The sequence below is a fragment of the Phytophthora ramorum genome (assembly GCF_020800215.1).
Source record: "Phytophthora ramorum isolate Pr-102 chromosome Unknown Phyram_PR-102_s0001, whole genome shotgun sequence".
Taxonomy (NCBI): Eukaryota; Oomycota; class Peronosporomycetes; order Peronosporales; family Peronosporaceae; genus Phytophthora; species Phytophthora ramorum.
Window position 1 is genome coordinate 1,822,683 of NW_027150647.1, and position 70,881 is coordinate 1,893,563.

Below are 70,881 nucleotides of genomic sequence, written 5' to 3' on the forward strand. Positions count from 1 at the left end.
ACACGCTCGCGTGGTCTATCACCCTGAATAACGATGCGTCTCAACCTGTCCAAAAACCAGAGCAAGATATATGCAAGCACGCAAAGCCCAGGAATCGATTACCTTTTAAATATAATTGATGAGCTTATTGCCTCGAACAAGGTCATGGATGCGCGCATGACAATTGTCGAGGCTGCGATGCTTAACCCCCCAAACCCGAAGGCCTGTATCAGGCACGTTAACTAAAATCCTTGATGTTGTATCAGACACAATAAGCTTTTTTACTCTTCCTTTTTGTAGTGACTCATACAAACGTTAAGTCAAGTAGGGGTTGGTTTATCCCCATCCTTCCTGCACGAGGGTGCATAAAAGTCCGGCCAGCTTGATTTTCGTTTTTTCGGAATATAAGATCTCACTGCTGTCAGTGTGGTACACACAATCGAATAAGGGATCAGAGGTACCATTGCGCGCCAACCGTTTTGGGGTCATTCGAGATTTCTCCCCGCCGCAGCTCAAGCCGTCTTTATTGTGGAGCAATGGCGTTCCAGGCTCGATGGAGAGAGCTCAAGCGTGTAGGCTGGACTTCGAGGCGCCCCGCAGGACTATCAAACGACTTCTTTTATATCAAGCCGGGCAAGACCAAGCAAGGAACGCGTGGTGAGGACTACTTTGTGGGCGAGAACGAGCTAATGGGCTACTTGGATCGCGTGAATATCGGTAAGATGAGATTCAAGCGTACTTTCCACCACTGAGACTGACGAGATGTACGCGTTTAGCGGAACGAGATCGTCAGCAAAAGGAAGGGGACGCAGCGGGCCCGGACGTCGCTACAGACCGCCTTGAAAGCCCGCCAGAACGGACTGGTACGGATGTGATGACTTGCCGGTATTATACACGCTAGTTGTTTGACATTAACGTGTATCGTACAGATCATTCCAAAGATCTAGATCAAACTCAAAGCCGCGCACCGCTGGAGCGTACGCCACCTGCAGGTATGCTGCTGTATAGACTCATGTCACCTGGTGCGATGCTAACATTCTTGAAATTAGCTGCAGACTCTCCCGCGTCTCCGGTCTCAAACCACAGTCCCATTGCCACTTCGCCCCACGTGATGAACGAGGATTCAAGCAGCACAAGCACACGTCAGGAGGATTTGAACGCTAACAACGACACCAATGGTACCCATTACACGATCCAGCTTTGTATTGAGCAGTAACGACTAACGATGGATTGGATTTCCTGATAGATATGTCATCACGGCGTAATCTCAGCAACCTCTTCGACTTGGCAGACTCGGACATCAACTACGAGGACTCAGAACGTGGGTCTAATGATGACGAGACTGGTGTCGTAAGGAGTTCACACAACGAGGAAGAAGAAACCAAAGAGGGTGACAGTCAAGGCGGAGGTTAGTGCGGCATGCATACATACACGATATGGATACATGTTATAACTCTAATCTTGTATATACTGGTTGTATCAGGCACGCTCACAAACGACCCCAACATCACCACTCCATGCGACAATTTGGCAGACTACACAGCGCTTGATTCGGACGGTGATGGCGAAGGAGATTCAATCTATAGCGACGACGATGACTTGGACTGGGCTACACTGGATGCTAACGACGCTCACAATGCGCCAGACCTGCACTTTGACCCGCAGCTGCTCACAGCTGTGGGAGGTGTAGATGCTGTGGCCAGCGGCACAATACGCAAACAAGCCTTAGATGACATGGCTGTGAATGGCTGGACAGTGCCTCGAATTCAGACACCATGGCCGTACATGGACGAACCGTATAAAGTGCGACCAGATGAATGGCTCGGCAAAGACTATCCGTGTATTTATGACGGCCCTAACGGTCCCACGGCTAGTGCGCTGCAGGCCGCATCTACTCCCCTCGGTGCGTTCCTGCGGTTCGTGACGCCGCAACTGTTGGCAAAGATCGGGAGAGAGGGTGACACCTACTTTACGGAAAACCTGGACGCTCGTGTGGAAGCCCAACACGCCAAGCAGCAAGCGCGCAAGCTCAAGCGACCGGACTTCCACGTACAAGCCCCTGAGCAAATCAAGACGAAGCTACAAAAGACCCTGAAAATCTCAGGCAGAGAGTTGTGCTGCTTCATTGGTTTGCTGATTGCGAGGACCATTGCGCCCAACCGAGAAAAGTTCGCACACCACTGGAAGAATACGGACGAAGGCGCTATCCCACGCGGAGGTTTTGGCAACTTCATGAAACGAGATCGATTCGACCACATCTCGCGCAATCTTCACTTCAGCAGCAATGGTGACGATCGTGCGGTCACCGACCGAGCCTGGAAGCTTCGTCCGGTCATCGATGTCCTGCAGGATACCTTCCAAAGAAGCTTCACTCCGCCACCAGTGATGGCGTTTGACGAGGCAATGCTTCCGTGCTCGTCTCCATTCAACCGAATGAGGATCTTCATGAAGGATAAGCCTCATCTCTGGGGTGCTAAGCTGTTCATGTTGTGCTGTTCTAAGTCTGCGTACTGCATCCGGTAAGAATGAGAGCGTGCCCCAAGGCACGCTCTCTTTTTTTTTGGCTCTAGAGTCCGCTTATCGTGTCCATTACACGCTAACTTATTGTTTCTATCGTGTCTGATACAGTTTTGAAGTCTACTGCGGCAAACGTCAAGCAAGAGATGGCAGTACCCCACCCGATACGAAGTCCGGACCCGCAGCTGTGGTCAGGAACCTCAGGCATGTCTTTGGTCCTACGGGACCAGCAGACTACAGATTGATTGTCACGGATCGCTTCTACACTTCGGTCGTGCTTTCAATGCAGTTGCTGATGATGAAGTTTTACAGTGTGGGGACTGTCCAGACGGACAGGCAGGGTCTCTGCAAGGCAATTCTTCCAAAGAAGCTCCCCAACGGCAGAAAAGAGTCCAACAAGCGCCCGCGTTGGATTGCCCGAGGCACGTTCCACATTTCTGAGTCAAGACACGTGCCTTGTCTGAAGTTTACGCGCTGGTGGGACAACCAAGGCGTCTTCGTGCTTGCGGCTGGAGGGAGCTCAATTTTAGACCGAACCGTGCGTCGTGACAAAGCAACTGGTGAACAAGCGGAAGTGATGTGCCCAAGATTCGTGAAGGACTATCAGTCGTTTATGGGCGGTGTTGATGTTCATGACCAGCTTCGTTTGCAAAGGTAAAGTTCTCGTATCGTGTATATACACATTCCGGGTTCAGCGTTAACGTTTCTTCTACATCTTTGTTTGTGCAGATACTGGCTTCAACTGGCACGTCGGTACAAGAAGTACTACAAATCCCTATTTCTAGGGCTCATGGATATCGCTATCATCAACGCCTTCATTATCTACAACTACCGCCGAGTTGCTGACGGCAAGAGCAAGGTTTCGCATGTTCGCTTTCTCAAAGAGCTTCATTTGCAGCTATGTCAGCTCCAAGACGACGACTGGGACCAGCTCATACGCGACCAGGGACTGCAGCCGACACCAACAAAATCCAACCGCACCGTCACGGCTCATGTTCCAGTGCAGACGGACGAGTGGAGGAAAGGCAACGGGAACGAGACGCGGAAGCGCCGACAGAGAGCGTGCAAGGTATGCTCGGTGTTGAAGCGTGAGGACCAATCGCGCGGTGATGAAACGACCTTCTATTGTGCTGCTTGCAAGCTGAAAACATCGTCAATGTACGCGCTGACGTCGCGCGTGTTCCTCTGCAACAAGGTGAAGCATTCGAGCAACGGCGTTGCAACATCGTATGGCACAAGCACTGGAGGGATGGGACGAGAATCCCGCAGACGCAGCGAAAGCGAAAGCTGCGAGCACGGAAGCCGGCGCGCGCTAGTGCCGACGGTGATGCGGAAGACTCGGGTGCGCAGTCGAGCGAGGAATCGGAGACGGGCAGCCCACCGAGTAGCCGCCAGCGTACACACACCACTGTTGACGGTGTAGAGGACTAGGCATGTGTTTTGTGCTGCGTTTTGACTTGATCTAAGTGTGCAATCTGGGCGAGTCGTTCTTGCACATCGCCATCTGTCCTGAAACTCTAAAAATCAACAAATACATACGGTGCTTTCTCATCGTTTGTTCCGTCTTTGACCACTATTTGCTTGATCTACGACACGAAATGCCTTCTATCATGTATTGTGGGGACGCGTTACGCTATCGATACACGATAAGCAGAATTGAAGACAGCTAGGGTTTGGGTGGTGTCCCGACTGTGAGCAAGGCACGTTACTAAATATCTTCATTTCACTATTGATGCACATCATTGAGAAAAAAATTATCGTGTGTAGGGATTCGGTAAATGGGCGCAGCCAGATCGGCTCGCGCTGGGGGGGGTTAAGTCTAAGGGGCTACCAGAAACAACTGGAGTAGAACAATCACATCAGGCATCAAATTAAGAACCCAAGCCTAAACGCAGAAAGAAAGAAGCTACTGACCTGTCGCCAATGTGGTTCGAGTGGTACACGCGCTTGCTGCACGTCTGGGGCTTCACTGATTGCCAGAGGAAGTCGGAATCCCGCCACGTTGTCGCCTTTATGAAGCTCTTCATCGATCAGGTCTTCGTCCTTGACGCCAAGACGGAGGACTTAAAGGATCACGTCCTAGAAATTGGTCGTCTCGCTGTGCTTGAGTACTTGAGAGGTAATGGCATCAACGCCAAGGGAGCCGGGAGCGTGTTCCGCGAGATGCGGAAGCTGCTTCGATCTGATGATCTTGACGGGCGCACCGTCGTCTACAGATTTCACCTCGCGACTGAGCGAATCCAAGATCCAGCTCCTGCGGACACACAAGCCATACTCTCAGTGACAGGTCACGTGTGATAAGTGTAAGGTAACTTTCAAAAATACCAGAAAAACAGAAACGCGATAGGCTGCTGCGTAGCCCGTACATGTATCGAGTAACCCATATACGTGTGTCGAGTAACCCCAATACATGTCGAGTAACCCGTATAGCACGAACATTCGCACTTTGGAAAGCGACGAGCGATGGTCACGGTCACCACAGTCACTGGCCAACAGAGTTTGGAGGTTGTATCACTATGGAAGCTGGAGGGGTGAACTACCACTGAAGCGTCCAGACACACGGGGGGTATCAATTCTCGATCAACGCTACTGGGATAGCTCACAGCTGAAGGGAAACTCCAAGTAGGAGTCAACAATGCCACCAAGACTCGAAAAATTCCTGGATTCGTTACCCGTACGAGAGTAGCACAACTGTCGTGATTAAATCGCAAGCACCACAAGCTTAGTGAATTTATCACCACCTTCGATTTCCACATGCAGCCCAGTAAAAAGAAGAAGTTCAAGGTCTCCCCTCCTGTGGTATCGGATTCTCCCGCTGAAGTCCCTCCAGCGCCGCTGAAAGGGTCGCCTAAAAGCTGTGAGACGATCCTAGGCTCTCAATTGGAGGTGCCTTTATCGCCAATCGGAGCTCACCATTCTCCATTGGAAATGCCATCCGTGATCGATAAATCGATGGAACCGCCCAAGATTATATCATTAGTGAAGAGGCGATGGAATGTGATTCTGGTGAAGAATATGATAACGCGTATGTGGACCCATCCAATATTGTCTGTGAGACTCGAACTCCCAGCCTTGCTCCTGGAAAAACCTACATTCGCTTGGTTGTTGAGCGAACCGATCTGGAGACATTGGAATGTGATAGCTGGCTAAATGGTGTTGTTATCACGTACTACATCAGGGAACACATATCAGTGTATATAATGGACGCGAATTTCTTTGGATATATATTTGCTGCGTTCAAACGTTCCGGGCGAAGCGTGAAGGCGGTGCTGTGGAGTTACGCGTACATTTCCCTACGATAGTTACGATCACGTGATTGTTCCGATTAATATGGGATACCACTGGATACTTGCTGTTATACATAACCAAGTGAACGCAGTCGGTGGGTTACGATGATGTATTGCCCACATGAACTCGCTCAGTATTTCGAAGATTGAAACAGGCAAGAAAGTTGTGGGTGCGTACTTCGATGAAGTACGCAGATAAGGACGCAACAGCATTAATCATGAGAGACGTTCACACAAGCCGGCAGCAGACAAACACGGACGACTGCGGAGTGTTTCTTGTCTACTTCATGAAACGTGTTATCGAAGCCTTCCTGCAAGGTGACGTGCTCCTTCTTCTTTAAATCGACAAGATCTGCACGGTGTCCGGATCGACGCGCTTTAGTCCTGCAATGTTCAGGAAGGAAGTCACAAACCTTCTTTCATCAGGAAACAAGTAGCTGTAAAGTGAGTAGGAAAATAATTTTGCTTTGATTGACTTTATATAAAAGCTCGCACTTTTGGAAACCGAAGCAGGCTGCACACGCAGGCAGCACACACAGGTAAAACTGTGTGCAGTTCGCAGCAGCAGGTAGAGAAAAACAGATAGGAAATGCCAACAGTACGGAATTGGGCCCCCCGCTCGTTACCATCCGAGCGTTGCATCAGCAGTGTTGGCTAAGCTTGGCCGCGTCCTTGAATGCAGAGAGGTGTACGGTTGTTTGAGTGTGCATGTGTGTGTGTGTGTGGGGGGGGGGGGGGGGGGGGGGCATGACTAAGATCATACTGGGGTGCGGCGCCGAAGTGAGCTGTGGATTTCTTCGTGTTGCTCTGTCATTGGCCAGGTACAACCTCGGTGAAGTTTTATAAATGAGTGGCTTAGGGATCTGCTGTCACAATTGCGAGAGTTATGCCATTATTTTGAAACCAATCGCTCCTAATTGTAGCCCCCTCTGCTGGTATGCAGCCCTCACTAATGAATTTGCCGGGCTTCGTACACATTGCTATGGAGCTGAAAATCATGTATATATGAAAAGTCAGTTTTCTCGGCCAAGAGGCCTCCACAACCCATTTCCTTGCTGCTGTGAGTTCTCTTTCGAAAGCTGACTGACCACCTCTCACACTAGTTTCCCTTTTATTTCTGATTCCCACCCCGTCTTTGTCTAGATCCTCAGTGTCGGAAAGTGTAGGGAACTCGGGACGGTTGCGATATGGTACTAACGGAAAGTGCCGATTCAGTACCCGGAATCGTTGTAGTGCACGATAGAAGTCCTCGTCCAATCACATCTCGCTTTTTTATAGTGGCGCCCCCTGATCGGCCAGATATCCCAGTATCACTTTAGTCCACGGTATACTATACGTTTTTGCAGGAGCATATAAACTATCAGATTTATTCTGTTTGGGTGGTGGCTAGCACTACGTTGCCTTTACCGAGTCTCCTGGTGGCACTACGAAACGTGGAGCCCAAACGACAGTATGGTGGTGCGTCGGGGGCGCTACAAGAAGGTAGGCGTCAAAGAAGCGTTGGACAGGGCGTACAAGGGAGAGAAGTTTGCGGTCATGGCACAAACGTCATCTGTGCTCCTTCAAACGCTCTTCAAGAAGTCAAAGGAGCTCCATACTACTGGGGCCATCACGGAAAAGCGTCGAGGACCCAAGCTAGCGTTGTCGGCAGAGCAAGAACCAACCTCGTCACCTGGATTGCAGGCATGGAGCTTGCAGGCTTTCCTGTCGGAGCAGTGCGGGTCGTTGAGCGCGCGAACAAGGTTTACGAGAAGCTCCGTGATGTGGTGACCCGTGCTGGGACGCTGTTTAAGCCGCTCATCCAATGGCTGGTACCGGCGGCTTAAAACCGGTCACCCTGAGCTTGCACTACGCACGGCGAAGAAGATAACCCGCGTACGGAACACGGAGGACTATGACGCCGTACATGCTCAATTTCACGCCATCGCCAAGCGCGTGATCGAGTTGCGCTTAATGGGAAAACTTGTTTTTTTTATTAACATGACCGAGACTTCATTTATGCCGAAGGACACGTCGACCAAGGTGATTACGCTTACGGGCTCCCCCAACGTATGGAGTAAGGAAACGCGCACCAACTTCCACATGACAGTGGTGGCTGCGGTAAACGCTGCGGGATCTGCGATTCCTCTCCATATTGTTCTACCAGGCAAGCGTATTTACAATATCGAGAAGGCTAAACTATCCATCAAGGGTGCACGGGCGACATGTGCAACGAAGGGGTTCAGCACCGGAACCATGTTTCGTCTGTGGTTATCAATTTTTACGGATGAAATTAAAAGACTTGGCGTTGAATTCCAAATCGTATTGGTGCAGGACAACAGCTCGACACCTCGACATCGGTACGTGCTGCACTTACCAAAAATTGCTCAAAGTGATATTAATTTTGTTTATCGGTTTGGACGGGTATTTTATTTAAGAGTCAATTGGCGCAGCGCACGACAAAGGAATTTTGCTGCTCGCATTACCACCAAATGCTACTGATATGTACCAAACGCTAGACGTCGCCGTATTCAAGTCTTTCAAGAATGCAGTTACGAACGCACTGCAGTTAAAGCTGCACGATACAGCTGACATGGTGCTGCCCAAAGCAGCCTCCAGTCAGATTGCGTGTGCGGCCTACCAGACTTCTATTATTGAGCGACCCAACAATGCCATTAGCGGATTTTCCTGCACCGGGTTGTTTCCTCCATCGATCGCCAACAAGACGAAACGACTGAAGCTGTACACCGACGGCGGAGCAAAGGGCGAGATTGGTACAGACTATTGGCTGAAGCGGAAGCGCGAGGAAGTCCGGTTGGAGTCGCAAAGTGAGATACTGACGCTTCCACGTGCTGCGGACAAGACGGTTAAGAAAGTTAGAGTTACTGAAGATTTTGTCGTAGTGCTGGTAGGCAATGGAGATTTTTCTTAGTGTTCATCGTGAATGAAAATAGCAGCGTGCACTAAATTGATCACATGCTTTTTGTTACTATTGATTTGTATGCAACTGTTCGTATTTGCTGTACCAGTGAGCAACTAGTCGAAGCGTCAATAGTATTTAGATTGCATGTTCTTCTGTAATGAATGTACGTCAGCACGAGATGCTAATTATTTGTTGATGTCGCGTACAAGCCGCTTTCCCAGTTCATTCAATTGCATGCACTGAATTGGCACTTTCCTTTGCATGTATATTTTGTCGCTCTTGCCAAAACCTGCAATCTGTATACCAGCCCTGTCAAGGGTGTCGAACTCGCAGTTGTTAGCGCAAGCCTGCTTTTTGTATACATGGCAGCAGAAACATATCTAAATCGCAGCCTCTAATTCGCCGTAGAAGCCGAGATATCGGCAACGGTCTGCTCCGAAATTGGGGGTCCTATCGATTTGGCGCGCACGGTACATGGGATCTGCTAAACCGGTTGTTGAAGTTACCACGCCGCACCGGTTTTGACGCTGGATCCTCGTGGTACCGTATAATACTTCTTTGATCCGACAACTTCTTATATCCGACATCGCCCAGCAGCCAATTAAATCACAGCGAATTGCACCAGTGAAATGTACTTCTTTTATCCGACTGTACCCATATTGCGGCTGTCACCACCATTCACAGCACTCTTGCAAGTGCAATGGCGAGCACAACTCCCTCACGACGAGGACATGTACTGGGAACAAAGGAGAACTGATATGATAGATACGCAAGTAGGCCAAGTCTCAGATAGACAAGATGTGATCTCGTCGCTGCTTGGCACTAACTAAATATATGTAGCCACTCGTTTTCGCTTGACGCTATTCACATGGGAACGCGTGTATGCATGTGCGTATGCACGCGTGCAAGCCCGTGTGCGTGGGTACTTTGTGGGCTCGGTGTTCGTTTTGGGAGTGTTCCATGGTATAACCCCCTCCAGAACACGATTCTGACAACCATTTTTCATTTTGACGAGTTTTTCATCAAAACAGACACATGGTACGAAGATTGCAATTTTGCCAACGTCCACTTGCCCTACACCTATCCGAAGATTTAGTGTCGGATCAAAGAAGTATTATACGGTATGGGGAGGAGGTATCGTGCAAAACCCAAGCCTCCCACGAGCAAGTGCCAGACGGGCACCTCAAATAAGGTTTTATTGCTCGCGGGAAAAACAGCGAGCACACTTTTTTAAGATTTTATTCCTCGCTCTGCCTAAGTACGAGAGGCACGAGCAATCTTTGGTGCTCGAGAGAATTTGCTCGTTCTGACGAGGTCGCCAGAGGCCGTGCTCGTCAGCAGCCATTTCTATTGGCTAATATCAGCGTCGTAAACTACGGTGATCTTCCGCAGTCGCAAAAAATACTCAGATCGCCCCAGTCCAAGCTCGCGCAGCATCGAGCATGGCATGCAGAACCGCGAGTCCGAGTCCAAGGCGGAACCAACATCAAGTGTAGGTGCTGCCACCGAGCTCCCAGTCCAGAGCCGAGGCTCAGACGCAACGTCCACGATGTCGTCCGCACCAGCAGCAGTCAGACAAGCAATCAAGAACTGGACTGAGATCGGCCCCTTCAGACGGAGACCTGCGCTACCTGGTAAGACGTCCTTCATTTTTGACTGGGGTGTGCGTGTCGAGTACGACGAGGGCAACAAGACGAAGGTCGGGTTCATCTGCATGGCAGATTAATTCTGTCGAAACGCGGACAACGCCACCAACCTGTTCCTACTGTCAAAGGGAAGGACCTCCGCCGCTGTTAAGCATCTACGTCTAGTCCACCACCTCGAATCGCCGAAAACCAAGAAGGAAGGCAAGACAAAACGAAAACGTGAAGTAGAGATCGAGCACCTGCGATCGTCGACGATGTACGCGGAATCCAACACGTTTGAACGTTCTCCTGGAAACGCTTCGCAACATCAACCACAACTTGCCGCTGTGTATATGTGGGTACGAGGAGTCCAAGTTGCTGGAGGCCCACGCCAAGAGGGAGGAGATGAAAGTCATCATAACTGCGGAGCGAATCGGTGAAACTATCATCGAGTTGTATTCCTCCACGAGGAAGAAGATCACCGAGTTTTTTTAGAGCAACAAAGAGGTGTACCCGAACTTCACGATGATGGCAGTCTTTTGGGCTTGCAAAACGACGTCGAAGAAGTACCTTGGCCTATGTGTCTACCTAATTGACAGGAATTGGCAATTCAGGTCCTTGCTGCTGGGCACGCGCAAGTTTACGGTGATCGTGACAAAGGTATCAGAAGGCCGTTTCTGTTATGGATGAAGCGCGCTTTGGAGGACTTTCGATTGACTACTTCGAATTTTTACGGTGCCACGAGCGACAAGGGCTCCGATGTGAGGTGTCTACTGACAGATGAACTACAGCTACGATGGGAGTGGTGCATGGCACATGTGGCTCATGCCGCAACTCGCTCTGCGTGTGGTATGAACGACAAGAAAAAACAGGAGAACCCAGAGATGACTGAATAAATTACGCAGCTAACTACAACCATCTACCAAGTACGCACCGTCGAAGTAACGGGTGATCTCTTCGAAGCACTATGCAACTCGAGGACCGAGACCTCCACGACGCGCTTGCTGAACTATTCCTCCGCCCGATTTCTGGGTATCACCAACGCTATCCGGCGAGTTCTGGAAAAGTGGCCGGCGCTTGAAGAATGGTTTGCAGAGCGCGCGCGGAAGGCAGTGCGAGATAAGACTCGCCCACCTGTGTTTCCGCTTGCCGGTCGAGAAAAGGACTTAAGCCATGTGCTGTCTGTCCTGGGTCCTGTAGCAGAGCTTAAACGGGCATGTCAAGCTGAGGCACCTAATCAAGTGGACGTGCTGATGATGCTATACAAGCTTCGATTGACTGACCTAAACAACGAAAAACCTGTTCGACATTACCTCAGCACCGACAAGAACCCTCGTTGAATTGAACCGAACGAGCTCACACCACTTGCGAAGTCTACCCGACTACTACTCCGTGATGCGTTTGATGAACGCTTCTTCAGCCGCTACTACGAAGACATCAAAATGGCAAAAACTTCGTATGTATTTGAGATGCAGCAGAGACTGCATCCCATTTTCAAAAGCCTGAGATTGAACCTAAATGCCGTCATCCTGCTGGTCTGCAAACAACAAGGGTTTGGAATACGTGAGGCCTGCGATAAGAGGGACAAAGTGCATCAGCATATTCGCGATTTGCTACACACCTTGCTGAACGATGTAGCGGGTTCAAGTGATGCAGTCGAGCCACCTCCTCCAAGTCCCACCCCGTTTTATAGTGAGCTCGAGGCGATGTTTGCCCCTCCCCCGCGCAGATCAGCGGCCGTCACTGTGAATCAAATGCAGCGACGCGTGGACGAAGAGCTGGATCGCTGGAAATACGACCCAATTGAGGTGGAACGGTCGGAGTCAGGTGCACCTGAATCGGTTCTGTCATTCTGGCGGCGAGTTGAGCACCGCAAACACTACATCTTCCTACCGCGTGCAGTGAAAGTGCTCTTTGCCATCCCAGCATCATCATGCCAGATTGAGCGGGACTTCAGCGTTAGCGGAAGTATGGTTACGTCACAACGTACCAATTTGTCGCAACACAACATCGACATGGCCACGTTCCTGAACCGCAACGACGAATTTGTGGATCTACTGCAGTGTGAGGCGATCAAAAGGGGGAAACACCGCGAGCACACGCCCTCCTGCTTCGTTTACCCTCTGGATCTGGATTGGGACATGGAGAATGATTTCTCTGATGATATCTTGGCTGGCTTCATGTCGAGCACGAGTTTCAGCTTGAACGAGGAGTATAATGAGAACTCGTAGTTTCACGAACTCGTAGTTTCACGTTCACTGTGTTTAATATATGTTTTTTGTTTGATCATATGCTTTACGTTTATTTCGTCCTATCCTCGTATTCGTCTCGCATGACACAACCACCTCGGCAACTATGGTATATTTCCCACGGTGAGTTTATCACCGCAGACACCGCGATAACAGCCTTCCTGCTTGAGTTCAGGGACGTTTTCTTAGACGACGGTCTGACGACGACCTCTATCCCAGCTCGCCACCTCCGCAGACTCGGTATCATTTCCACGGTGAGGTTCTCCAGCGGTCTTCAAAACATCAGCAGTCTCTCCCACTGCGACCACCACCTCTGCGACCGCCACAAACACGGTGAGATGACGTAGCACGACCTTGCACTGCTGGTGGAAATCCATGGTGATTGTATTTGTTCTTAAAACGCTCGCCATCTTGAAGCAGTGGTCCTTCCACATACACAACAAGTGAAGGTATCGGTGGTGTGCTTGCGACTTGAGCCCTAATGAGGGCGGCGTGAAGGCATCGGTGATGTGCTTGCAGCTTAAGCCCTAATGAGGGCGTCCCGCATTCGCTGCTGTGCGTAGTGATCTTCTTCCGACAATTCATCGTAATTTTCATCTCCATCATCTTCACTAACGCTGCCACGATTTTCAATCTCTGTCTTGATCTCCTGCTTTGTCTGCGCGTAGCGATCAACAGCAACACTAATGAGTTCGATTATCGTCTTCACGCTTCTCTCCAGTGATTGCTTGATCTTTGCCGAGATATCGGCTGCAGGATCTCGAAGACGCTCTCCAACCACCTCTGTCACGCCATGATTTACTTCAGCCTCTTTCGCTTGCAATTCGGCTACACGTGCGTGCTCCACGGCCTGCAATTGACGCAATTCCGTTTCATTGGCTTGCAATTCAGCTTGTCGCTCGCGTTCCACGGCCTGGAGATCCACGGCATGGAATTGGCGCTGCAAAGTAGTCATGCGCTCGTCCACCTCCTTTTGCACAAGTTCCTTTGCGTCGTCACTGCGAAGTCCCTCACCTGCTGACCCTTGCTTTAATTTAGCACAATCGCAGTGCTGCTGGAACTGATCCCGCAGAATGGAAGTTGCGTCCGCTGGCGTTGAACTTGAAGTTGTATATCAGTCTGGAAGGACGCCAGTCCTCTCTGCACTTGTGCCTCGATACGTCGCTCTGATTTTATTGCCTCAGTCGCCACTAAATGCTTAACCGCGTCGAGTGCTGGCTCTCCAGTCGAGGCCACCGCGCTTACAAACACTTCTTGCCTTAGTTCATCGCGCGCGACTTGTAAACCCCTGTCTAGCGATTGTTCCACGCGGGCGTTTATGCCTGTCATGGACTTCTCCACAAGCTCAAAAACGGGCTCGACAGTTTATCGGAAGCGGTGCTCGCGTGCTGCCGTACCGCCGTTTGCTCCTCGACGAGCTGCTGGATCCGAGATGTAAGTATCTAGAAGATGTCATCAATTTTGGCGGCCAGCTGAGTCCCCAGTCGACTGACTCCATTCGTTTGGGAGGTTATTAGCTCCTGGGACTCACACTGCACTCCACGCAGCGCATTGAAGAGCTTCTCCGTCACAGACGTTTTGATCTGCTCTCCAGCTTGCGCCTGCATCGCCATAAACTGTTCACAGATGGCCGATTGAACTCTTCCTGGAACTGACCAGCTATTGCAAGCTGCCGATCCGTTAGCTCCTTGATGCAGATTTCGGTCGAGTCCTTAACGGCCATTAGAGCGGCGCTCTGAGCATTACTCTGCCCTTCTTGCTGGGACTGCAGCATCGCGTGCCCCTCAACAAGATATCGCGCTTGGACGAGAAAGGACCCCGCCAGTTTCTCGAGGTGTTCTTTAACACCAGGGAAAATGTTCGCCCTTGATTTCTCCGCCACCACTAACGCCGACGCGGTGTCGCGACTTGGCCCATCGGTCATGTCTTCGGTCTCGTACGCGTCAGCCGCGTCAGGGTACTCGGCGTCGGCGCTTGGGGGGTCGTACGTGTCTTCATCGTGATCGTCTTCGTTGCCTCGCGCAGCTTGAGCTTCCGCTTCTGCTTTCGCCTGGGCCCGGGTCAGTACCATGACGTCGGGAGCGGGGACTTGCTGGGGCGGACGGACTTGCTGGAAAGCGGGATTATATTTTACTTACGCCTGCAGATGATCGTCGCTGAATAACGGCCAATTAAAAAATGGTCTTTTACACCCAATTGAAGCGCCGGAGAACGAGCAAATGCACCTGACACTCTCGTGCTCCCCCCAAAAAAGTGATAAGTGAGGTCGAATTGAAAAACCTCGCGAACACTGTTCGTAAGGTTTTATTGCTCGAGGAAAAACCTCACGGGTCGTGCTCGTCATTTGCTCTGGCAAAACCGTGGTGACCTGCGCACAACTGGGGTGTATCATTTGTACCCAAGACACAGGTGGTGTGGAGTTTGCAGGTTGTCTGTGGTCATTCAGCATTTGCCATTGCAACGATGGCATCTCCCCCACCTCCACCTCCTACTCCGCTGGTAGCTGCGTCGATTCTCACCAGTTCCAAGCGCGAGTTGTCATCGTTGTTCCACATCACTGAAAAGGTTTCTTCCTTCCTGGACACATCGGTGGAGCTTCCACTGCATAAAGCCTGCACGTTCGGCTCTCTGAAGCTATTGAACCGCATCTGGAACAGTACAATCGACCTGGAGCACGAAATCGAGCCATTCTGGTCTGTTCGAAGCTTTCTCCGCTCGGACAAGCACTACCAAGATTTCCAGTTCACGGCTTCGTTAGTCGAGGCAGTGAAGCAGAGGAATCTCGAGATGGTGCAGTGGCTCTTTGAACATTTTCCCGAATGGGGTGTGGGTCGGGAAGTAGTTGAGGCGGCGGCAGAAGTTGGAGCTCTGAGTATCCTGCAGTTCTTCGGCCAAAACGGCAGGAACCTCAATCCTCATGATGACGACGAAGAGGATGAGGATGAAAACAACAGAGAGCAGCGAGGCATCGACTGGGGCTACGAGGATGCGACCAAAGCGGCCGTGGCTGGTCATAGAGACGTCGTTATGTGGCTTTATCAATACGCTGGAAGCTACACGAGAGATGATCAGAAGACAACATTGGCTGTTATTGCCAGTGGAGATGTGGATTTGATCCAATGGCTCTGGGAACGGCTCGACATGCCGCCTGGTAAAGGAATGCGTGAAGCAGCAGCGAACGGGCACATTGAAATGCTGGAGCTGTTGGAATTTCAGGGTTACGGCGGCATTGACGTTGGGCAGCTCGTGAAAACTGCTGAGGCTGGCCAATTGAATGCTGTTCGATGGACTATCCGAGATTTGGATAGACAAGATCGCAATTACCGTGATTGGGGGGACTGCGGATTCGCTCTGAGATCCGATTCAAATAGGGGACGCGTTGAAATTACCCGCCTCGGTTGGGAAGCGGGGCTTGCCATTCACGCTGCTGCAGTGAATGGACACCTGGACGTTGCGAAGTACCTCTACGATCGCATCGACATTCGACTTGATTTTGACGACAAAGTGCAAGGCGGCAGAGGTCCGAACACCTGGATGAAGGTGTTGAAAAAATTGGAACTTAGATCTGAAACCAATTTATCAACAGTCTCAAGAGATACGATGGTGCTTGCTGCGGAGCGAGGTTTTCTCGATGTTGTCCAGTGGCTATGGGCAGAATTTGGTGATGACCCAACGATGAATCTCTTGTCTGCGTGCACAAACGAGCAATCGAGGTACCACGATTGTGCACTTGACGCAGCTGCTGCTACTGGGCACTTGGCGATTGTTCAGTTCCTGCATCAAATTGGCCAAGATCCAGTCCTCGAAGACACCCGCAACCTGAAACGCAGACGGCTGCTCAAGTTCCCAGAACTGTGCTGCCATAGAGATCCAGGTTCCAGCTCTGCACAGCCATTGGGGCCTTCCCCACCAGGGACGCCAACCTGCACGGTGGCAGCAATGGATCTCGCTGCAGCCCATGGCCACCTAGACGTCGTTCGGTGGCTTCACCATAACCGGACGGAGGGCTGTACTACAGACGCCATGGACTATGCTGCACGAAATGGTCACTTGAACGTGGTGCAGTGGCTCCACCAACATCGCGGAGAAGGATGCACTCCGAAGGCAATGGACGGAGCGGCGACTAACGGCCATCTGGATCTAGTGAAATGGTTGCACGGTCACAGAACGGAAGGATGTACTGCGGCGGCAATGGATGGAGCAGCTAGCAATGGGTATCTTGATGTCGTACTGTGGCTCCACTGCAACAAGTCTGAAGGTTGTACGACTGCTGCAATGGACGGCGCCGCTGCTTGCGGGGCACTTGATGTTGTAAGGTGGCTGCATCATACCCGCAGTGAGGGCTGCACGACAGCAGCGATGGACGGCGCTGCTGGGAACGGCCATCTTCGCGTTGTTCGGTGGTTGTATGACAATCGCGACGAATGGTACTCAGTAGCAGGCATGGACCAGGCACTTCAAAGGTCCGAGTTTGAATGCTTGGCACTACTGGACAAGATAAAGCGAGGAAGCTTCACCGCCTTGCGAGGTGTGGCGGACTCAGGCGTTCGTAGATGGCTTCTTGAGCGGTACCCCGAATACAGGTCTTGGTATTATTGATAAGCTGGCCAAGAGTTCAGATGGCTGCACGACCAGCGAAAGTTGTACGACAAGTGATGAGCAATGTCATCTTGAATTTCAAATTCGACTTTGCTCTCCCTAAAACGGTTGGATCTTTGAGCGTAGTCAACATTGAGTAAATGCAACCATCGACTATTATTAAGATTGAAATCGAGCTGCCTTTGATCAATGAGAACCGTTCCGAAGGCTGGACACCCAGCGCAGTAGGAAACGCTGCAGGCATTTCGAGATCGTGTTGCTATTGTACAAAATAAGAGACGAAGGCTGCGCGATCGAGCTGGGAACAGATGAACTTCGGATGTCTGAGATCCCCAAGTGGTTGATGAGTCACTATCATAGTGCCGTACGAGCTATCGTTTTCATGAAACAATTGCACAAAAGTTACTTCCTCTACGAATGCATTTGAAATATGTATGGATTCGATTGGTGTGCGACACACATATTTTGCCAACAATCAATCCTGCCAGAAAAAGTCGAGATGAACTCGTAGACCAGCGCTGCTCATTGTCGTGAAGCTGCTGTTCCGCGCCAAGGGCGAGTTCTTGAACCTTCCCCACGTTGTGGCTGCAGTCTCTACGACCCTGGACTCTGCGATAGAACTCCCTCTGAACGAGGCGTGCAAGCGGAATTTAATCCAGCTGCTGAGTCGGATTTGGGCCAGCAGCGAGATGTTCACCGTTCGCAACGAGAATATGGCGCAGCTCTCCTGGACGCTACGGAGACTTGTTCGCACGGATAAATACTACCGACAGTATCAGTTCTCACTGTCGCTGGAGGAAGCTATTCGCCTACACAATCTAGAGATGGTCAAGTGGCTCGCTTCTAGGTTCCAAGGCTGCATGGTGCGTGAAATACTGTGAGTCAAGCAGTTGCAACGGGGTCCATCCCGTTGCTGAAGTCTTTGCTTGAAAGTGGCAATAGTTCAGTGAATCCAAGTGTTCAAGCTACAGACGTGGGTATTCGTGTTCAGTGGAGCGAGAAAAATCTCTCTGACGCAGCGTCAAGTCGGCGTAGTGACGTCGTGTGGTGGTTGCTTGAGCACTTTTCAGATGAAAGTCACGACAAAGACAGATCTCTGCAGATTGCAGTGAATAATGGTGCCGTGCCATTGGCTGATTGGTTACTCCAGCAAGGTGCAAGATGGCCGAGAAATACACAAGGCCTGCAATTGGCGCACTCTGCGGCAGCTCAAGGACGTATCGATGTGCTCAAATGGCTGGCGAAGCAAGGTCACGTGGAGGGGCTTATTGGACTGGTGGTGATAGCTGCAGATAAAGGAGAACTCGATGTTGTCCAATGAGTGATCAATCGCGATACACGAAAGAGTGGCGGTACATATCTCACTGACTAGGGTGGGGAAATTAGCCTCTTCATTCATAGTGCTGCAGTGGCAGGCCATTAGAAGTTGCAAAGTATCTTCGAGCACGCACGAAAAGCCGACGGACAGCTTACAGCGCGCAGTGGAGCAGGCAAAACAACGTCGGAGCCTCCAAAAATTGTCTATGTACCTCAGTTACTACGACAATTCTGGAATAGTACCAGGGAAAACGATGGCGGATGCAGCGGAGAAGGGTCGTCTCGACGTGGTTCAATGGTTGTACGCAGACTACGGCGAAGATCTTCATACTGACTTGTTTGGCTATGGTGAAGCGAACATGTGAGATATTTCGATCGCGATGGATGCGGCTGCAAGCAGTGGACATCTTGATGTGATGAAATATCCGAATCAACTACATATTTTGATTTAAACGAAGGGTAAATGAAATGATTGCGAAAAGGGATCCAGTCCAAAAAGCACGACGGCAGCAATGCATCTGATAGCTGAGCATGGTTACCTGCAAGTTGTAAAGTGGCATTTCCTTACAACAGAAAGGAAGGCTGTACAACGAGTGCAGTGGATGCTGCGGCAAGACGTGGTAAGTTACAGATAGCCCGGTGGCTTCATGAGCACCGCTTCGAAGGATGCACGGCAGTAGCAACGGGAGCAGCGATGGATGGTGCGGCAGAGCATGACTCTCTGAAACTGGTAAAGTGGCTCCATGAAAACACCAGCGCTGGTAGTACGACCAAAGCATTCGACCAAGTTGCCAATTTCGGGCATTTTGGCGTAATGCAATGGTTGCATTTGAACAGGTCAGAGGGGTGTACACCGGATGCAATGGACGGAGCTGCTAAGAACGGCATTTTGGGGATTGTAGAATGGTACATCAGAATCGGGTCGAGGGGTGCACGCAGCGAGCCATGATCAATGCTGCTAGTGGTAGGTCTCTTGATGTTGTTCGCTGGTTGTCTGTGCATCGAACAGAATGTTTTTTTCCCTCTAAAGGTATTGATGCTGCCGCAATGTCCGACCAGTTCGAAGTATTGCTGTTTATGTACCACGAACTTCACGCAAAGTTCACTGAGGAAGACTTAGATGGCATCTTCGACAACCAAACACCCGAAATTCAGGCTTGGATCTGCGAGCATTATCCAGGGTCTCGATCTCAAATGAACGACCGGTGACCTCAATTTTAAAGTCGAATCACCAACCTTGCGTGATTTTATTCCAGTGCCAATGGTGTCGCCTTTGCTTGAAGTAAAGCTGCTGTTTGCTCGATTTCGATCTGTTTCCCGATGTCTCTCTTCCTGGACGCTGCAACCCCAACCTAGCCTACAAGTTTGTACCTACAGAGTTTCTTGCTCGCATCTACATCAACAGTGAAACGTTTGCAGACAGATCAAGAGGATAGCTCTGGACGCTGTGAAAATTGCTTGGAGAAACACTATCAGCCGATCTTACTGAAGGAGGCTATTGACTGAAGAGTCTGGAGATGCAGTGAATGCCAACTGCACCATCACCAGAGAAGTACTTACGTAGCGGCCAACCGATCTGGGGTGGGGACAATTACTTTTTTCAACACAGTAGATGCAGTAGACTACAGCCAACGAAAACTACTGTAGCCGGTTACAGGCATTTGCGTGATACTAGTAGTAGTACGAATCACTTTACCCCAGTTTGAACCTAGTCCACATATTGCGCCAACCGTTAAATCCTAGCACAAGCGACTCCATAAACTTGCTCCCAAACAGCGCTCTCTCTTCTGCGTCCGATCCAGATTCGTCAGACTGGGTGAAGTCGTACACCTTTGATGCGTCGGTGGAGGCAGAGTCATCGTCAGCCTCGCGCAGACTGTCCGGGTCGATCGTGATCACCATCGTGCCAGTAACGTTGCCATACTTGAACGGAATTTTCTTCACGAAAAGCTCAGGGATTTCGTTTGTAACTGCTGAAGACTTGGTCTTTGCAGCTACGGCAGCGTCACTGGCGGTGGCGACATCGGCACTAGTTGCGAAGAGTGTAACAGTAGCTGCTAACAGCACTTGAGATACATGCATTGAACTTGATGGCGAGGATGTCGGTATAATCGGTTTGTGGACGGAGATGTGAATTGCAAACTGACCCCCCCCCCCCTCTCCTCTGTTTCTAATCCAGGCTCGTAGTCGTGATGTGCAGCTGCACGAACGAATATTGGACATCTTTGGATTGGAGAAGCTTGCAAGAGAGCTTTGCAGTTGGTGCTGGTTCACTCACGTAACAGGGTGTAAACTGTGAGCCAGTTGCTAAAGGAAAATGTGATCCGCGACCTGTTAACCTAGGAGAATCTTGCCGTGATGCGTCTGCAACTCCGTGTATACTAATTTAAAAAAAGCAAAACGCTGACAACAAATGATTAATGCTGTATTGGTGCCGTAACCCAGATGACTGCAACAAGCAACAATAGCACAAGCAGAATAATACATGTACATGTATTTATAGCACAGACAGGATAATAGACATGGATGTGTTCCTGTACATGTTCTGCTTCGGAGAAGGACTACCGTTTTTGGGACTTATATTTTACCTGATCATCATGGACCCGGCCATCATATTGAAAGTGCCATTGTTGATGAGGTCGTGCTGTTTATCGCTGCATGAAGCTACGTTCTAGGAACCATTTAGGTATAAAAATACCCACGCATTTCAGGACTAATCCTGAAATAAATGTACATGTTGGTGTGCAAGCGACTTGTGATTACGTTTGGTGCCGATACCCTGCTATCGACGTGATCTTGGACAATTTCTAACCACAGCGCTGTGTTCACGTATTTGCGCTTCTATTACATATGAATGACCAGTACAGTCGGACTCTTCAGAGACTTCTCCCCAGTTTTTTTTTTCTTTTCTTCTTTAGTTCGTCGCTTAAGATACAAAACTAAATCCAGTCACCGATGGATCAACGAAAGGGCTCCTCAAATACTAATTTTCATCCCGGGTGTTGTGACGGCATGTTGGGGTCCCATTGAGTCGGAAACAGCTTGCTGGATATCTGATCTGGGCAAGCTTGATGGACTCATAGCCACTGAAGAGCAGCCAAGTGATGCTCGCATGTTCAAATCCCGAAATCAATACCAAATTCTTCCTCCGCTAGAGCTGCAAGTTCAGAAAGACTGCTTGACCATCCACTTGTTGTTATTTCGTTCTCCCTTCTCTAAATCCAAGATGCGGCACCTTCGAAATACTGCTCTTATCGTCGGGAGTATAAATATAAACTACTCCGTAGTAGTCGAATCCTGTTATGCTGTCCCGCGATTCCCTCGTACAGCCTCTGGTCGGTTCATTTCACAACATGCAGGTGCCTTGACGCGCTACAGATTGCGTTAGTCGTGCATCCTCGGCTCTATTCGAATGAAGCCAGTTCCAAATTATTATTTTCCTCGGCTCCATCCATGACTTGAACCGCACAGCTAATTTGCCATCGCCATCGTACCAAAGGATGCACAGAGAAGTATTGTTGCACTTGCACTCGCAGTGTCACCAACAGTACACTGAAAACCAAGTATCGCTACCCTACCAGAAACTACATCACCAGATATCATTGAGCGCTACCCCCTGTTTCAAGATTTTATCCAGGAAAGCGAATGATACTCCGTTGAAGATGTCTGCTACATGCAATTGCTTTGGAAATAAATTCACAGTCGTGATAGAGACTTGATTCGGCGTTCTTCCCTTCATCCTTTCGCATGGTAAAGTATAATACCACTATTATTATGTTCCCTCCACATTAACCTCAACTCATCGCTCACGATAAATATTCTCAAGCATCGAAACCCCGTGATTCTGTAGTTTTACTCTTCTGGAATAACGACAAACTCGTTTTCCACTGGGTTCGAGATACAGGACCGCAAATCTCATGCGGGCACACGCCCTATCCACGTTGGTTCGTTGTTTACTGCCTGCCTCGGGCATCTTCTCAATACGTAAACCAAGGTAGCTAATAACGGTAGGCTAACACAAATTGTTTGCTGTCAGCACCTTCATTATCCTGACCGCCTATCGTTGGCTTCCTCATTTCGCAATCACCTACGTGCACCTCACTTCAGCCCAGTCTGTCATGGACTTTTACGTGCTCAACCCGCCGAACAGTGCAGCACTGAGTGACAACGTGATAGGCAGTGTCGTTCAGCGCACCTGGGCGGCTCGCAGCAGAAAGGAACATGTCGAAGAAATGCCACTCTACAAGCAACAACCACAGCGCCACACATACCGCCAAGCACCCGAAATGACAGTCAAGGCAGAACCTCAGACCAGCTCTCCCGAGAAAGGCTCAAACGAACGTGACGGTGTAGCTCCGGCCCAGACAACATTGACTTCGGTAAGGAATCTGAAGGAGCAAGCGGGTTCACTAACGGGCCGCAAACGTCAGTCTGTTCGCCCATCGGACCTGGAAACAGCTAATCAGATCATTTCATCTATTCAAACTGCGAAGCGTCCGATTAGTGCTGCACTCCAAGCTTCGCTCGTCACGGAAGCCTTGAAGAAGAAGGTTCGCCACCGAGAACGCTGTCGTGTGAACCAGGCGCGCTACAGGCAGAGGCAGCTGAAGGTCAAGACTGATATTCAAGACGAGATCGCCAAACTCCAAGCTGATATTAAGGAGCTAGAGTTACGAGGCCAGGACCCATCTCGTCTTCCGTCGACACCAACGATTTGGGTTCTTGCGGCTGAGTACTTCCGTCACTTCCGTCACTTCTTGTCGTATCCGGCAACGCTGCATGCTACGACAGCAGAGTTTCTTCAAGGAATGTTGTCGCCAGATGTGGTTGGTGCTGCATCGTTTGGTGTGGAAGAACAGATCGAGAACTGGAGGCTCTATGGACTGTACTTTGGCGATGCCGACTTGGAGCTGAAAGGTATGAATACGCCAACTCCAGATACAATCATCGCGAGTACCACCACAACCGTCACTCTTACCAGTAACACCTTGCGCTACGCGTTCCCACATCTGAACAGCGATGGAAATGGCGGAACTCAAGGAGGTGTGTGGTCGCTCCTCGCTGCCAGAATACTCGGGCAGAAGCTGGTCATGCACGGTTCCGTGACTTTCGGCTGGGACGATTCAAGTGACAAAGTGATGAGGTTAGAGTCCCGGGCCGACATCTTGAGTCCGATGCTCAAGCTGTTAGGAAGCCTAGAGGATGTTTCTAGCGTGTTCGACAACGCTATGATCACGCCCGCGTGCCAGTTTGTAAGACGAGACTGAATTACAGCTCGGCTTTTTATTGTGAAATCATGCAGTTTCCTACGTAAAGTGCGCATGTACCATTCGTAGAACTAGCGAAGTGAGTAGATATTGTTTTCGTGGTGGAGCTGGTTTTCCGCTCCAAGACCAAGTTTTGCAATCTATTGCATGCTGGTAGCACCGCCCTAGACTCGTCAGTCGAGGTACCTCTCCGCGAAGCTTGCAAACATAGCGGTTCAATCATTTGTCCTAGCTTCGGGACCTGACTTCAATGACGCCCAGACCTCTCCGTGTGCAATTGCGTGCTGGTCCCGTCGCAACCTGCCACTTAGCGCGCCGCTCTGAGTCCATGCTGTCTTATCGGATCCCGTCCGCTTCAACAGCGAAACGCGTGTACAACTAGTGACTCGCTCCTGAACACCAACGCAACTGCCCTTTTGCAAATGGGATTGGAAACGCTCTCGTCACCTAAAGGCGAGCGATTCAAGCTGGACGCAACCAGTATACATGCATTTGCGTTATAATAACCATTTGCGCTTCAAGTGCAGCGTCCACATTGTGGACGTGCAGCTAGAGGAGATTCTGTAGGCCGTGGCCAAGGTCAAGACCCGCGACGCCAGACGCGCCATGAGCTACTTGCACGCCGACGAATTTGTGGACACGCAGACGCTGCTGGCGTTCCCCACGTCGGCGGAGCACAAGACACCCAGCTATTCGTACCGAGTCATCAAGTGGGCGCTGCTCAAGGCGCGACGTCGAGATGGCCAGAAGAGATTTTGCTACTTGGAGTACGCCGGTAAGAGGAAGCCGCACGCAGCAGCGAGCAGTGTCGTGGGCTTCTGTGTACAGGGGTCTATTGCCAGAGGCCGAGAGGTGCCGACGCTCGAGAGGTACGACATTCTGCGCGGACAGTTTGTGCGCACGGGATCCTCGTGACCAAGAGGCACCAGTTCAACATTCTAAAGATCACGGCAGTGGCACAGGTGGACGGAGCCTTGGTGCCGGCTGCCGTGAGGCTGACGATGGAGGAGATCATGCTGGACTTTGTGGGAGGTGGTCTGCTCGAATTGCGCCCCACTGCACGCTGAATGAAAGCACGCACTGTATGCGCGTGTGCTCAATGTGTATAGCAGGCGAGCCCCGCGCGCTCGCCGCTCCCACCGTTCCGGCAACGGCATCGCCCCCTGTCTAGTCGGAATAGTGATTATAGCAATGAATTGGATTATGGTGGCTATAGTAGCGACCATCACCCGCGAGGGCACCGTGAGGACGGAAATGGTGACGAAGGCGTGCATTATAGGCTCAATTCAGATGTTGCAGTACTTTTACGACAATGAGAATAGTTCATTGAGGAGAGTGCCAAAGTCGAAGGAGTGAGGGTTTCATGTCGAATGAGGCCCTCAAAACCAAAAGAAAGTGGTCGCAGCTGGCCATAGTGATGTCGTGTGGTGGCTGCTGCAACATCGTCCTAACGGGCCACATAACATGGTCAAGGCGCTGGAGTCCGCAGTGATGAACGGCGATGTTTTGATCGCAGAGTGGCTGCTGACACACGGAGCCCGTTGGCCTAATGACCCTCGAGGGTACGTTTCAGGGTATCATTTGGCGAAGATTGGGCGGCTTGACGTGCTTAAATGGCTGGACGAGAAAGGATAGCTAGGAAGTGCGACGGGATATCTTGCCAATGCAGCGGGTGGTGGACAACTCGTTGTTGTTCGGTGGTTCATACAATGGCAGAAGCAGCGGGAAATGGATTCCTTGAGGTTGTTTAGTGGCTCATCGCGGAATATAGCGAAGACCCCGGGGCGATCTATTCAATTACGAGGATTCTCGCTCGGAGTATGAATTATCTCTCACTGTTGTGATGGATGTGGCTACCAAGAACAAGTGTCTCGAGATACTGAAGCACCTTCATGATCAGCAGAAATCAATGCAGGCAAGTGCGAAGAAGAGAAAGAGAACCGAGGCCAAAAAGAAAGCCATGCCGACTTGCACAACAAACGCGATGGACTTTGCCGCTGAAAACGGTCACATGGTTGTCGTGCAATGGCTGCACAGCAACCGTTCAGAGGGATGCACAACGGCAGCAATGGATGATGCTGCACGTGGTGGGCACCTTGCCGTGGTGAAGTGGTTTCATAGCAACACGAGCGCGGGTTGTACAAAATCAGCAATGGATGGTGCTGCAACATTCAACCATCTTGCTGTCGTGGAATGGCGGCATTTCAATCGTGCCGAGGGCTGTACGACCCATGCTTTCCCGAGAGCAGCCGGTTCTGGCGCGTTAGATGTCATAAAATGGCTACACAGGAATCGATCAGAAGCGTTTTCATACTGCAGCGGAGGGCGACAAGTTGCGAGTGCTGCAATGACATTACAGCCATAGCTCGAGTCATAACATCAGCTTTGGTATTGATACGGCCGCAAGATACAGCTACTTCGAGGTGGTTTTGTTTCTCTTCCATCAGCGCCAGGCGGAGTGCAGCGTAGAAGCTGTGGAGGAGACAATACTCGACAGTGACTCGGAGGACATTCACGCGTGGGCTGTCGAGCACTATCCAGAATGTCAGGTTGTAGCATAGGAAAGTGAATGTGTCAAGAGATAACAAAAAAGGTATAATAGTCCTCATGCTAAGTTAAATCGCGCCTATGACTACATTTTCCACGCCGTTGTGTTGATAGTTATGTCAATAATACAATTAGGACTGAGCTGGCAGGGGGTAATGGCCGTACACTAAATCACCTGTTACAGACTAGAACCACAGTTGCTACTGGTAGCATTAACGACAGTAGTTTACAATTATTCGTCGCGAAGTGGCGGTGCATGCTCGCGGTAATGATCTCTAAGCCAGTCGTTGGTATTTTCAGCTCCTTCGTCCTCGGTACCATGAAATGCTCGTTCGGTGCAGCCTTGATTACGCTGCGAATGCAGAAACAACACAAGATCCAAGTCCCAGCATGCCGCTGCTCCGTCCATAGCGATGGTAGAGCAACCCTCCGCCCGATTGGCGTGGAGCCATTGGACGACTTCTGAATGGCCTCCTTCAGCTGCCAGATCCATGGCGTCAGAGGTACAGCCCTCTGTACGATTTTCACTGAGCCATTTGACCATATCTAACTTGCCATAGCGTGCTGCGCCATCCATCGCTTCAGTGGTGCACCCAGCACCGATGCTGTGGAGCCACTTTACAACTTCAAGGTGGCCCTCACTAGCCGCCGCATCCATTACTTGCTTCGTGCATTCAATACCAGCTTGTGTACTCAACCATTTCACCACTCCCAAATGACCATTCTGCGCCGCATATTCAATCGCTTCACTCGAGCAGTTTTCTGGGTTTCGGGCATGCAGCCACTGCACCATTTGGAAATGCCCATTCGATGCTGCAAAATTTACTGCACGCGGAGTGAAACCCTCCGATCGATTGTTAAAAAGCCACTGGACTACGTCGAAGTAGTTTCCAGCTGCTGCCAGGCCCATCGCTGCAGCCGTGCAGGTGGGACCGGGGCCTTGTAACGTTCCTCCTCTCTTTCGCTTCTTCGCGCCACCTCTCAGCATCAAGAGCGAGACTTCGTGCAGGTATTTCACCATAGCCAGATGTCCTTTCCCTGCTGCTGCATCAATGACGTGAGAAGGAAATTCATCATCGAATAGATTTATATCGGGGTCATCCGCAAATGTCTCGAAAAGCCATCGCACAGCATCGAGGTGGCCGTTTCTAGCGGCAGACAGCATGGTATGACCACAAATCCAGAGCGACCTTTTTCTCAAAAAATGAGGAACTACAGGTTGCTCAAGTGGGTAATGCGGTTCTATGCGAATTCTGCTCCAATAGCGCTTGTAGAGAGTTTTTGCAAATTCCAAGTGGCCGCTTGTAGCCGCCACATCGATGGCTCGGGCAGCTTCCACCAGTTTGTGCTTGAGCAACCAATTGACAACATCCATGTGCCCGTTTTCAGCAGCTGTGTATGTCGCCATGTGCGCATCTTTCACGTAACCATTGCTGCGTAGCCACTCCATGACATCGATTCGACCCGCTGACCCGGCATCATACATCAATCCCGGCGCGTGCTCGGCCACGATCTCGAAATTCGCTTCCACCCACTCAAGTATCTCAATGTCGCCATTTGTCACTGCAGCCTGCATCAGCTGAAACACATCGCGTCGCACCTCGATGTGCTCATGAAGCCAGTAGAGAGTCTCACGATGTCCGTTCTTAGCAGCAAAGGCCATGTCCTGTCCGCTCCATCGAACAAAATGACGAGCTCTTGGCTCCAGTTGAGCATCTTGTCGAACACTTCGTCCATCTGCACAGCCCCAATGGATCATATGATGGTAGAAAAACTGGAGCAACTTGAGGTTTCCTTGCGCCGCGACGCATTCCACGACTTCGTTAGAAACAACGCAGCCGTAGAAATGGTCGTAAAGCCACTGAATCATTTCCATCCCAGGCTGTCGAACAGCTTCCAGCATTGAGAATCGAAATTGGTACCTGTTATAGTGTTCATCAGTTCGCAAATATTTGCGGCGGGACCATTTTCCGCCTTTGCCAGGACCAACATCGGCCGGAGAACACTCGAATTCCGGACTGCTCGAGCCCCAGATGCGGTCCAGGAGGCGAGTCGAGTTGAATCTGATAGCACGACGCAGCTCCAGCTCCACGGAAGAGTCCAGAAAGGCGGACGTGTCTTTGATCACGTGCGCGAGAGACGAGAAACTTGACTTGGAGCGGTATACGAGTGTGACAGCTAGCAATGGTGGCGTCATTTATTTTGGAAGCTGCAATCTGTAAATTTACCCAACGCATATAAATTACACCCACACATAAATTGCATATTTCATTTTACTATCGTTGCTGCAACCTAAGCTGCTCGCATCTTCTTTTTCTGGCTCAAAATGGCTCAAATCAAACTCCGCTGCTGCTGGTGACGCTGTTGCTCCGGTCCAAGCCGGAGTTGTCCCCTTTGACCCACGTGATCGAGGCCACTTCTGTCTATTTAGACTCGTCAGTGGAGCTGCCTCTGCACAAGGCCTGCACATTCGGGTCTCTTGCTCTGCTCGACCGCATCTGGACCAGCTCCGTGGACCTGGAGTCAAACCAAAACCCGACCTGGTCCGTGCGCAATCTGCTTCGGACTGAGAAACCTCATTACCATGAATATCAGTTCTCGAAGTGTCTGGTTGAGGCTGTAAAACTAAAAAATGTGGCGATAGTCAAGTGGCTATTTGAGCACTTCCCCAATATTCCAGTTCGCCATGAAGTCGTGGGGGAGGCGACAGCTGCGGGGGCGCAGGACATTCTACGGTACTTTCTCGCCAATGAGGAGGTCTTTGACACGGCTGAGTGGCCTCGAGAAGTTGCTTGGGGTGGAATCGATGCTGCGAGGGCAGCTGAAGCTGGACACAGGGAGGTCGTTCAGTGGTTGTACAGTGAAATTGATACGGAACGGGACGACGATGCGGTGACGTGCCAGGCAATTGCTAATGGGGATATGGAGTTGGTGGCGTGGATAGGAGAAGATATTCCTGATGGACGTTGCTTTGCGGCTGCTAACGGCCATTTTGAAATGGTGAAATCGTTCTTTGACAAACCTGCGAACGGAGAGGGGCTTCTTCTGAAGGCAACCGAGAATGGGCACTTGGAGATTGCTCGGTGGATTATTGAGCGAGATCTTGATGGTACTAGTTTGAGCTACGAAGAAGACTTCCGCCCCCCTCGCATTACTTCTCTCGGCGGTGAGGCTAGTCTTGCTGTCCATGTAGCTGCAGTTAATGGACACTTGGAGGTTGCACAGTATCTTCACGAGCATGTTGATACAGCTGTGCGTGACATTGGTGATAGAGAAGAAACTCGTCAAAGAAAACAGACACTAATGGCATTATCCATTCATTTTGGTGACAAGCATCAGGCCCATCAAGTCTCTAGCAAAACCATGCTGCACGCTGCCAAGAACGGTTTACTAGGAGTGGCAAAGTGGTTGTACTCGTCATTCGGCTCTGACCCCAGCGTGAATCTCTTCCAAGAGGTTAAGCGTCGCGAATAGGAAGCTTTTGCTATCAAATTTGCCATGGATGCTGCTGCTATGAATGGACATCTTGATGTTGTTAAATTTCTGCACGAGATGGCTCCTTCACACGAAGCAGACATATCCAGAACACACAAGCGAAGGAAGACGGGTCTCGAAAACAGGAACGTTTTCGTTGGTGGTAAAAGACTGCAACACGTCACGATTAAGTGCACAGCGGAAGCGATGGACAGTGCGACAGCAAACAATCACTTGGAAGTCGTCGAATTTCTCCACCAGAACCGAAGCGAGGGCTGCACGGCGCTTGCTATGGTCATGGCTGCTGCTGGAGGTCACCTTGGTGTTGTCAAGTTTTTGCATGAACATCGGACTGAGAGCTGCACAAGTGACGCGATGGATGGCGCAGCTCAGGCTGGTGCATTGGAAGTAGTGACATTTCTTCACGAAAACAGAGCTGAAGGTTGTACGAGCGATGCGATGGATAACGCAGCTTATAACGGCCATTTGAGTGTGCTGAAATGGCTGCACTGCAATCGAGCCGAAGGCTGCACTGCTCAATTTATGCTTAAAGCCGCGGCAAGTGGCCACTGGAAAACAATGAAATGGCTTCATGAGCGTCACCCGGAAGCTTGCACGTCTCCTGCCATAGATCAAGCTGCACTAGTGTGCGACTTTGAAGGCGTGCTGTTCCTACATCGTGCACGTAACGAGCAGGTGACTACGGACGTCGCAATACACGACCATGTGACCGAGTGCCCTGGGCTTGGCGACTGGGCTTGCGGTAAGCTGCGTGCAATAGATGTGATACGTGCCACTGAGCTCTTCCAGGAAGTCGACTCGGAATCAGAGGAAGATGAATGATGCGGTGTTGGTCTCGGTTCTCTGCAATTCTACAGGTACCAGAGATGAAGTAGATACGATGAAAAATACTGCTATGAAACTTGTGTATTTTTTTTATTGACCTTCACTATGTGTCTAGCTTTTTCTGTTGCCTTGATACACTGCACAAGCCTGTTCGATGCTCACCAAGCCATCGACTTCAAACAACCACTCCGGGCTGCTGGTCGCATATCTGCTGTTGTCCAACTTTCAAACGGGTATCAGTCCGCCCACATACGCTCGCAGCACCACCTTCCATCGCCGCATTTTGCCGACCGTTTTCGTGTACAATTTCGAGGTTTCCATCAACTAATCCTTCCACTGCTTCTGTGGTGCAACCTTGGCTTGTGTGGTCATGACCGTTGGTCGCGGTAGCGGCCGTTACCTCCAGGAATCCAAGCTGTTGTACGATCTACGATCTACGGTGATAGTTCAGCCATTGCACTTACTCATAGATGCTACAGTGTATTGGTCGGGCATCCTTCGATCCTGCTCTCATTATACAACCAAACAACGTTTTCAGTCCACTCGGCGAAGGCTCATTTGCGACCATACTCTGGATCATCGCCAACAATATGGAAATCGTCAACAATACGGACATCGTCTTTATTTCCAACCTTCTCCTATCACATGCTCACCGTGATCTCAACACTACCGAGGTCGCTTAAATTATTAACTTTCACTCTATCGGAGGATGAAAAACTGACCTCAGAAGGATAATTAGCATTGTCCTAGAAATGGGTCGTGCAGAAGTGATGGAACAGATGAGGCGCTCATATAGAATCATGCGCATTCATGAAAGCAGCTCACAGTCCAATTGGCACTCGGGCAAACACGAGTGGACCTCGAAGACTACAAGTGCATCAAGACAGCATGGACTACCTCTTGCTTCCGAATGGAGACCACGTTCCTGCTACACCAGGAAAATACAGACTCATCAGCTCGCCGGATTTGAACCAATTCGTTGAAAAAAACTGGTTGCTCGAGTACGAGTCCCCCTTGCTGACTGGTCTTTAACTGATCAGCCTCCGTCCAGTCAGGTCATGTGTCAAATTGGTTGCTAGAGGGCGAATATTCCAGGCGCTAAGAGTTTTTGGATGTTCGACCGCGCACGCTACGAGCTCACCAAACAGAATTCAGAGTGAGCGTGGCTCGCCGCAGACATATCCTACATCGATGCGCGCACGTACGCGGGATTGTCGCGTGAAGAGAGAAAGTAGGAGTACAAGCCCTGCGCGCCTGCGATAGCCATCCTGTTCGTGGCGACTTGCGATGCATTCGAAGACTTGCAGACCAAACTGTCATCCTTCATGGAAGCTGGTACACACGGGGGTGTCATCGTTGATACCCAAACGGATCGGGTGTGGGTTTACGAACAAGGTGAGACGACGCCACGTTGGCAGCCGCTGGCATCGATTGAATTCGACTCCTGTTCGACAATTAAATTGAACTGTCGAGCGATCCACGATGAAATGGTGCAGGCTGGTCTTCAGAAAGAATGCAATTGACCATACTCACTATTCTTTGCTGTCGTTTCTTTCCAAACAATACATTGAGGTCTTTTTAGATCTTCGCGTCAACAACGTGTACGGAGCTATTATCCCTGTCGTGGAGCATCTCTCGATTGTAAGGGGTGTCAGACTTATTTGACTTTTGGCACGCAAAGCAAGAGATGCAGGGTCCGTTGTTTTACTATTGCAACGGCAGCTCACGGTGGGCGTTTGAGTTTGGTTCGGTATTTGCATCAATTGTAGATCTCACTTGAGGCAAACTGTGGCAACGTAAGACCTAGCGACCGATCAAAATCAATTTCACGATGTACTAGAGTGGTGCGGCTGGAGAATAGAACCGAAGGCTGTACAGAGGATGGGGTGTATCAAGCAACTTGGGAAGGTCATCTTCGCGTCTTGAAATGGGTTCACAGCCATCGCGCGGAGTTTTGTTCAATCGATCATGTGGCCCATCGTCATTGTTCGGGATTCTATTATTTCTACATACTGAAATCGCCCATGTAGCGCTGAAGGTGCCATATTGGCCTTTCCCCCTCCTCCCCTTCCTCTCCAGTCTGTGACGCTAGTATCCCAATCCAAATCGATCAATGACTCCATCATATTCAACACGACCTCCGCCTTCCTGGACTCGACACTGGAGATACTGTTCTGGGAGGCCTGCATACGCCCGTCCATTGACCTGTTTGAGCGCATTTGGAACGCTTCCAGTCCATGTTGAGGATGTTCTCCTTCTGATTTGGGTCCTGCCAGTGGAGCCAAATGGCCCAGAAGAAGATACCCACCCACAGACCGCCACTACTACCGGTACCATTTCCGTCGTGCGATCCTAGAAGCTGTTAAGATCAAGGACGAAAAAGCCGCGGTGAAGATGGTCGAGTGGCTGTTTGGCCACTTTTACGGCTGCATTGCGTCCTTCCATTCCAGGCCGTGCAACAAGCGGCTGAAGATGGGGAATTGGACATTTTGAAGTTTTTCAAGAAAAATGAGATTTGGTCAAGGAAAATGGAGGAATGGCACTTCGAGACGAAATCGAAGCGGATGCTGGGAACGTTATTCGGTGGGGACACCACGACATGGCACGAGCTGCAGCAGCTTACCAGCATGAAACGATTTGGTGATTGTACAAGACCACGAAGGCGCCCCGCTGGGTCTAAAGTCCTCTGATGCACGCCATGCGTCACGGGGATATTGCGCTGCTGGCGTAGTTCAGAGACCGTTATCGGACTCAACGGTTCGATCCGATGGAAGAGGATGACGACAACGACAAGGAAATAGCAGAGGAAGAGCGAAAGAAAACACCGTAAAACCTCCTGTGGCTGTCTAGGAGATTTAGCGGGGGAGAATATAGGGGAGTTACTGCGAGGGGATCCCGAAGAATTCAAGCGGGGGGCAGCATACGCGGGTCGTCTGGGTGTCATTGAGTGGATGGTGGAGAATGGCTACGTGAGCAATACTTTCCTGGTGGCATATCCAGCGGTTGAGACTGGTCGTCTGGAGATGGTTGAGTTTCTAATCGAGCAAAAGCTGATGGAAACAGGTCAAGCATTGCTGATGGCGACTGAAGCTTTCGATCTCACGATGTCAAGGCACCTTTAGGATCACTACTGGCAAAATATCTGTTCTTCACGATATTATCCTCTTGGCAAGAGAGCTGTCCCGGATACGAGAAACTTGCTCCGCTATGGATATCTTCAAGGACGGTGACGTCGGCCATTCAACGGGGGAGTTTGGAGTTTGTCCAGTGGCTGTTTGAGACGTTCATATTTACCGTCGACCTCTTTGATACAACAGGGTTTTTAAGTCGGAGCGAGCAAAGTTCAATGTTGATGCGGCAGCAAAGCGACGAAACCTTGCGCTGGTGAAATATTTGCACCAAATATGGGGGGCTACAACATCAAACATGAACAACAGCGCGAAGCGGGCGAAAACGTTGGTGGTGACTCGTCTACCATGTTCAATAGGGGCCATGGAGGGAGCAGCCGCTGGGAAATATATTGGCGTGGTGAAGTGGCTCCATTGTGACAGAACGGAAGGATGTACGACAGATGCCATGGATTGCACTGCGAGTAGAGGCCACTTAACTGTCATCAAGTGGCTTTGCTCGAATCGTATCGAAGGGCGCATCGCAAGAGCTTTGGATGGTGCAGCAAAAATTAGATATTTGCCTTAAGCTCAAGTGACTTCATGGGTATACGTACTCGTTTTGGACTACAAAAGCTATGGACCTTGCAACCAGCAAAGACCACCTGGACATTGTCAACTGGTTACACGAAAACAGAAAGGAAGGCTGCACTGCTGCTGCGATGGATGAATCGGTTTGCAACGGTAAAATGAAGTTGTCAAGTGGGTTTATCGCTATCGATCCGAAGGTTGCACGACGCTCGCAAACTTAGTGGTGAACAACACCAAGCACTGTACGACTATCAATAGCGACACATGTTGTGTTTCTGTTATCGTGGAAAATACTCGGGGGGGTTGTTTGAGATTCAACGCGCTTGTGTCTTGTGCAATCACTCACTCAAATCAATTCATACAAGGACGATCAAAGCAGTAGCGGCAGCAGTCGAATTGATCAAGCTGTCAAGAATATCGTTGGGCATCTTCAAATTCACCAGCCTACAGCCAAGACTCCAAGAATTGCTGAGAAGCAAATACATTCGGAATACCAGTCCATCCTGGCCACCAGATAAAACCCCGATCAGGCAGTCTGCAAAAGCTACAGGACTCTATAGTTATAACAGAGATTCTCTTCCCCCCCTCTTGTGCAATCACTCTACCCCATCTTGATCTTAGTCCACATTCCGCTCCAACCCCCAAATAATAGCACCAGCGTCTCCATAAACTTGCTCCCAAACAGCGCTCTCTCTTCTGCGTCCAATCCAGATTGGGTAAAGTCGTACATATTCGATGCGTCGGTGGAAGCAGAGTCGTCGCCTACCTCGCGCAGACTGTCCGGGTCGATCGTGATCACCATTAGGCCAGTGACGTTGCCATACTTGAACGGAATCTTCTTCACGAAAAGCTCAGGGACTTCGTTTGTAGCTGCTGAAGACTTGGTCTTTGCAGCTACAGTAGCGTCACTGGCGATAGTGAGATCAGCACTGGCTGCGAAGAGACTGAGAGTGGCTGCTAGCAGCACTTGAGAGACACGCGTCGTTCTTGCTGGCGAGGATGTCAGTTAATCTCACGTGGTGAATCGGATCGTGGGTGAATATGTGAATTCCAAAGTCAGTACGACGTTTGCGCGCTTGGTTACAGATTGCGAAGTGAGTTCAATTAGAGTAGAAACGTATCAGTCGTATTCTACTTGTACTTGCCTCCTAGGAGAGGGCGTGCCCTGCGACAGTTCCGCAGCACCAACGGTTGTATTTCAAATCATGCATTTATGAAAGATTATGGTGACTATGACACCCCACAATCAACGTGATCAACTCGTCTCGTGAACGAGTTTCAACTGAAACTGTTTTTTTCTCCTTCTAGTCTGCAAGCCTTCACCTACGCCAGATCTGGTTTTCCCTCCGTCTCTTCAAAGATTGGTGTTGCGATGTCCGTGCTCCTATCATAAGCTCTCCTACTGTGGTGACGACATGTTCGAGGGGGTCGAGTCCTTGGAGCCACAACCTGTACCATATTCTTTACTGCAAGTTGCGAGTGCTACTCGAGCACCTACATTCAGTTGTCAATCGTTCCGTGTGTTAGTATTCACTGTAGCTGAGAAATATCTGCAGTAGCCACCACGGACTCCACGAGCTCCTTCGTATCACGTAACCATGTAGTTTGGGGATTCTAAAGTCAGCCACTGTTGTATCTCCTCGTCGAGCAGCCACAACAATCGATTATGTTTCCAAGCAAATTTCGCAGCGGCCATGAGGCATCATCTTCACCACAAGTGTTACTTGTGTCTGTAAACACTTCACTGTTGACCTGAGCCAAATGTGATTTAGTAGCGCTACAGGTCTAACCACGCAGGCTTCGTTGAGGGGTAACTTTACCGGTACCAAGTCGAAGTGAGAATGCACAAAAGTATAAATCGTCGACGAGATATTGTATCAAAAATGAGTAAATCGAATATAAGTTTGCGATTCGACTTTGAAGTTATCCATCGGTTGAGACCCTGAATAATGCTCGCAGACCCAAGCCTGAATTTTGGGAGTTTGATTGTCGAAGTTTTCTTCTAAATCTTCCTCTGTGAACTTTGCGTGAAGCTCGTGGTGCAAAAACAGCAATACTTCGAACTGGTTTGACGTTGCGGCAGCACCAAGGAACAACGTTCTCGTCGCTGCAAAACCAATTAGCGAACGCCATCAACATACCCATCTCTAGCAGCATTCATCATTGCTCGCTGCGTGCACCCCTCGACCCGATTCTGGTGCACCCATTCTCCAATCCCCAAAATGCCGTTCTCAGCAGCCCGTCCATTATATCTGTTGTACACCGCTCCGATCTGTTCAAATGCAACCACTACATGACGTCAAGATGCGCACACGTGGGATGTTTTGGTCGTACAACGGGCGCTGGTGTTTTCATGGCAATTTTACCATTTTTCAAAGAGCCACACTTGTGCCGTTTTCCAATTTCGGGGATCGAGTTGACGTGGAAGTAGCTGTAACAGCAGAAACATTTTAGCGCAATCGTTTCTTTTGACGACTCTTTAATACGCTAATCGAGCAGAGTATTTTGGAGCTTTTTTCGCATCGATTCCACTGTCCTTGCGAATCGTAGGTCATGCCCTTTAGTTACTATAGTTTGTGCAGAGTGGAGCAGGTTTTGTTCTCGGGCTGCGGGCTTGTTGATGGAGTGGCAATGTTTACGAAAGAAGTAACATATTAAAACTGGACCCCCCCTCTCCTTTGCAAACACTATGACGTGCGGTAAAATACGAAGCTAGCGGAAATTCCATCCACCATTCCGATAGAACGCTAGCTCTTGTCTACTGCAGAGAGTTCGTGATAGAATCCTACGCATGTGCATAGCCCGATGCCTTCCGTATGATCAACATGCGGACGGATATCACACCGATCTCCACAATCAAATTGATTATGGAGGCGTTGGACACGCCGTCAGTGCACATTGCAAGCAATGTATTGAAAAACGAGTGGCGCTGCAAACACATTGCAAATGCTATAATATAGAATCCATGTCCAAGATGATTTTTACGGCGGTGATGTCTTTTACCGTGGATGCCTAGAGGAAGCAAACGTGTGTTAGGCAAGCACTTTGCATTTTGCATCAACCCCCTCAAGTCTTCAAGTTAAAACCACCATCATGGTCGTCGGAAAGAGCATCGCCGCGCTTGGTGTGATGGCGCTCGCTGGCTCAGCCACCGCGCAGAACATGTCGTTCGGAGCCGACAACTTCTACCTCAGCAACGACGTGGCCGTCCAGCCTATCACTTTCACGACTCAGTACGAAATGACCATCGCTGCCAGCCTCTTCACCCCTAAAAACCTCACTGGCAACGCTGCAGCCATCATTGTTGGTCACCCCATGGGTGCTGTGAAGGAGCAGAGCGCGAACCTTTACGCCACGAAGATGGCTGAGGAGGGCTTTGTGGCTGTCTCGGTTGACCTCCAGTTCTGGGGAGGCAGCGCTGGTGAACCGCGCAACGCGGTGTCTCCCGACATGTACGCGGAGACTTTCAGTGCTGCGGTTGATTACCTTGCCCAGCAGGAATTCGTTGACAGCGAACGTATCGGCGGCCTCGGCATCTGTGGCAGTGGCTCCTTCATGATCAGCGCTGCCAAGATTGACTCTCGCATCAAGGCTGTGGCGACGTCGAGTATGTACGACATGGGCGCGGTCAACCGCGATGGTCTCAGAAATGCTCAAACTGTTAACCAACGCAAGGAGCTGATCGCCTGTACTTCACAACAACGAACTGCTGAGGCTGTCGGTGCTGAGCGTCAATACACTGGCGGCACCACTCACGAGCTTACGGCGGATACACCTGACGTCCAGCGTGAGTTCTACGACTACTACCGCACCTCGCGTGGCGAGTACACTTCTCCAGGCTCCAGTCGTAACCTGACGACCCACCCGACGTTGACGAGCAACATCAAGTTCATGAACTTCTACCCGTTTAACGACATCGACACGATTTCGCCGCGTCCGATGCTCTTTGTCGCTGGTAATCAAGCCCACTCCCGTGAGTTCAGCGAGGACGCGTACGCTGGGGCGGCTGAGCCGAAGGAGCTGTATTGGGTGCCTGGCGCTGGCCACGTCGACCTCTATGATCGCGTGGAGCTCATTCCTTTCGCCAAGTTCACCGACTTTTTCAAGAGTGGACTGAATGGCACGTCATTCGGCTAAGACATCCCATTCGCGATCTACTCCATCCTCACCAAGTTTGCTACGATAGGCTACTAGCTGATAAAATTGCGGGTGTTTGATCAACTTCACAGTTACCCGTCAGGCTCTCTGAAATTTATTTTTTAGTGTTCTGTGAATTTTATTATGTTTGAGATGTTTTTGAAATTAATTTGCGAGTCTATCAGAGATCCACACGCCTCAGTTGCCTCCTCAGGCGTAAATAGTGTTGGAGCATCATCAGTGATGCTACTGCTTACGGCGCAAGCTATGCCAAGATTCACAAATATGACGCGAGTTCAAGGTAGCGAGCTGGATAAGGGATGGGCGACTTCTGGGCAAGCGGCGGGAGAGCTGACACGCCCTGAAGGACGATACAAGGACACATCTCGGCTGGGCGACAAAGAAGGCTAACAAGGAGCACCATACGGACTAGTCTTTATCAATCAATCACTTTTCATTTCTCCACTTCAAGCCCAAGTTCCAACAAATAGTAGGTTGTATCATACCAGGCACGACAAATGCGATGGACAACACCAACACCCTTGAAATCGTGCAGTGGCTGCAGGCTAATCAGACGGAGGGCAAGCAAGTCTGACCTCCAACATATGCATCATTAAAACGCCAGTACGCAGTATTAGATGGAAACTAGACTTGTTCTTGTCGCGTAAAGAGGCAAAGAAAAAATCACCTCGGGACTTCGACGGATTCAGGGAGCACTGTCATGCGCTGCGCGCGCAGGTCACCTCAAAGAGAAGTAGAGGATTATCAATAGTCCTTAAAAGGCTCCATACCAGGATAGTGCTCGAGGAACCCATCGTTCATGTTGTCGGTGAAAGCATCGAAGGCGGGTTCGCGTGTATTCGAGAAAAGGCCAAATTTGCGGGTTTCGTCAAATGCCAACTCTGTGCAATCTTCAGGACGTTGATAGTGCTGGTAAAGTAGACGATCGACATTCAGTTTTAAAGCTGCATTGCCCGAGATCACACCGCTGCCCTTGCCTTGCGAGCCTCAGACTTTTTGAATACGAGAGATCACACCGCGCCCTTGCACTGCAAGCCTCAGGCATTTTGAATACCAGCACATCAAAGCTTGATGCGCGAAAGCTTTTGTCGTGCACCAGAGTTGGCGGTCAGGGATTGGTAGCAAAATCGAGATTAGTACTATACCCTAGTAACGTTTCTAATAGTATTTAGTGCAAAATATAGGTGTAGTCCTTAGTATTAGCGAAACATTAATATTTCAAAATATAGTAATATAATAACTACTATTTTACAGGATCAAATTCAAGCCCATTATCTTTGGTAGGCGTGTTTATCATACCTACAGTAACGAGCTCTGGGGCGATACGGATATCTAAACAAGCAGCATCTGCGCTGAGCGTTTGTCTGTTTCTAATTCACTCGTTTGTATGCGTAGTTTTTTGCCATCCATCGCACATTTAAGAGAACCAAACTTCCAGGAGTAGAAACATTCGTATCGATTCAGGGGTGATGCAGCCGTCCTCATAGCCTCTGAAAGCCCTAATGAAGCGACACTGAGTCGCAAAACTGATGTTGATTCTTCTGAAGAGATCGACCATCGAAAACGAAGTTTAATTGATAATATTATATTTTCAAATATCTCAATTAGTAACTTTAGTATATAGTTATTAACTGTAAGTAAAAAATGATATCCCATATTAGTAATATGACTTATGAGAAGAAATCAATTTTACTACCAATCCCTCTTGGCGGGCACATGGGCGTATAAATGCTGTTCATGCGCGTTTTTAAGTAGCAGCAAGCGCTTACCGCGGAACTGTTGATGACTGTGCTGCATCTGCCACACCATAGATGCTGCTACTCGTAGGAGTTGTTTTGTACTCCTACCATTGATTGATAAATCGCCGACAGCCAAGCACTTTCGTGCCGTATCTAAGTCGAGGCTGGTTCTGGGCATTCTCCAGCTGTAGAGAGTAAATAGTTTTGCGTTAGCAAGTTACCATGTGCCCCGAGATCGTGCTCTCTCGAAATCTATGGGCTTGATCTGCACATCTTGCATTTTCAGGATCCATATGACGCCGATGAAGAGCCATGTGCATAAGGTAGATCGCACGCGTGCACTGATGCTTCTGGTAAACACTGATGTACAGTCGGTTGATACGCAGTTCATATCTGGTTGCTATTAAAGGCCGCAAGACGATACCTAAGACGTCATTGGCGCATTTCTAATTCGCCAAGAGAAGCCTGTGAGCCCGTACCTTACGAACCACCGGTCGCTGTTGGGAGAAGCACCATGCTCGCACAAGCGCTACTTGTGCATTTACAGGTGTCCCTTGATATAGACAATCGAAAGAAGACGTTTTACGTCGCCTGCAAGATTGTGAAGATAAGATCTATTAGTCCCGCAAACCACAAATCGGAAACAGGCACATTTGCTCTGCTGTAGCGAGGCATCTGTTGCCCGTAGTCCTACCTTTTGCCTGGATGTATAATGCAACATCAACATTTTGAAACACTAGCACTCCGCAATACTCACTTGTCGATTTCCTCTATTTAGCAGCATCCTGCTGACATGAAGAAAGACCGATTCACCGCCAATCCATTCCCAGAGGTGCGAGTATCGGAGAGAGAGCAGAAAGAGCTCATCAGCCTCGTCGACATCTACGTGGACGATTATCTGAAGAAATACGAGCACTTCGCAGTCGTTGACAAGCACCAGGTTAACATGCGACGCTGGGAGCACGTCAAGTCCAAGGACAATCTGCACGTTTACACAGAGCGCAGTCGAAAGGAGCTTCAACGGAACGGTATGTCGCCGGAGAACTCTCTTAGCGCGACCCAGAGGCTACAGGCCGATTCGGTCAAGCCGGACCTACCCGTGATGTTGAGCGTGGGTTCGTTCGTCGGTGAGATGGACGACCTCATGTTTGGAGTCGTGAACCCAACGCTGGACACGATGCGCATCAAGGCCTCATACGTTCACGATCTCGACAGCGCCGCCGTGCTGCACTCGGTGCTCAAACCCAGTAAAGCAGACCCATTCCAATCACTTGTCATCAAATGGATGGCGATCGACGTGCCGCTGCAGTCCACGAGTCTAGTCAAGAGCCGCGATTTCGTGTATATCGAGGCGACCGGCGTCACCTACCTCGCTAATGGCGACCGCGTCGGCTACCACCTGCTCCATTCCATCGATTTCCAGCAGACTAAGCCGTTGCCAAACAAGATTCGCGGGAACCTGTCGGTTTTCAGCTGCTTCAAGCAGATCGACCACAACATCGTCGACAACTACGCTTGCGGCATTATTGACCCTGGAAACGAGATCATCCGGTCTTTCTTGACGTCGATTGCCGCAAAGGTCATGCTCTCCGCGACAAACTACGTGTACTGCGGACAAATGAAGAAGCTGTCGTGGTTGTTACAGCACCACCACTCAGCTTTCGCTCGCGAAGATCGAAAAGCGCGAAGGAAGCAATGCGTAGTCTGCGGCAAGAACACGACCCATGCCATGGGAAGCATTGGCAGAAGCACTTGCAAAATCTGCTACGGCAGTGTTTGCTACTCATGCAAGATCCGCCAGCGTATCAGCTTTATCGCAGTTGGCGGACAGCTAATTCAGCGGAGAATTGTCATTTGCGCTAGATGTATGAGCGAGTCAACCCACTGGAACGCACAGGAGGTTGCAAGGGACCAAGTTTCGATCTACGAGACTTGTGCGAGCTTCGAGTCTCGCACGGTCTACTCGGCATTGTCGCTGTTGGAAACGTCCATGTCGTCGTTCGATGAGGAGAACTGGCGAGACGTGTAAGTTGTTAGTCAGCTAGCTGCGAATAGTTGGATCGTTGTTACTGTTGAGTGCCGTAGTGTTCGTGGCATAAGTTTGAATCTATTCTCTTGTTGTCATATTCGCTGTTTACATCAACAGATATCCTTGTCGCCATTAAATCGAACGCGTCAATACTTCTGGTGGGCAGACTGAGCTTTTGTGTTTGCAGCTGTATTGGAAGCACAAGTGAAAGGCGAAAACAATGATCTTCATGTGGCTACTCTCTGAAAACACCAACAACAGTGCTACTGCCATCACGGTACATGTAGTAAGTCCCACTCCGCCGAGCTTCTGATGACATCATTACTTGTGAGGCAGGCAGGCAACTTGTTCTTGACTCCTTGGTTTCACTCGCAGTCAACCTTTCCGGCCAGAGCAATTTGTCGATACAGTAATGTAGCGCGCTCAACCCCAAGACTTCACGTTGCTGCCTTTATTGTAAAAGTCCGTTTAGTTTTTGTATCCTGACAGGACCAAATACTTTGGTCGTCATAATTCGGTTGTAATTAGGCAAAATTTGATGGTCGTAATGCTGCCGAAGGAGCAGATTCAGCGACTGCTGTGAATAGGAAACCCCACCGGCGACCTACATGTTTGTGTGATATAGAAGCGATACCTCCACGGCCCTGCTGCGGACACGACGATGGCCTTCCTGCGGTGGTGCCTTGTGCTGGTCGTCGCGCAGTCTAACACGATTGACAACTCTTGCGCCTTCAGAGTTGTCGAGTTGAGGCACTCGTAGGACAAGGCCGCAATTCGGTAGAAGCCGATAAGCTTCCCGTGGTAATACAAGGTTTTGTCCGTGCGTGGTCTGCCAGACCGTTACGGGGGTCGTCAATACAATGTTTGCGGCCAACCTTCGAACAGCTGCCGGTACCTGAGTTGAGGAGTGTGGAAGTTGAAGGGGCTTGCTAACACCATTTGCCTCATCGAAACTATGGTTTCCCGCTTACTCAGCGCCATGTGCAACGTCGCATCTGTTCATCCGGAGCCATTCCGTCCTTAGGCATCTCAGTGTCGTGCAAGTTGGCTCCACAACGTGAGACTTTGGCCATGTCCCTTCCGTTGAGCCTCAGTTGTTGATTGCCCACCATGGCAAAGGACCGCTTCACCGTGAACCCGTTCCCGGACGTGCGAGTATCCGATCTCGACCGGCAAGAGCTGATCAATCTTGTCGACATTTACGTGGGCGACTACGTCAAGAAATACGAAGACTTCGTCGTCGTCGAGAAGCGCCAAGTGGACAAGCGACGCTGGGAACACGTCAAGTCCAAAGCCAAGATGAACGTGTATGCGGAGCGCACGCGCAAAGAGCTCGGACGCCGGGGCATTGAGCCGGGGAACTCTCTGAGCGCAACGCAACGTGTGCAAGCCACCTCAACCTCGAAAGACCTCCCTGTCGTGATGAGTCTCGGAACTTTTGTTGGTGAACTGGATGACCTCATGCTCGGCGTCGTGAGCCCAACGCTGGACGACATGCGCGTCAAGGACACCTATCTGCATGACGTAGATGATGCCGCGGTGTTGTGCCAGGTGGTCGTACCCAGTAGAGAAGACCCGTTCCGCTCGGTCGTTGTCAAGTGGATGACAATCAACATGCCTCTACAGTCCACAAACCTGGTCAAGAGCCGCGATTTCGTCTTCATCGAGGCGACCGGCATCACGTACCTCGCAAACGGCGACCGGGTCGGCTACCAGTTACTTCACTCCATCGAGTTCCCGCAGACTAAGCCGCTTTTGAACAAAACCCGCGGGAATTTGTCGATCTTCAGCTGCTTCAGAAGGAAGCGCCTGGATGTGATCGAAAGCTTCGCGTGGGGAATCGTCGACCCGGGAGGTGAAATCATACGCCCGCTAGTGGTCCCTGTGGCTGCCAATTTGCTGCTCTCGGGGCCAAGCTACGTGTACTGCGGTCAGATGAAAAAACTGTCTTGGATGCTACAGCGCCACCGCTCCTCCTTCGATCATCCAGAAGCCGAGACCAAACAAAAGAAACCGTGCGTCGTCTGCGGTAAGAAAACGAATTACGCCATGAGGAGCATCGGCAAGAGCTCGTGCAAAATCTGCTATGGCAGTGTTTGCTCTTCGTGTAAGATCCGCCAGCGCATCAGCTACATCCCGCTCGACGGTCTGCTACTTCGCCGGAAGATCGTCATCTGTGCTCGGTGCATGCTGAAGGCCACCCGCTGGAACGCGCAGGAGGCCGCGAGAGACCAAGTGTCGAGCTACAAGGTCTACACAAGCTACGAGTCCCGTACCGCGTACTCAGCAATAGAATCGTCCATGTCATCGCACGACAAGTGAAGTCAACTAGAACTCGTCTAATTTTTTTTTTTACAGGAGCGAACTAACAATGCATGGAGACTACGAATGCATCGTTGATTTTTGGTCCGCCCACACCAATAAGATCAAATCCTGCACCCCCCCCCCCCCCCCCCCCCCCCGCGTATGGAACGGGTCCCGCCCGCCCCACACTACAGCCGGCTGCGTTATATTAGAAGGGAACCCAGCATGCTACTTCAAAATCCAGCTCACGCGAATAGGTTGTCGTAGATTGTCGTAGATAAAGCTCCGTAGTGCTCAATAAGCCACTCACAAATGTGTTCCGTAGTCTCTTCGTCGTATCATTAACCGCTCGGATGGTAGACCCTTCACGACGCTGGGACTACAGCATCAAAACAACGTCAAACTTTGACCACGCGGCAGCATTATCCATCGCTGCCGTCGTGCAGCCCTCGGACCGATTCTTCTGTAACCAGAAAATTACATTAGTCGCAACCTCCGGGTCGTCGGCAGCCAAGCACATCGCATCGGTGGTGCATCCCTCCGTCCCATTGCGATGCAGCCACTTGACAACGTCCAATTTACCGCAACGCGCAGCTCCATCCATCGCTTTGGTTGTACAACCAGCGCTTGAGTTGTCATGCAACCATTTCACCACTTCCAGGTGACCATTCTTCGCCGCACCGTCCATAGCTGCAGAGGTGAAGCCTTCGCTCCGAATCGCATGCATTCACTGCGCCATCTTATAGATGTCCATTCGACGCTGCTTCATCCATCGCATCAGTGGTACAGCCCTCACTTCTGTGCTGGTGAAGCCACTGCACGACTTCAAGATGGTTGTTGGCGGCAGCTTGATCCATCGCTGCTGTCGTGCATATGCGACCAGCCCCAAACAATGCACCGCGTCTTTTTCGTTTGCTTCCAATGCTTCCAGTGAAGAGGCCAACCGCGCTGTGCAGATAGTTTACCACGGCCAGATGACCATTTCTTGCTGCCGCATCAATGGCATTGGCGTCGCGCGTCTGCCCAGGATCCCGTGGACTTCTCCGTGGTTCTTCAAGCTCAAATAGGCCCATGCGTGGATCATCCTCGAATATGTCAAAGAGCCACTGGACAACGTCCATATAACCTTTCGTAGCAGCATCTACCGTCGTTGCTGCCGACAACAAGGACAGATCATACTGTGGAAGCCTTGGGACGATAGGTCGTGTCAGAGGAAAATAGCGGCTAGTCTGAATTCCACCCCAATAGCGCCCATAGAGGTACTTCACCATGCTGAGCTGGCCACACCTCGCAGCGTAGTCCAAAGCTCGAACTGCTTCTACCAACCTGTTCGGTATCATCCAGTGTTACGACGTCAAGCCGGTCCTTCTCCACCGCAGCAAATATGGCCATATTGGGGTGTTTCACGTAGCGGTGGGAAAGCAACCACTCCATGGCATCGATACGGCCCATTTCTGATGCTTTCCAAAATCTGGAAGCGTACCATATGCGCTCCAGCAGGGCGATGGAGTTGAATATCACAGCGTCTCGGAGCTCCAACTCCACTGCAGAGTCCAGGAAGGCGGAAGTGGCTTCGATCACGTGCTGTAAGGAGGAGAAACTGGGTTTGGACTCGTATGACAGCGTCGGGATGAGCAAAGGGGAGGAAGGGGAGGGGGGGGCAACGCCTTCACGGTTTACCTGCAGTTGGGTGGCATATCGTACCTGCTAGATATGTTATGGGTACAGTTGGGTTATTTCGAAGGGGCTTGTGTTGTGTACGTAATGATAGGCGTAGAATCTGTGACTTGTGCGGCAGAGAAGGAAAACAAGAGGCCCATCGCTCCAAATTGGAGCAGCCACACGTGCGCAACCATTGTAGACCATCACGTAGGACAGTCTTCTCGTTGATGTGGCCATTCCACTGTACCATCGAGCGCGCCTGTATGGGAAGTTCTAGCTGAACACGTAGCGCTGTCTTCGTCAGCGTGCCTGTAGGCGTTTTGATAATCCACCCGGTGTTGTAATTGCAAGTCCTAGCTGTGGTAATGGTTGACGTGTACTTGAGGAACTCACTACGACGAAGTCTGTGGCACGGAATGACTGAAAGTACTTGCCACAGTGCCCGATGGTCTTCGCTATTCTGTAGGCAGAAGCGAGTGTCTGAATGATATCTCTCCAGACTGAAAACCGCTGAACAAGGTGGTCGAAATTCGCGTCCTCATTCAGCACAGACATGGTCGCTGCCAATACAGTAACACGGTGTTAAACGTTAAACGCAAAAGCGCGAAGCCTTTCGCCGGGACAGCGCAGACGAGATCAAGCGTGAATATGGATTCGTCCGAACACAATACCCATTGAGGGATGCAGTGAGCAGATGCACCGCATGCGGCAGCTGAACAGTATATTGTTCTACATGATGTCCTTAGGCGTGGAGACGCCATACAAATTCGCATCGCTTGTGTTAAGACTCACCGATGCCGCAGCCTCATTTGACGATTTACTTCTGCAAGAACACCCGAAGCAGATCAACCGAACCTGCCGGCATGACGAAAGACCGCTTCGCCAGTAGTCCTTTCGCCGACGTGCGTGTTTCCGACCTGGAACGGCACGAGTTAATCAACCTTGCCGATATCTACGTGGAAGACTACATCGAAAAGTACGAGGAGTTCGTCGTTACTGGCAAGCGTCGTGTGGACAAGCATCGCTGGCAACATGTCAAGTCCAAGGACAACCTTCACGTGTACACAGAGCGCAATCGGAAGGTCCTCAGTCGGGCGGGTGTGACATTGAAAGACTCGTTGAGCGCAACGCAACAGCTACGACCCAGCTCCACTATACGGGATCCGCCGGTGGTGCTGAGCGTAGGTACCTTTTCCGGTGAGTTGGACGATCTCATGTACGGAGTCGTGAATCCAACGCTGGACGACATGCGCATCAAGGCTTCGTACGTTCACGGCTTCGGCAGTGCCGCCGTCCTGTGCTCTGTGCTTGAGCCTACCAAAAAATACCCATTTCGATCGATCGTCATCAAGTGGATAGCAGTCGATATGCCTCTGCAGTCCACGAACCTAGTCAAGAGTCGCGATTTCGTGTTCATCGAGGCGACTGGCACTACGTATCTCTCGAACGGGGATCGCGTCGGCTACCACTTGTTGCACTCCATCGAGTTCCCGCAGACCAAGCCACTACCGAACAAGATCCGTGGGAATTTATCCATGTTTGGCTGCTTCAAGAGGAAACACCGCCAAGTCATCGAGAACTTCGCTTGGGGAATCGTAGATGCCGGCGGTGAGATAATGCGTTCACTCGTGATCGCAGTCACCGCGGATGCCCTCCTCTCTGCAACGAACTACGTTTATTGCGGCCAGATGAAAAAGCTGGCTTGGGTTCTCCAGCACCCACACTCAGTGTATGGTTTTGACGACCAGACCCGATCGAAGACGCGGTGTGTGGTCTGCAGCAAGAACACGACGTACACAATTGGAAGTATTGGCAAAAGCAAATGTGGAATCTGCCATGGCAGTGTGTGCTACTCATGCAAGATCCGGCAGCGCATCAGCTTCATTTCGTGGGATGGCAAGTTGGTTCAGCGCAAGATCGTCTTCTGTGGTCGGTGTGTAGGCAAATCAAATAAAATGAGCGCGCAAGACCCTGCAAGAGCCGAAGTGACAGGCTTCGAGGTGTGTACAACCAGTAATTCCCTGTCTTGGGTGGACACGTCTGGGTCCTCGCTCGATCAGATAAGCTGATAACAAAGTTGCCAGGTAGTTGGTAAAGTGTAGGGGTGCACGTGTTGCATAGGAATACAAGACACTCGCGTTCCGTTCAGAATGATCAAGTACATCGTGAGATTATCCCATTTATTTCAAGTCAACTGCTGTACGATACGGTGATCGTAGTTCTTTACTTCACGGCTTGGGTAACATGTAGCATTATTTCTTATTATGGCTTGATGATCAATATCCGGGCTTGACCACCAATTAAGCGTCGATTTCGCGAAAGTGACCACTTTTTTGCACCTAACAATGTAGCTTCCGCTTGTTTTATTCGTAGCTCAACGCCATATTGACGTATGCGCTTTCAATCATGCTTAGCGAGCCCCATGGCATACCCTTCTACTTCGAAGTACTTCGTACGAATCAAACGGTACGTATAACCTACGATCCAGCTCAGCACAAACAGCCGAACTAACTTTGTTCGCTGTCTTGGGCTCTGATTGTAGCCCATGTTGTCGACAATTCATGTTTTAGTCTCAATGATTTCCGACGTTGGGGAACCTTAAAGAGAAAGTTAGGTTCACAAACACAAGAACTCATTTCTCCATCGGAAAATTCCTAGCAAAAAGTGTAAGCAGCAAGCTTCTAGTAGTCTATCTTTCTTCGAAATACAGAATCGTTTTCGTCACGGTCGCTCTTTTCAAACAGTTTGAATGAGTCGTATCTAGCTGCAGAACAATTAATTGTCTAGCTCGTATTGTCCTGGGAACGGGTCACCATGTTGGGTGCTACTCAGTCATCGAGGTGACCTTGTGGTTAAATAGCATTTGGGGATAATCACGGTCGAAGTGCGTAATTCCACAATACAAATACCACCTATATTTTCTGTTTCGCCGTCAGGGCACTAATAAACCTAGTCAACAACTGATGATTCCATCGTGTTCGATTGAGAAGACGAAGAGATGGCCTTGTAAGCTTCGTAGCCCACCGCTTGGTCCCTCGCCGCCTCCTGCGCCTCGCACTTGGTTGCCATGCCCACGCACTTCGCGCAGAATGTAATTTTGCTTTGAAATAGCTGGTCGTCCCGACCAATGAAGCTGATCTGTTTGCGAATTTTGCACCGGTAACACACACAACCATAGCACAGCTTGCATGTGCTCCTGCCAATACCGCGTATTTTTCCACGTTGAGTCTTCTTGGTGCAGCTTACACACTCTTCCTTGTTTCTCGCCAGTTCTTGAGTTTCAAAGGCCGAGTGGCGTCGCTGCAGCATCCATGATAATTTCTTCATCTGTCCGCAGTAAACGTAATTGGTCGCCGAGAGCAAAGCTTCTGCCGCAGCTGGAATTAACAGAAACCGCATAATGTCGCCTCCAGGATCAATGATCCCCCTTGCGAAGTTGTCGATTACGTTGTGGTCGATCTGCCGAAAGAAGCCAAACACCGACAGGTTCCCGCGGATGCTGTTCGCCAGTGGCTTCGTCTGAGGGAAATCGATGGAGTGGAGCAAGTGATACCCCACGCGGTCGCCGTTAGCGAAGTGCAGGATCCCAGTTGCTTCAATATACACGAAGTCCCGACACTTGACCAAGTTCGTTGACTGGAGCGGCACGTCGATCGTCATCCACTTCACCACCAGTGATCGGAACGGTTCCTCTTCGCTCGGCTGCACTACTGGACACAGCACTGCAGCACTGTCGAGGTCGTGCACGTATGAGGCCTTAATGCGCATAACGTCCAGTGTCGGGTTCACAACACCAAACATGAGGTCGTCCATCTCGCCAACAAAGGTACCAGTACTCAGCATCACAGGCAGTTCCTTGTCTGGGGCAGTATTGTCATCTGAGAGTTCTGTGTTCGATACGTTCTTCGCCACGAGTCCCTTCCGTGCGAGCTCCTTGACACTGCGTTCAGTATAGATGTGCAAATTGTCTTTAGACTTGACGTGCGCCCAGCGTCGCTCGTCCACCGTGTGCTTGTCGACGACGACGAAGTCCTGATACTTCTGGAAATAGTCCTGCACGAATCCATCGACGAGTTCAATTAGCTGCTGTCGCTCTTCCTCGGATACGTGGACATTCGGGTAGGGGTTCGCAGAGATGAATCTGTCCTTGGGCATTGCGCTATCGGCGAGGAAGATTGGCAACTGAGCCCAGCTCACTTATTATCTTCAGGTGAGCGCGCGTGTGTTGATGACAGCGGATAGGGTAGCCGTAAACCACCAGCATATATTGCTCAGGGAGTGCCAGTGCGATTGGGAGGATTGTGCTCTCTTCAACTTGACAGGCGTCAGCAGCGAAGATTCACCTACCAGAAGGCGCAAAATAATCTGCTCCCATAACGCCACCTTTGAACACAAGCTCCCGCAATGCACAACCTAAAAAGCCGCGCCTCCTGGAGTTGCCAAGAAATCCTGACAACTTGGCAAGAATTCTCATGTGTCAAACATAAAGTGATGTACAAAACACAGTCCAATTAAAGTTGTCACAACGTATCTAGCAGATTCCAAGATTTGCTTTTCAGGTAAACCGTGAAGGTGTTGCCTCCCCCTCCTCCCCTTTGCTCATCCCGACGCTGTCATACGAGTCCAAACCCAGTTTCTCCTCCTTACAGCACGTGATCGAAACTACCCCCACCTTCCTGGACTCTGCAGTGGAGTTGGAGCTCCGAGACGCTGTGAAATTCAACTCCATCGCCCTGCTGGAGCGCATATGGTACGCTTCCAGATTTTGGAAAGCATCAGAAATGGGCCGTATCGATGCCATGGAGTGGTTGCTTTCCCACCGCTACGTGAAACACCCCAATATGGCCATATTTGCTGCGGTGGAGAAGGACCGGCTTGACGTCGTGACACTGGATGATACCGAACAGGTTGGTAGAAGCAGTTCGAGCTTTGGACTACGCTGCGAGGTGTGGCCAGCTCAGCATGGTGAAGTACCTCTATGGGCGCTATTGGGGTGGAATTCAGACTAGCCGCTATTTTCCTCTGACACGACCTATCGTCCCAAGGCTTCCACAGTATGATCTGTCCTTGTTGTCGGCAGCAACGATGGTAGATGCTGCTACGAAAGGTTATATGAACGTTGTCCAGTGGCTCTTTGACATATTCGAGGATGATCCACGCATGGGCCTATTTGAGCTTGAAGAACCACGGAGAAGTCCACGGGATCCTGGGCAGACGCGTGACGCCAATGCCATTGATGCGGCAGCAAGAAATGGTCATCTGGCCGTGGTAAACTATCTGCACAGCGCGGTTGGCCTCTTCACTGGAAGCATTGGAAGCAAACGAAAAAGACGCGGTGCGTTGTTTGGGGCTGGTCCCACATGAACGACAGCAGCGATGGATCAAGCTGCCGCCAACAACCATCTTGAAGTCGTGCAGTGGCTTCACCAGCACAGAAGTGAGGGCTGTACCACTGATGCGATGGATGAAGCAGCGTCGAATGGACATCTATAAGATGGCGCAGTGAGTGCATGCGATTCGGAGCGAAGGCTTCACCTCTGCAGCTATGGACGGTGCGGCGAAGAATGGTCAACTTGAAGTGGTGAAATGGTTGCATGACAACTCAAGCGCTGGTTGTACAACCAAAGCGATGGATGGAGCTGCGCGTTGCGGTAAATTGGACGTTGTCAAGTGGCTGCATCGCAATGGGACGGAGAGATGCACCACCGATGCGATGGACTTGGCTGCCGACGACCCGGAGGTTGCGACTGATGTAATTTTCTGGTTACAGAAGAATCGGTCCGAGGGCTGCACGACGGCAGCGATGGATAATGCTGCCGCGTGGTCAAAGTTTGACGTTGTTTTGATGCTGCAGTCCCAGCGCCGTGAAGGGTTTACCATCCGAGCGGTTAATGATACGACGAAGAGACTACGGAACACATTTGTGAGTGGCTTATTGAGCACTACGGAGCTTTATCTACGACAATCTACGACAACCTATTCGTGTACGCTGGAGTTTAATGCGCTACGTCGTACTTTGGATTTCTTCTCGAATGCATCTGAAACCAAAATGGACCACTATTTTGAACGCCCTCCATTGTTTCATCCACATGAAGGTACCGATCGTGCTCTGTCAATAGTGATGGCCAAACCAAATGGAAGTCAACTCTGCCCGTCATGTAACTGCTGTTATAGCCAGGTGAGTTCATCGGGCTGTCTGACATTGCTGCTGTTGTCTCTCTATGCGGACTCCTCAGTGGATCTGAGTGCGTGCAAGAACTCGGTCAAGTTGTGCAAAGCGGTCAACATACTGAATCGTATCTGGAAGAAAACGTCGGGAACATCGACCAGGAACCTCGCAATGCTCTATCTTCGATCCACAGGTTCACTTGGACGGACAGTCCCAATTGACACTGGCCCTAAAAGGAGCGGTTCGTCATGGACATCACGAAGTGATCCAGCTGCTTTTTGCCGAATTTCCGGGATTCCTCTTTGGATTGGATGTCGTGACTCTAGCTACCAGTCTGGACATCCCTTCATATGGAGACGGAGTGAGTTCGTTCAATAGAAGATCGTGGGATACTGAGGCAGACACTATTTTGTTTAGTGCCATTTTTCTTCGTAAAAACTTGAAGAGTGGATCTACTGCGTTCTTGTGATGACAGCTCTGCAATGGAGCTAGTCTATCTGAACCGGGCTTGACGTCGAATAGAGAATATATTTCCTGGATTCACAAACTGAAGGCGAATATCAGCCCTGTCAACTGAGTGGGATGATGATCGATGAGCTGTTAACGGACAAAATCAACTTTATACCCGACGCATTAAGAGGCAAGTGAGGTCCTCCAACGGAAGCTGCATCGATGACAGAGATTGAGCAATTTTTTAAACAGTACCGGAGGCAGTTTTTCTGAACGACATTCGCTATTCGCTCTCCTGGTGATTGCTTAGAAGTCGAGATCATCAGACAAAACGTCAGACCCGGACAGAGATGCCATCACACTGTAGGCCTGGTAGCCCTCAGCCTGGTCACGTGCGGCAGGCAGCGCATCCAGCTGCGTGACTTCGCTGATACACTTGACACAGAACGTGATTTTGTGGCGCAGTAGCTTCCCGTCCGGCGTAAGAAAGCTGATCGCTTTGGGTCGCTTGCATTTCAAGCAGACAGGGCTCATGCACAGCTTACAAGTGCCCTTCCGGAAGGCACCGACCCTCGGAAGCCCGAAGCTACCAGGTCCAAGGTTCCGCTCGCACGTTGCACACGATTTATCACCGGCGAGAATACTGCGAGTGCTTCTTCGGTGGCGCTCCAGCCGCGTCTCCGCTTGCCGATGCTGAAGTTTCCACGTTAGTTTCTTGGCTTGGCCGCAGATCACATAGTTGGTGGTCGAGAGCAGGGCCTTGGCCGACGCTTCCAGAGCCACAGAGCGGAACACCTTGCCTCCAGGATGGACCGTGTCCAAGGCGAAGGTGTCGATGACGTTGTGGCTGATCTGCCTGTAAAACCCAATGATGCGGTGCTTGGCACGAATCGTTCCGGGAAACGGCTTCGTTTGGGGGAAATCGATCGAATGCAGCAGCTGGTACCCGACCCGGTCTCCGCTAGCAAAGTGAAGGATGCCCGTCGTCTCCAAGCAGACAAAGTCGCGGTTCTGGATTAATCCTGTCTGGTTCAGCGGCAGATTGATCTGCGTCCATTTTACTGACACCGACCGGAACGGGTCGTCCGCGGTGGGCAGCACAATGTTGGCAAGTACGGCTCCGTCACTGTAGTCCTTCACGTACGAGGCCTTGACGCGCATGATTTGCTGGGTCGGGTTCACAGTGCCGAACATGAGGTCATTCAGTTCCCCTTCGAAGGTCCCGACTGCGAGGATCACTGGCATATGCTTCTGCCAATTGTCGGACGTGTCTTGACTCAGCATTGGTTCGTTCTCCGCGTCGCTCCAATCTTTGCGCTCCACGTACACGTGCAAGTTCTTGTCGTCACCAATTGCCTTCCACTGCGCCCGCTTCACCTTACGCTCGTCCTCGACAACGAACGCCTCGTATTTTGGGAAAACTTCGTGGATGAGGTCTCTCTCCAGCTCAAGAAGCATTTCACGATCTGCCGCTGTGAGTACGAGGTTCGGATACGGATTCGTGGTGAAGCTTGCTTTGCCCATGGTGATACGTGCTGGATTAGACGCAGTTTGAATTGTGGCTGAAGAAGCCGAGCTCAGCTCCCGGTGCAAGATTTTGTGATCGCCACCAAAGTCTTGTGCAGGATCGCCGCAACCTGAATGAGTAACGCGCACGTACCCGAGAGGGTTACCCGACACGGGCGAGACGTGACCTGCGCCATCTCGTCAAGGCAGAAGAATACCAAGATTGAGGTGGTACAGTTGATAGAGTGCACGCGTGGATCTGATGTCTGCAATGCGATGAAACGTTTCGAGGTCATGGAGAGGAGGGATTTGATGTGCCGCAGGCAACAACTTCAACGCTTGGCGGTAAGATCGGCCGATAACATAATTTAGGATTTTGACTGCCATAATATAAGATTATGAACGGAATCGATCGATTCGTGTTGTTTACACAAAACTTTAATTCCCATATATCATTTTCGAAAGAGTGCCCGACTAATTGAAGAGGCACGAAGCACCGCGTCAAACGATATGATGCTTACGAACTGTTTGGATGTTTCTAAAGTTGTCCTTCTTTTGTACCTAACAACAAAAACATGCAAGTTGCTTTCACCCGACCAGCACTGATTTTCACAAAAAATTCCTCATCCATGTAATGACATTTTAATGACATATTATAATTATGCTTACCGTGGTTCACTTTAAGTACGATATCATGACCTTTATGGGAGGGGGTCACGCAACATCAGCTGGAAACACATAATGCACAGGGTGTGGGCCGATTCGACCGTACAGACATTATCTGAGAACAACTATTCAGTTTTAGCCAAATGACGTAAAAACGCATGCTCCCTCGGAAAGCATTGAGTTCTCGAGCCCAGATGTGCTACACACTTGGTAGCTTTGGCATTTCGGAAACGAAGCAGCTCGTACAAGAGTGTGAGTACGCATGATCTGCTCTGTAACGGGGTACACCGACGTGTACCCATGTTACATAAAGAGTGACGGGATGTCCCTATTTAACGTCCATGGTACGTGGTACCAGTTGGCAGTGAGCTAACCATTGGGTACTTGTTTAGCTTTTACTATAGTTGACCTAGAGTTTGTAAGGATCAAGCTTGGCTCACCTATAATATATTCAGTCTTTAAACCTACCGTCTAAGTCGTAGTCGAATCCCTCAGGCCGGGAACCGTGAACTTGTTGTTCACCGAGAGCTTACGCTCTCTAGCACTTCCTCTGTGCACGGTGTTGTGTGCCCCGTCATATGCTCATACGAACAAGGGCAATCATACTCAGAATGGCGCATGGTGATGGATCCCATTTTGTCCTTAATTGGGGAAGAGACTGGTGCATTGCCTCCAACTTCAACAACAGAACAGCAGGCTTCAATCCTCTGTATCACTGGTGTAAGCAGCCTGCCACAAAAGATTCACGCAGGACTACTCAATTGAACATCACGATAATGTTGGGTCTAGTTTGTGAAACAGAACACAACACCAGTCGAAACGCACGCACATTATAGTACATGCCCCGGAAGCCCATCCAAGTTACTAGCGCTCTCCTCAGAAGTACAGCTCCGGCATACTTCGGCTACGGTGTCTAGAACGTACCGATGCCAGAGATTGCTATGTCTACCATCCAACGGCCAGAGAGTCCACTGGTACAACCAGCCCACGTTAAGCAGCCTCAAGGTCAGCGCATCCCCGACGCTTGGCTGTAATGGGTCTGCTTAGACCCACTACTTAAGCTTACACGTGTGCGCACGTGTATGAGGAAGCGTAGGAGTAATTTACTTAAGTTTAGTATACTTGTATCCGCAAGTATACTGAAACCTAGATAAATGAACCAAACGAAAGCTTTGGTGGTAAATGAGAACTGTATTGATTGTAAATGGGGTTTCCTCCTAAAACTGATATTTCTAATGAGAGGTTCTGCCATTGGATGGCTGGCAGAACCCCTATCTATTGAATGACTCTCATTGGTAGAAAGGTGTTACTTTCTACCAGTCATATGCCTTTTGCTATGAATGTGGACCACCCTGTGGTGATCACCTGAATGTATGCCTTAGTGCATGTTGCACTAAGATAGGAGGTGAACCGAATGTGTAGCCCCGCTACACTTGGCAACGTAAACTAAACATTCGAATTTTCGACGGTATCAAGGCATTGATAGAGGTAGGGGTTTCATGCAATGGTTCGTGTGCCAAATGCGCGAAGCCGAGGCTGCAAGCGGTTTTGCGTGGAGCAAAAACGACAAGGTGAATTGGTTGGTCCGTTAACAGTTACAGCAACGGCTAGGTAAAAATGGTTTGGCAGTGAACCAACAGTTGAACACATGACGGGGCGGATGCTCGAGATGGGCAACGTGCGAATCACTCTAGAGCAGAGTATGAAGCCGAACACTTCTCTGAAGAAATCAAAGCGCACATGAACTGAACATTAATAATATTTGGTGGCCGTTAGTAGCTTGTGGTCGGACCGAAAAACCTCATCCTCGACGACATCGTACGTCATGCTGCTTCCCGCGATGCGTGGGGTTATGCTCTCGAGGTTCAACCTCGCTCGGATGGACTATACCAAGCAAGCAGAGAGGTTGGCGCAGTGCGTACAGTCTGTAAAGTGTGGGATAAACAACACCAAGCAAATGAGCGGGTCGTGACTGCATGCGAAGGTGAGTCAAAGCCGAAGCTCAGTAAGTGCTGTATTTGCAGATCGGAAACCCACCTCAAGGCCGCATGCCCTGCTCGAAAAGACACCAGCGGAAACGAGGCGTGGCCTACACGCTAGCCGTGTTAGGCATGACACGGACAGCGGTGACTGCAGAGACTATTGGATTCTCGGCTCTTGATCTAGCCGATGCCTCGTGCACGATATGCGTTTACTGGAGAACTCACGAGAATACTCAAAAATCTGCCTCAGAACTGGGGCTGGAAAGCAACTTGTTAAGATGTAGGGAAGTGTCCTTCTCCAATCCCGTAGGACAAACGCAAATGGTGCGAGTTCAAGACGTTCAGCTAGCACCCAAGTTAACGAGAAACCTGCTTTTATACGGACTATGGGAGAGGGGACCTCGAGATGGAGGACAACCAGTAATTGATGTGGGCCGAAAGAACAACGGGCGGGTAGTTTGGGCAGGGACAGTGTCGGCTGTGGTGCTGCCAGCGGATGTCATCATGAATGTGCTCGATGCAGATGACAAGAAGGAGGCGGCTCCCTGAGAGGGATCGCTCATGCGTTTTTTTTTTAAGTGACTGGATCATTTTGCATTAGCCACAATTGAGCTCATAGCTCGTGAGCCTGGGTGTCGTACTTAAATGACCGATAAGGCACGAGACAGCCGATTGATCATTCACGTCTGTCTGCATCGTACTCCTTTTTTATCTAAGCGCGAGTTATCTCAAACGTTGTAAAATCCTTGGTCACGGTGTAGTCATGGTTGCCAACGAGTGCATAATATTATTATTTGACTACCTCCCACTTTGACATCGATGTTACAAGCAGGTCAATAGACGAGTGGATCTCCTCTACGTTTTTTATCCAGTTTAGCTATTGATGTTTGACTACAAAACATATCGAGGTTTTTCATATATTTCGGAAAAGATAGGTTTTCATTTTAATGAGATACTTCGCCGATCGCTCATGACATTGGACCTTATCGACACCGATACCACCAACGCCATAGCATTGGTTCCGATAATGTGCCTATTCAATTTCTCCAACATGATTGCTACGCAAATCACACTGTATCCGCTGTCGTTATAGGAGATGCAAATGATAGTAGGTAATCGTTGTACGCAGTGCTGCAGCTGGCAGCGTGCACTATCGGTTTCAATGTCGCGGATTAGATCCATCAACTGCAGGTGGATAGCGGTGGTCGCTCTGGGATCTTGAGCCGTTAACGAGACCGCACGGGGCCAAGCAGCAGCTCGTGTGACCGAAGGAGGCTTGGAGCAGGTTGTCGAATGGGAGGCGTACCACCGCAACAGCAGCGGTGGTTTAAGCCGTAGAACTCGTCCGTGAGCATTATGGTGTGTGATGCTTCATGTATTCGCTGTTGTAGCTGACGGTGCTCAAGTGAAAAAATGCTGGGAATAGATGGCGCCCCCCCCCCCCCACACACACACACACTAGTTAAGCATACGTAACGATTAAAGACGTCAGACGTAAGTGTGCCTCGTGTCATGCTGATTTGTGCGATTCATACATGTGCGTATGTGCGATTTACCGTTTGTTCGTCGTGTCACAAGCAGTCGACTACAACATTTGCCACCGTAACAAAGAGCTCATGAACATATTTGCTGTAGTACAAAAAGCGGGCATTTATCGATTGGCGAAAAACAGTGTCGACCGAAATGCCGGGGTGGGAGATCATTAGGTCTCCCGGAGGATGGAAGAAAGCACCCACAACTAAATTTCGACTGTGCCTTCAAGCACTCTTTGCGGTTCGTGTGTCCGCAAGCTCTATTGAGGGTATTGAGGGTTACCGGTTTGGTATCGGTTGTTGACCGTGAACCGGTTAACCCGAACCGGTCCAATCCGAACCCACGCCGATTACGCCACCGACGATTACGCCACTGTCGATTACGCCACCTGTGGGTACAAGATTGTAGGCACAAGATGGGCTTCGACGTGGCGCTCTCTCATTGGCTGAAGTAATTCAGTATCCAGTCAAGAATCAAGTAGTGTGTATCCAGTAGGTCTAGAGTAGCGAGAAGGCTAGCGAGTTAAAGACCTCAATCAATCACTTTCGAATCTTCGTTCTACCCCTCAAGTGGTTTCCAGTCTCCGCTCCGGTCTCGCCCCGAGTGCTGCCATCCCTCCGCTCCGTCAAGCTTCGGTGTCAAGATCCATACCTTCCATCAAGCTCTGCGATTAAAATATACTCGCTTGCCTTTTGTGTACAAATTGGAAGCGCCACCAATTCGATATTATCTTTGATTTGCCATCCCAAACGTTTGGGTTGCTATGATATGGGCAATACAGGGCTACATACTACACACAAAGTAAATTCCGCTGATACTACGAATGAGGATCTCTCATGAATAATACATAATATCAGCAGAATTGAGGATTCCTTCGCTCCAGTCGAAAATGCTGTTTATTTCATCAACTACAGTCCACGTTAGATCTGAGTTGTACTTGACATGGTACCCCAGAATAAAACTGGAATTTCATGCTTCAGCTAGAAGCAAGACATTTGTAAAAGTTTGTGGCGCAACTGTGTCGGGAGAAATCATAAGACGGGACAAAATATTCGTTAGCAGCTAGCTATAAAACACCCAACATTAGAATTGCTAGAGATTGGTACATCGAATTATTTCTTTTGTTCATCCAAGACCTTCACTAACTTCCCTCTCCACTAACATCATCATTTCAAATGAAATTTCAGTATTCTAACGTTTAATTTACCCAGCAACAAAACGACAAATTGTTTTTTTTGGAAAGTCCGAGCATTTCTCCTATTGTCAAAACGGGATTCTAGAATTAAACCGGCAAATGTATTTACTAATGAACAGCAGAGGCGTTTATCCCGACGAGATTATTCTGATGACGTAAAAGGCTAGTACAGTAGAGCTTTGGATAAGTGTATCGTATCTCCGGCAGTGACGCGGTCAAATACGATAGGAATAGGGTGAATTTGTATAGAAAGCCATCTAACATTATTAACGTTAGAAACGCATGTTTCGATTATCTACTGTCGATGAGCAGTTGCCGCGTCTTCGATAAATCTGGCCGTCTACTCTAACCTCAAGCGTCAATCTCGTACTCACGGCATCCTTTCGGCATGAATGCCCTCATTTTCTAATCAGCGCCGTCCTCTCCAGTCCGCACCAGTCTTCAGCCTCAAACACCAAGATGGCTCTCCGTACAAGTCCCGTCAGCACTGGGCGCGGCAGGGCCTCGTCCTCTCAACCCTCTCCTGCTGCCTCCCGCGCTTCGAGGACATCGTCGTCGTCGTGGACGTCGCGAGCGTCGTCGGCTCGACCTCCTCGCTCAACGTCTAGGGCGAATTCTCGAGCGTCACGCGCCCGATCTTCACAAGTCGATCACCTACAGAACGTATTGGGCGTGCTCGAGGACCGGGAAAATGAGCGTCAGGCGGAGCTCAATCAATTCTCCACGGATTTCAGCGAAGCCAACATCGAGGTCGCCTCCTCGTGTCCCATCTTGGAGGGCATCTATCGTGCCGGCGGGGCAGAAGCCATCCTTCGTCTGTGCAACTTTTCGCCTAGAGAGATCACTATTCTGTGGGCATCAGTGCGCTCGCATGTGGTTCGCTACTGGAATGTTGGGCGGGGGAAGCGGTCGCAATTCGCTGGCAAGGACGTGTTCTTTATGTTGCTGGTGGTCATGAAGTGTGGCGGCACGTGGGAGATGCTCTCTAACATTTTCCAAGTGAAGACACCATCGTTCATAAAGACCATCTTGGGCTTTCTGGAAGTGGTGACATCCAAGTTGTACGATACGTGGGTTGCGGGCTATGCAGACGAGCAGGAGATGCGCTCTCTCGTCACTGCTGGACACAGCTCTGTATGCTACCGACGTGACATTTCAACAAGCCAATCGCCTAAGCGGCTCGATGGCCGAGGCGATGCCGTGGTACAGCGCCAAGCACAAGTTATACGGCTATAAAGTGGAGGTCTCAGTTAACCCACGAGGCCTCGCGGTCAACTGCTCTAGACACGCTCGTGGCAACACCTCAGACATCACAATATTCTTGGGAAATCAGTCGTTTCACCTCTCGGCCCGACGCAAAGGTGAAGGCGAGCATCGGCTCCCCGACGGCGGGCAGCTACGAGTTGAATTCCCGGAGGAATGGGCGGTGTTGGCAGACAAAGGCTACCAAGGACTGGCGCAGCACGTCCGATGTATCCACCCGAAAAAGGGAAACAACCTTGCACCAGACGAGCAGGCCACGAACGACACAATTTCGAGTGATCGAGTGATTGTTGAGAATTAGTTTGGCCGATTGTGCGGACTGTGGCGCATCTGCGCGGACAAGTTCCGCTGGAGCGAGAAGCTATACGATGCCATTTTTCAGGTGTGTGCAAGCCTGACGAACTATCACATCACACTCCACCCTCTCCGCGAGGAAATCGGCGAGGGGTACCGACAGCACTGTAATCGACTGGTTGCGATAGGCTACGAGATCAGGACAAAGCGCCGGATGAACCAGGAAAAGTACCGGCGCAGCAAGCGCCTTCGACACACAATGCACCTTGATGATAACCCGGGCGACGATGTCTTCTCGGGTTTGAGTGACCCAGAGGACTGCGAAGAGTACCCCAGCGAGGCCGACGGATCGTGTGACGATGACGACTCTGTAATGACTCAGATGTAGCTGTATTTCTGGATTTGAGCGTAGGCTAGTAGATCATGGTTTCACTCTTTTTTATGGTTGCATCTATGTGGCATCTGCGCATCCCATTTCAGATGTTGGCGTTGATTCATAAGTACGGTAACATGTGATGTCGACGGCGTCTCTGATGGGAAACGCGAGTTCATCGTTAGCGCTCTAGTATAGAGTTGAAAGCGCCCTGTCTAGCTGTAGAGTAGTAGACTCACATATTGTTTTACCAGCGAATACAACTTTCACTTACAGTACTAACTGGAGAAAAGGTGAGCCGCACAAACAAGTTAGTGGGCCACACACACGCTGATCTGTGAATTGCTTAGATCAGCGCGACGCAATCGGACAACTTACAATGACGTCATTAGCCTGGGTTCATGGCGTATGCTGAGGTAGGGTGGTAACCCTCTCACTCATTTCTACTTAGGCCAGCGAAAACAGCGAGGATACGAAGCACCACCCCGCTCAACGGACGGTCCCCTCCCATGACCTGCTGCTCAACCATCTACGTCTCGACCTTATCTCTCTACGTCCCCACGCTCTGCTGCTCGCCCTCCTGCGATCCCACGAACTGCCCATCGGCCCCCTGCGTGCCCCGACTCGCTGTCGGTCTATGCGTGCACCCCCGACTTTTTGCCGGTCTTCCAACGGCTCCCTGACCTGTTGAACGGCATCCCCCCCCCCCCCCCCCCCTCTCTCTCTCTGACCACCTGTTCGTCTCCCTTCGATCCACCAACCTCCTTGTTGTCTCGCGTGATATGTCTTAGCCCCCTCGACCTGCTGCGCGACCCGGTGCAGCTCCACGACTCGCCAACTTTCCCAGAACAGACGCCGCTCTCACAAATAAGTGCCACACCAAGGCCGCGTTATGTCAAGGGGCAGTGCACGCTGTCTGCTGCAGCACCTATTACATAACAGGGATTGCGTATATTACCACCCGTTAAAGAACTGTTTGGAATAGGGTACTGAAACCAAGGTTACATCGTTGGTGTTATTTGTGTCGATAGAGACCTATGCAAACGAGCACTCGGCGAAATCAAATCATTAGCTTCAAACCGACCTTTCGTGAAGTACAAGAAAAAAACTCAATTCATTGCATAGGCAAACATCAATAGTTGAACTAGGTGCTGCCGTATAATAAGTCCGTTCGTGCAGTGACCTGGTTGTCGCCGTAATACCAATGTGAGAAATACCCAAAGGTTCATGGCATGTATTGAAGTTGTTCGCTGGCGGTTGGGACAAAGCCGTGCACAAGGCGTTTCCGTCGAATGAGATAGGTTGCGCTCATGTCATAACGGGTACGGAGCAGGCACCCGTCATTGTCGCTCTTATGGATAACACCTTTTTCACGTATGTGGATGCTTTGGTGGTACATTCTAGGAATCCAAACCTCAAACATTGTGTCTGAATCATGGCAAAATGATCATAGTGGGGGGAAATCTAGAGCACGCTGGGGCAGAGTACGAGAGTATTAACGTGCGCTTGCACTGTTACATACAGGTAAACGGCATTCGACAGACCAAAAATACAACGAAAGTGTAGTGTTCAACACCTACATGTGTAACGAGTGCAACAATCTCGCGATTTAGCCAATCATTGTCGTACGTTGGAAGCTCCACATAAAAGTCCTCTGTGTTCTAAATCGTTTCAGAAGGCAAACACTCTGCACCATCATAATCGCCGGAGTCATGCTCAGGAATGCAAACCATTGAAGGAAATACGAGTAAACAGAGCGACGGACAGTACGACATACAGCAATGGGGGCGATGTTCGCGGCAGCGGTAAAGAAGAGAGTGGGGCAGGAGAGCAAAATTGGGGGTGGAAAGAAGAACAAAAAGGATAACGAGGAGGATAGCGATGAATAAAGTAATGAAGATATAGAGCGCACCGCGGAAATGGACAATGAGGAGGATAGCAAAACCTGAGATATTTGAGTACAGCGCTGGACCCTCGCGATCTGATCTTGTGGTTGCTCAGATTAACCATTGCCTCCTCCTCCACCCGCTTTCCAAGCTCGATCGTCTGGTCACGATAACCGACACCGGTGGGTGTCCAGCACGAAGCCGTCGGTCAACAAGAGCGTCATAAAGGCCACCAGCAGCTTGGCCTTCGACCTCTGGCGCTTCGGCTCACCTTCCTGCCAGCGTGGGTCGTGTGCGTACCACGAGCATCAGACAACATGAAGGTGAGTGACTGCAGCCCTGCGTTGATTCTTCATTGGAGTGCTGGTGTTTTGTGCTACTTGTGTATCTTACGGATCGTCGCATTTGTTTGTAGTCACCAGGTCGATATTCTGCTTGACCTTTAGTGCGTCCATTTCGTGTCTCCTGTCGCTTGAATAGCGCGATTAAGTGCTCAATCATAGCCGCTTGGTGATCGCTGATCTGTTCTTCCTGCTGAGGTTTTGGATGATTGCTACGTCTCTTTGTCTGTTGTTCGCTAAGTGTACTTAAATTTAGCAGGTGGATGCGCAAAATGTGAAGACCACGCGAGGAGATTAGCCAGCTGACTGTCACTGTAGTGGGTCTGCTTAGACCCACTACTTAAGCTTACACGTGTGCGCACGTGTAGGAGGAAGCGTAGGAGTAATTTACTTAAGTTCAGTATACTTGTATCCACAAGTATATTTAAACCTAGATAAATGAACCAAACGAAAGCTTTGGTGGTAAATGAGAACTGTATTGATTGTAAATGGGGTTTCCTCCTAAAACTGATATTTCTAATGAGAGGTTCTGCCATTGGATGGCTGGCAGAACCCCTATCTATTGAATGACTCTCATTGGTAGAAAGGTGTTACTTTCTACCAGTCATATGCCTCTTGCTATGAATGTGGACCACCCTGTGGTGGTCACCTGAATGTATGCCTTAGTGCATGTTGCACTAAGGTAGGAGGTGAACCGAATGTGTAGCCCCGCTACACCATCCCCCCGTTAGGATTTGACGTGCCGGTCTCGACACGTCAATCCGTATTTTCTTCGGGAGAACACGTGCTCATTCCCAATGAGCACGCCAACGACGTCTTCGTCCAAGACGCCGGCCGCTTTGGCAACAGCAAGTGCTGTCGTCGCCTCCAAGGCGACGACGGCCGCTGCCTCAGCCACGACCGCTACTGGCATCGCCTCGACGGCGATGCCGACAAGCGCGGCAACAGAGAGTCGCCTCTCTGTTGCTGGATACCACTCGAGATGGCATGAGAAACATGCCATCCGAAACAAGACAGGCAAGATCATTGCTGTCGAAACCGGAGTGGGTATCTACTCTCCGGGTGGAGAGGGAGTTCCCCTCGACTACGGAAGCGAAGTCGAGGAGGGGGAACTCGAAGGAGACAAGGACACCTTGTCTCCGGGCCACACTGACCCCAATGTGGGTCTGCGTCGTCCACGCGAGGACGACCCGAACGCTTCGAGCTCGAAGCGTTCGCGCAGCGGCAGTGGAACACCGCTCGCTGCCGCTGGAGCCTTGTCGACTCCGCGGGATGGAGATGACTCCACTCCATCCGCTGCTGTTGCGGCCTCGCGCACTGAACCAGTGCGTGAGCCGTGGATGCCGTCTCAGTCTGAGATCGGCAGCCGATTCGGTGCGACCGCGCCACCGAATCTGTACGCGCTGTATTCGTGCAACGCCATCGTTGACGATGACGTCGCGAAGCGAGTACACTTTGATCCGTTAACGAATCAAAGGCGCGACTACTACATCGGGCTCTTCCATGAGCTCCGATGGTTTGCGAGCAAGAAGACTTCTCGCAGAAGCAAAGTGCCCGAGTGGCAGGCACTTTGTCAAAGTTGGAGTGCCTTTGTTGAAAACTTCAACAAGAACCCCGCTGGCTATCGCGACCGGATAAGCCAGGTGCGGGAGCGCTACGAGAAGTTCTCGAAGCGTGGTAAACTTGAACGACTGCACCATGGTGCAGTCGGTATCGGACTTCCTTGCGCAGTGCCTTACGACACTGCTTGTGAGTACTGCTACCCCGGAGCAGTACGCATCACTGAGCGGGACGTCAACGGGTACACGTCCATGTGTGTACCTGACGACCTCAAGACCCTGCGCGCCAGTTTTCAGGCGCAGGCGTCTTCTAGTGCTGCGGATAATCGCAGCACTTATCCGAGTGCTGTAGGCGACTACAGCGCTCGCCCAAGTTTTACGCCCTTCGGCGGAGGTGGCGGTGGCGGCCTTCGTACGCCGTCACCATTTCCGGAATGTCCTCCATCAGGACATTCCGTGATTCCCACGTATCGTGTTGGGGAGGAAATCCTCTCCAACGAATACGAAAATGAACCGGACCTCGGGTCTGGTTCCGATGACCAACAATTCGCTGGACGATCCAGCGAGTTGCCCCGCGTGCGTCTCGCAACGGGGGTGGGGGGGGGGCGGGAAGACGCCCCGGGTTTGGTCAACCAAACTTTGAGTCTCGCTTGGAGGCTGTTGAGCGTCTCCAAGCGTCGCAGTTCGCTGCTCTGCGTCAGGAGCTGAGCTTGTTAAAGGCTCAGCTCGCGGAGGTTGCGCAGACGACCTCGAACGTAAAGGTCGAGGTCGGGACGAGACTCTCTGGCGTCTCGAAGCGCGTCGCCGCGCTCGAGAGCGCTTTGGCGAGTCACCAGACGTAGGTGACTCGTGCTGCACGTACGGCTTCAGTCGCCCAACGTAAAACGTTGGGTGCAGGCGCATGCTGGACGGTATGTCCAGTGTGTACGCGTTGCCATGCTTCGCCAACACGGTGAATGGCCCAATGAAGCGCGGAGCAAGCTTGCTTGCTCCGAAATCGGAAACTGCATGTTTAGCTAGGTTCTGCGTAGCTAACAGAACTAATGAACCAATTTTAAATTCATTTGTGTTTCCCCTGCCGGAGTTATCGGCATTCAGCTTCTGTCGATCGACAGAAGCTGCTATTGCATCTTGGACAAACCGAATTACGGCTTGTCGACGCTGGACAAAGTCCATTGCATCCGAGCTGAACCCCTGGTTCAGTTCGTGCTCCTTGTTCGCAGCAGGCCCGGCCTGCGCGTGTTGTTCATTGTCGTTTAAAGTGTCTACGCCCGTCGTAGACATTGTCTTGTTGTCGTCATGACTGCGCGCAGTACGTGCGCGAGTCGTCACAGCTGATACATTGCTTGTATCAGCGTGCTTATCCGGTTGTTTTGAATTAACCGGATATCCTCCCCCACTTAAGGAAGGAGCTACCGCACCGAGTACGCTCGGTACGCGTGGGTGCCTCATGGCATTCACGTAAAACGGTGTGTGTCCTGTCGAGACATGCACCGAGTTGTTGATGGCGAACTCCGCCATCGGCAAGCAGTCGCTCCATTGATGGAACGAGTGCGCGTAGCTCTTCATGGTGTCAACCAGCACGCGGTTGACACGCTCTGTTTGTCCGTCGGTCTGCGGGTGATCCGCAGTCGACATGGACAACTGCGTCCCAAGAAGTGTAAACACTTCTTGCCAGAATCGCGCTGTAAAGCGCGGATCCCGATCCGACACGATGTCGAGTGGCATACCATGGTGTCTAAACACCAGGTCAACAAACAGACATGCCGTCTGTTTGGCTGTCACCTCGGCTGGTACTGCAGCAAGATGCACCATCTTGCTGAAGCGGTCAACAAAGACCACAATACCAGTCCTCCGCTTGTTGTCTTGCGGAAGACCAAAAACAAAGTCCATTGAAATGGACTGCCAGCACTCCGACGGAGTCGGTAGTGATTGAAGCGGAGCCTGCGAGTTGGGCGCAGGCTTCACGCGCTGGCATACCTCGCAAGCACGAACGTACTTGCGTACCCACTTGTACTGGTGACTCCAATAGAAGTCACGCGTGAGAAGCAAATATGTCTTCTCACGGCCAGGATGTCCCGATGTCGGGGCATCGTGGTACTCATACGTGATCTTGAGCTTCAGCTCATGATCATCCGGCACGACAATGCGATCTGCGTTGTCGTCGACTGCGCTGTAAAGCAGCAGACCATTGTGTACACGATAACGGTGTACACGGGCACGAAGGTGTTTGGCCAGCTTCTGACGAGACTTGTCAGAAGGTGTGGAGAAGTACTCCACCAATTGCTTCGCATCCGCATCATGTGCGTATGCGGCCTTCACTTCGTCCAGCAAGGACGACGAGGGTGTAGTCGTCCTGACGACGCCAACTGCGTTGGCGTCGGCCTCTTGCACCGCATAATCTGGTCGACGCGAAAGCGCGTCGGCCACGACATTCAACCTTCCAGGTTTGTACTCAACCTGGAAGTTGTATTCAGCAAAGAATGACAGCCACCGTGCCATTCTTTGTGATATGTGCGGCGACTTGATCGCCGTACGCAACGATGCGTGGTCGGTGTAGACCACGAATGGTCTACTCCCAAGTAGATACACTCGAAACTTTGCGAGTGCATACTTCATGGCAAGGAGTTCCTTGTCATGTACCGGGTAATTGCGCTCAGCTGGCTTCAGCTGACGCGATTGGTAGTAAACCACACGATCACGACCTTCGTGATCGAGTTGCATCAGTGCGCATCCGATCGCGAAATCGGATGCATCGCACACAACGTGGAATGGGCGATCTTGGTCGGCCACCGCCAAGATCGGCGCCTCAGTCAAGCCCTGCTTGACTGCTTCGAAGGCCTGCTGACAATCAGCAGTCCATTCCCATGCAGCCTCTTTCTTTAAGAGCTGCGACAGCGGGCGAATCTTGCCCGCGTAGTTGCTCACGTACTTGCACAAGTACGTGGCGAGTCCAAGGAACTGCCGCAGTTCCTTTACGTTTGAAGGCGTAGGCCATTCATTGATCACTCTGACCTTTCCTGGGTCAGGGCGTACGCCGTTCTTCCCCACGAGACACCCAAGTACGGGTATCTCGGTTGCCCCGAAGATACACTTCTTCAGGTTCGCGTAGAGCTTGTGCTTTCGCATGAGCTCAAGCAACTTGCGGAGATGCTCTGTATGCATCTCCACATCCGATTTCCAATTCACAGCCCGGCTGTGAATGAACACGTCGTCAAAATAGCTCGGTGCGCGACTTCGCACCGAGCGCAACAAGTGCGTGACGCACCTGTTGAACGTCGCTGGGGCGTTCTTTAGCCCCTGCGGCATCACGAGCCACTCCCAGAGCATGCCGCTCGGAGTGCTTACCGCCGTGAGAGGGATATCACTCTCACGCATGAGGATCTGATAGAACCCGTCTCTCAGATCCAGAGTACTGAAGATAGTACTCGAGGTCATCGAATCGATGATCACATCTTTTCGAGGTATCGGCGTCTGTGCCGGTACCGTCGCATCGTTCAGCTTGTTGTACGCATGAACGATGCGCCACCCGCCCTGTGGTTTCTTCACACAGAACGTAGGCGCGCTGTGCGGGGATTTCGATTCCCGCACTTGTCCTGCATTGCGACGACTTTCAAAGAAGTCGTCGATTGCCTTGACTTGCTCACGCGGCAGTGGCCACTGTCGCGTGACGCAGTACTTCGTTCCCGGCACGAGATCAATCTCGTGCTGAACACCCTTATCCTGCGGTAACTCCGCAGGAATGTCGTCCGGGAGTACATCCTTGTACTCACGCAAGACCTTGTAAAAGGGGCTCGCCTTGAGCGAGTCCCAGCCTTGCTCGTCGAAGCGCTCCTTCTTCGACTTCGCGCTGAGGGCGTCCGCGCCCTCAGAGATGAGCTGATTCAGCTCTTCTGCTTCACACGTCATCCTCTCGACGTCCGAGAGGATGCAGATCTGCTCGATGCGTCCATCGTGCAGTTCGCGAGCGAAATGCTTCCAGCTTGTGACTGGGAGCGACATCAACTCCGACGCTAACGTCGGAGGATTATTCAGCCTCATCTTCTTGTATTGGAGACCAATACTCGTACGCGTCAAGACATTCAATGTCTCGGCGGTCGTCTCCAACTCCTGTGTCTGCCCGGCAGACACTGCTTGTAGCGTCTCGGTCCCTGACCGAGACTTGCGCAGCTTTTCTTGCTTGCGCCGTTCACTTCTCGTGCGGAGCCCGGCTCCGCGAGTTTCTTCTTGTCCAGGCCCGGCCGTGGACAGTTGTTCCTTGTATTCGCCGGCGGGTTTTACCCGCGGGCGCACGCGTTCAAGCCCGGCTTGATCGCGCACCGCTTCGTCGTGCAGCCCGGCTGCACGCGAGCTCGCAAGCATTTCCGGTGCAGGACGTTTGCAACCGTCCGCACTGCTTGCAGCGTCGGCTCCCAGAGCCGACGCGTCTTCTTTACCTCTACGCCTAACGGCGGAGTGTCTTTCGACCAATTGTGTGTCGACATTGCCTGTCGACACTACCGCGTCGCCCCGGACGCTTCGAGACCCTCTCGAATCGGATTGAACCAGGCCCTGCTGATTCGGTTCACATCTTCTCCCAACGACTCTCGCAGTCGTTGGCGTTCGCTTGGGGTGACCGGAGACAGCCGCATTCCGCGCTGTCTCTAGTGGAGGGCCGCATGCACCACGCGGTGCATGTGCTGCGCCGACAGGGCCATCGCTCTCTGTCGCGCTGCTGCTGCTCCCGAAGCGCACGATCGTGCGCTTCGTCCAGTCGATCACCGGATCATGCCGTGCAAGCCACGGCATGCCCAACACCATATCGAACTTATCGTCCAGTTCGAGGACGATAAGCTCGTCGACGAACTCCTTCTCTTGGTAAGAGAAGCGTACGCGTACGATACGCTTCTCGGTTCTAACAACGACACCCGTTGCTAGCCTCACTTCCAATAGACTTCGAGGTGTTTCTACCTCCTCGAAGTCAAGCCTTGGAAGGCTCTGCAGTCGAACAAAGTTGTTCGACGCACCACAGTCCACTAGAGCACGAAGAGACTTCTCTCTCTTCGAGCTTACCTTCAGGATGACAAGGTTCGGCTTGTCATCTTGCTTCTTGCAGTGAGATTGACTCTCACTGGGGGCAGCGATCTTCATTGCAGCGTGTCCGATGTCGACACGCTCGATCGCATCACCAGCAGGGCGCCCCGCGCCTGCTGGTCCCTTTAGTTTTTTGATTGCCCGTGACGATACCCAGTATCGCCACGACGGCTCCTCGCCGCGTGCACAGGTGCTGTGCACTCGCGGGCGTAGTGACCGATGTTTCCGCAGCGGAAACAACGCACATTCGTTGATCCACGACGCTGCTGGGAACCAGCAGCGGTCGCACTCGAGAGGTCCATTGGTTCGGGACCTCCCGACGGCCTTGCCACCGGTCGTGGCATTAGCCGTGGGGCGTTCACATGCAGTTTAGCCTGCCGCAGGCTAAACTC

The 70,881-nt window shown here is 50.8% G+C and overlaps 10 protein-coding genes across 10 annotated transcripts; 5 read left to right on the top strand and 5 right to left on the bottom strand.

Annotated features, from left to right (window-relative positions):
* Positions 1-1,090: 1,090 nt before the first annotated feature.
* KRP23_337 (uncharacterized protein) lies at positions 1,091-1,392 on the top strand (the record flags this gene model as incomplete). The annotated part of the gene is made up of 2 exons (XM_067887989.1): positions 1,091-1,157; positions 1,226-1,392. The coding sequence occupies 2 exons, from the start codon at positions 1,091-1,093 to the stop codon at positions 1,390-1,392; spliced, it is 234 nt and encodes a 77-aa protein (XP_067750894.1).
* Positions 1,393-13,079: 11,687 nt separating this feature from the next.
* KRP23_338 (uncharacterized protein) lies at positions 13,080-13,514 on the bottom strand (the record flags this gene model as incomplete). The annotated part of the gene is made up of 1 exon (XM_067888000.1): positions 13,080-13,514. One exon carries the CDS (start codon positions 13,512-13,514, stop codon positions 13,080-13,082), a length of 435 nt encoding a protein of 144 aa, XP_067750895.1.
* Positions 13,515-14,126: 612 nt separating this feature from the next.
* On the bottom strand, positions 14,127-14,630 carry KRP23_339 (uncharacterized protein; the record flags this gene model as incomplete). The annotated part of the gene is made up of 1 exon (XM_067888011.1): positions 14,127-14,630. One exon carries the CDS (start codon positions 14,628-14,630, stop codon positions 14,127-14,129), a length of 504 nt encoding a protein of 167 aa, XP_067750896.1.
* A 392-nt stretch (positions 14,631-15,022) lies between these two features.
* On the top strand, positions 15,023-16,224 carry KRP23_340 (Secreted RxLR effector protein 124; the record flags this gene model as incomplete). The annotated part of the gene is made up of 2 exons (XM_067888022.1): positions 15,023-16,079; positions 16,202-16,224. The coding sequence occupies 2 exons, from the start codon at positions 15,023-15,025 to the stop codon at positions 16,222-16,224; spliced, it is 1,080 nt and encodes a 359-aa protein (XP_067750897.1).
* Positions 16,225-20,167: 3,943 nt separating this feature from the next.
* On the bottom strand, positions 20,168-20,557 carry KRP23_341 (uncharacterized protein; the record flags this gene model as incomplete). The annotated part of the gene is made up of 1 exon (XM_067888033.1): positions 20,168-20,557. The coding sequence occupies one exon, from the start codon at positions 20,555-20,557 to the stop codon at positions 20,168-20,170; it is 390 nt and encodes a 129-aa protein (XP_067750898.1).
* Positions 20,558-24,348: 3,791 nt separating this feature from the next.
* KRP23_342 (uncharacterized protein) lies at positions 24,349-24,657 on the top strand (the record flags this gene model as incomplete). Its single annotated transcript, XM_067888044.1, has 1 exon — positions 24,349-24,657. One exon carries the CDS (start codon positions 24,349-24,351, stop codon positions 24,655-24,657), a length of 309 nt encoding a protein of 102 aa, XP_067750899.1.
* A 3,665-nt stretch (positions 24,658-28,322) lies between these two features.
* On the top strand, positions 28,323-29,763 carry KRP23_343 (putative ankyrin repeat protein R848; the record flags this gene model as incomplete). Its single annotated transcript, XM_067888057.1, has 2 exons — positions 28,323-28,450; positions 28,587-29,763. 2 exons carry the CDS (start codon positions 28,323-28,325, stop codon positions 29,761-29,763), a joined length of 1,305 nt encoding a protein of 434 aa, XP_067750900.1.
* Positions 29,764-37,400: 7,637 nt separating this feature from the next.
* On the top strand, positions 37,401-38,444 carry KRP23_344 (uncharacterized protein; the record flags this gene model as incomplete). The annotated part of the gene is made up of 1 exon (XM_067888068.1): positions 37,401-38,444. The coding sequence occupies one exon, from the start codon at positions 37,401-37,403 to the stop codon at positions 38,442-38,444; it is 1,044 nt and encodes a 347-aa protein (XP_067750901.1).
* Positions 38,445-48,982: 10,538 nt separating this feature from the next.
* KRP23_345 (uncharacterized protein) lies at positions 48,983-50,354 on the bottom strand (the record flags this gene model as incomplete). The annotated part of the gene is made up of 2 exons (XM_067888079.1): positions 48,983-49,023; positions 50,030-50,354. 2 exons carry the CDS (start codon positions 50,352-50,354, stop codon positions 48,983-48,985), a joined length of 366 nt encoding a protein of 121 aa, XP_067750902.1.
* Positions 50,355-53,101: 2,747 nt separating this feature from the next.
* KRP23_346 (uncharacterized protein) lies at positions 53,102-54,342 on the bottom strand (the record flags this gene model as incomplete). The annotated part of the gene is made up of 2 exons (XM_067888090.1): positions 53,102-53,123; positions 54,086-54,342. The coding sequence occupies 2 exons, from the start codon at positions 54,340-54,342 to the stop codon at positions 53,102-53,104; spliced, it is 279 nt and encodes a 92-aa protein (XP_067750903.1).
* Positions 54,343-70,881: the final 16,539 nt, after the last annotated feature.